At 41.0% G+C, this 72,089-nt stretch overlaps 2 protein-coding genes across 15 annotated transcripts; one reads left to right on the forward strand and one right to left on the reverse strand.

Annotated features, from left to right (window-relative positions):
- Positions 1-4,805: 4,805 nt before the first annotated feature.
- Positions 4,806-34,922, reverse strand: TBCCD1 (TBCC domain containing 1). Of its 14 annotated transcripts, none has more exons than XM_057739949.1 (9): positions 32,179-32,731; positions 30,055-30,433; positions 26,659-26,814; positions 23,735-24,101; positions 21,771-21,957; positions 21,131-21,628; positions 10,433-10,499; positions 5,574-5,816; positions 4,806-5,167 (listed from the first exon to the last, which is right to left on the reverse strand). In XM_057739949.1, exons 2-9 carry the CDS (start codon positions 30,388-30,390, stop codon positions 4,895-4,897), a joined length of 2,127 nt encoding a protein of 708 aa, XP_057595932.1. In that variant the 5' UTR covers positions 30,391-30,433; positions 32,179-32,731; the 3' UTR covers positions 4,806-4,894. The 14 variants fall into 14 exon arrangements, with proteins under 14 accessions (XP_057595932.1, XP_057595938.1, XP_057595933.1 ...); XM_057739955.1 differs by lacking the exon at positions 32,179-32,731 and adding an exon at positions 34,816-34,922 and having other exon boundaries at positions 4,815-5,167; positions 30,055-30,148; XM_057739950.1 differs by lacking the exon at positions 32,179-32,731 and adding an exon at positions 32,771-32,845 and having other exon boundaries at positions 4,815-5,167.
- Positions 34,923-35,322: 400 nt separating this feature from the next.
- DNAJB11 (DnaJ heat shock protein family (Hsp40) member B11) lies at positions 35,323-51,370 on the forward strand. Its single transcript, XM_057740159.1, has 10 exons — positions 35,323-35,682; positions 38,685-38,841; positions 42,598-42,695; positions 44,397-44,529; positions 46,335-46,477; positions 47,293-47,375; positions 48,033-48,090; positions 49,748-49,859; positions 50,301-50,460; positions 50,914-51,370. Exons 1-10 carry the CDS (start codon positions 35,615-35,617, stop codon positions 50,976-50,978), a joined length of 1,077 nt encoding a protein of 358 aa, XP_057596142.1. The 5' UTR covers positions 35,323-35,614; the 3' UTR covers positions 50,979-51,370.
- Positions 51,371-72,089: the final 20,719 nt, after the last annotated feature.

Below are 72,089 nucleotides of genomic sequence, written 5' to 3' on the forward strand. Positions count from 1 at the left end.
CCGCAATAAAAGTTATTTTAAAAAAAAGAAAATCAAAAAAAAAGAAAGAAAGAAAGAAAGAAAAGAAAACATTTGGTTAAGTGGAAGAAGCCAGTCACAAAAGATCACGTATAATATGATTTCGTTTACGTAAAATGTCCAGCATAGGCAAATACATAGATACAGAAAGCAGAGGTGATGACTCAGGGCTGGAGGACAATAGCAGTGATCCCTAAAGGATGCATGGTTTCTTTTCGAGGTGATAAAAATGCTCTAAAATTGACTGTAGAGATGGTTGCACATATCTGTGAATACACTAAAAAACTTTGAGTTGTACATTTTAAACAGGTGAGTTGTATGGTATGTGGATTATATCTCAATAAAGCTATCTAAAAAGAAATAGCTCATGTTATGACTGACAAGGTACCCTGGTTCTGTGTTGTGAAGGCTGAGAAGCAGAAGCTGTGTGGTACCATGAAAAGAACCAGAAGCTTAGAACCAGCAACCTTGGGCAAGTTGTTCAGCCTCTCTGAGCCCAAGTTCCTCGTCTGTAAATTGGGGTTAGTAAGCCCATCTCACCCTGTTGTTACAGTGTATGGGAAGGCCCGCAGCTCCTCCAGGTATACAATTCCCTGATTTTGAAATTTGAGGCTTGAGTGAAGATCAAAGGTGGGAGGTGTCTGCGGACAGAGTGGTTTCATCTGCATAGAAGAGATCCTTCTCTCCGGATGTACCAAAAGCTAGTCAGGCAAAGGGCTGGAAAGGAAGCCTGGTGATTCACTGCCCTCTGTTGCCTGAGAGACCCCAAATAAGAGAGACTGAGAAGATGTGAGAAAACAGGGTGCTTTTGTGTGTGTGTGTGTGTGAGAGAGAGAGAGAGAGCGAGAGTTCTCAGGGTGACCCTGCTGGCCCTGGGGACTGGTGGGAACCAGAATCAGGAGGGAGGCAGACAGCAGAACTAAGGGAACTAAGGGAAACCTTATTCTTATGGAAAGCGGCTCTTTTTCAAGGCAGGAGGATGGGTTGGATGATTCTGATGTATTTCTTCCCAGCTATGAAGCATCTGCAAAAATGCTGAGATGCTTTTCTGAAAGCAACTGGGGCATAGAAAGAGGTATGAAAAAGCTAAACAAGTGAAATAACAAAACCCCCAAAACAGAGCAACTTAGTAACAGAGGTACAGCATGCTGGCTACCGGGGGGAAGCACAGTCGACCTTTGTCATTCACAGACTCTGTATCTGTGAATTCCCCACTCACTGAAATTTATTTGTAGTTCCCAAATCACTGCTCATGGTGCTTTTGAGGTCATTCCTGGACGTGAGCACAGCAGCGCAAAATGTCGCCCAATGTTGAGGTGGAATAAATGCTCTGCCTTCTTGTTTCAGCTCTCATACTGTAAACAAGAGTCCCTTCTGCAGCGTTTAGTGCTATGTTTTTGCATTATTTTCCTCTTGGTTCATGATTTCACTGTATAAAATAACCTGCAAAGACATTGCTGAAGTGCTGTCCGGTGTTCCCAAGCAGAAGAAGGCTGCGGTGTGCTGCGGTGTGCCTTACAGAGAAAACGTGTGTTAGATCGTCTTCCTGCAGGCACGAGTTAGCCATGAGTTCAGTGTTAATGAATCAACACTGTATATTAAATAAGGTGTCTCTAAACAGAAACACACATGAACAAAAAGTTGTGTATTGATTAGTTGACAAGAATGTTGTGACCAGGGGCTCAGAGGAACCCAACCCTGTGTTTGCCATTTAATATTCACTGCCCTTATAGAATATAACTAATACAAATAATGCATGCTGTGTATTTTTTGTATATTACCTCACTTTAATGCCCACAATATAAGTATTATATTTTAGAAATAAGGAAATTGAGGTTATACATATTAGATTATGTGACAAAGTTAACATGTGCAAGTGCAGGATTTGAATCCATTTCTAATTCTTCAGTGGGGAAAGGAACTCTCTAGCCCTGGAGCTGAGATGCCAGTTCTTAGGAAAGTGTGACTAGGCCCATATCAGGGCTGGTAGGAGGGCACAAGGAGAGCTGATCTTAGTCAAGAGCAGTACAGATCTGAGAAAGGAGCATGAAAGAACTCACGCCATCGTCCTGAGGTAATCTGCACTGGTCAGACTGTAGCCAGGACAGCGGGGAAAAGCTAACCTGCGATCAGCACAGAAGAGAGGCACCAGGGTGGTGGGGAGACTGGAAGCCAACCACACAAAGAGAGAAACAGTGGAAGGACTAGGAATTGTTCAGCCCGGAAACGAGAGCATGGAGGCAACCGGGGCGGGATCATCAAATATCTAAAGGGTTGTCTTGGGAATGAAGAACAAGACAGAAGGCAGAACTAGGATTGCGGGTTGACAGTTACAGGGAGCAGAGTTTGACTGGATGTAAGGAACGTTTTCTGATATTCACAGCTCTCCAACAAGCCAAGATTGGAAATTGGTGGTCCACAGGCCAAATTCAGCTGCAGACATGGTTTGCTGCCTCACCGTGTTTTTCTTAAAGCTGTATTTAGATGCCCTTGTGTGGGGCATGTGACCCATCACTACAGGCTGCACCACTCCCTGTGCTTTTAGCCCCATGTCACTCATGTGTAACTCGCCTTGCCCATCATGTATGGGATTGACTGATTTAGCAAATAACATACAAGATGCACAGGTAAATTTGAATTTCAGACAAATACTCTCTTAGTATATGTCCCTGCAATACTTAAGATATACTTATACTATATTTGTAATCCAGTCCCAATACTTGCAACTTACTAATGCTGTTCTGTATTTAATCTGGCAGCTCTACCCTGGTGACTTTAAATGGGAGTCCCTGACATTGCATTTTGAGGAAGTGGGCTCCACACTGGGGAAATATCCAGAGACTTGTCTCAGAGGCATGTTCAGGATGGAAGCAGAGCTAAAATGGTCTAAGAATGCTTTTGCCCAATTTTCTTGAAATCCCCCATTTCAGAGCAACAAAACAATAAAAGGTAGGAGATAATAATTCTAAATAACACCCCCGGTGCTCTTCTGGGTGTGCTTGATGGGGGAATGCTGGCTTCTTACTCTAATGGCAGAATATTGTACCAGAGCTGGGATTGATTGATAGATAAGGACATAAAGTGTTCTTGACCTCTAATATCAATTGCTAGTAAAATTCCTTTTCAGTGCAAGTTGATTGATGTCTCTACAGCTGGGGAGAATGGTTGCAATCTCTTTCTGAATCAGGGCATGAACCAAAAGGCATCTAAAATCTCAAAATGATAATTCAGTTTTATCTGTCAAAAGCTATCTTCCACTTCTCTGAGGCTGAGGTTAGTCATCCTGACACTTGTTTTCCTACCCTGCTGCCAGAACTGCTGTCCTGGTTGTTCTGCACAGATGGTGGCCGACTCACCATGGACGGGAACGTGGCAGCAGTTGATACAACAGGAGAGACTGGCCCTAACTCGCTGTTACCACCGCCTCAGATTCCTGGGCAGAAAAGGAGGCGTGGTATCTCTGAGCCACTTCCAGAAGTTGTGCCTCTAAAATGCGTGTCCGTTGTCCTTGGTCAACAGCTACTCCTTCAGCCTCCAGAGAATCCAGATGTTGATGTTCGACGGGATTGGTTCAACTCGCTCGTTTGGAGATCAGAAAAGTTCACTTCAGGTAGGGTGACAGGGCCCAGTGCTTTGCAGCTCAGCAAACAGCCTCCCACTCCTCCTCCCCAGTTCATTGTGGGTCCCTCCCTTACTTTCAATTTTCTCAAAGCCCCTCACTCAAAACAGACAAAATGGCAAAAGGCAAGGGAAGTTAACAAAATGAATAAAAATGTTTGGAGGAGAGTATGTACCACGCACCAGAGTGTAGACTAGAGTACACACAAAGGCCGTGTCCCCAGCCACCCTAACTTATCCTTTTAGGGACAGCTCCTGGGAGACGGGCTTTGCCATCTGTTTTAAAGACAGGCACATTCAGCACGTCCGCAGGCTCACGTGGATGATCACAGAATATCCCTAGCGATGCTGTTTCCTTCATCCACCTCCTCTTCATTAAGATTCAGTAGATAAAACCTCAGGGGTCAAAGAAAGTAAAACTCAATAAAACTCCAGGTCAATTATTGTGGAGTAGGGACAAACTGTTTAATATGTCCTTTCATTTTAGAGAAACTGAACTTACAGGCTGAGAAGTAACTGACATAGGAGTCTCTGGATCTTAAGGGAATTCAGGTGACTTATGGCTCTGTTATTTTCACATAACAGCCCTGTTTTCACTGGCTATTCTTGATAGGTATTCTGTCTCCTTGAGCAGAACTTCAGGGGGTACCTGTTCTTCCTTTTTAAATTTCTCAAGGTCTCATTACTTATATTATGCACACAGATCCCCAGCTAATATGTGTTGAATGAACGAGTTGGAAATAAAAAGGACAAGGGCTTTGGAAACATAAATATCATGGACCAAATTCAGGTTCCTCCATTCACCAGCTGGTAAACTTGGGCAAGTTTTGAACTTCTCTAGACTTCAGTTCCCTCATCTGTAAACTGCAGATAGACCCCCTCTCTTATAGGGCTGTTGTGAAGAGAAAATGGGATAACGAAGGCACACAATAAATGGCAGCTATGATTATTGTACCTGTTGATTAAAACAGACCTTAAGCAACAAGAACCACCAGCACGTGGCAGTATGATTTTCTAACCTTTTAACGCTGTCCCATTTTGTTTGAGCCAAAGATATGGACAGGTAACCTGAAGGATGAGCTGCTTTGTGTAACTGCCTGCTGTGGTGGGCACTACTTTACAGGTGGGGACAAGTGTATAAGGAGAGGCGTTACAGTAAACAGCGGAATGCATGCCAATTGTTTTATTTATGATGCTTATTTGGACAAGGCCAGCCAGCATCTGGCCCCAGGAAGAAGCTCATGGCTGCATCCTATCATCACTCCACAATGCGGCGGAAAGACTGGACAGCTGGGGAAGCTGCACCCCAGTCGATGGGCTTCCGGTACTCCTTCTTGTCCAGGAGGTACTGCCTGCCACGGTAGTTGGGCAGCTCGTAGAAAATCCAGGCACCGTCCACCACCTTACAGGAGTGGACCTCTCGCATGTGAAACTGCTCCATGATGGAAGGGCAATCTTCGGTGGTTTCATACATCTGACCATTAAAATCCCCTTTGTCAAAGATCTGAATCTTATACTGGCCTCCGCTAGACTGAAAAAACACAGGGAGAGATGAACAGCAAGCATCAGGGAAATCAACAGCAGGCTAGAAACTCAGAGAACAGTGAGGTTTGGAAACCGCCACCTTGAAAGCAAGATGATCTGAACTCCCACCCCCACTGTGCACTGACGGAAACAGCTGATGTTCAATAAGAAAAACAACTCCTTAAAATATACAAGAGGTAGAGGAAGTACTATGGAGATGAGCTGCATAGTCTTATGATGAACTGACAAGATTTTATTGAAGCCTCAGCAGCCAACAAGAGACAACCACCCATTAAGAGGTGGGAAAATCTTAAGAAAACGCAAGTAAAAGCAAAAAGAAAGGGAACGAGGAGGGGGAGGGGAGGAGAGACAGAAAAAGAGAGAGAGCGAGCGCGGGCCCTCTCCAGACTCACCAGATGAACAGCCCTGCAGGAGCTGAGGCGGTCATTGAGGCCCATCCAGTGCTGGTACTCAGGGTACTCGCCCCGGGGCAGGACGTACATGTACCCAGCAAAGTTGGGCCTTTCGTACACAGCCCAGGTGCCCCCTTCCACTCTAATGGAGTTGCAGCGGCTCAGGTACATGTGGAAATCTGCACAGTCACAATCGCTGTCATAGTGGCGGCCTTGAAAGTTTTTGTCTTCAAAGAGAGTAATCTGGAGTACAGGGCAAACAAAGCCAAGAACTGAGGGGTTGAGTGGCTGTGTTTGTAGAAAAATGAAAATCAAGACCATATTCCCAACTTCAGAAATTCCCTTCTCCTCCATTGTGAGGAGAAAATATACAGCTCAGCCATACCTCACAACCGTTGCCTTCTGGCAGACAACGTCAGTAGTCAGCCACAGGAATGAGTGCTTCCTGGGGGCTTAAAGTGAAGCCAAACAAGAGTTCTGCTCTACTGTAAGCCAGCATCTTCACACTCAAGTTCATGGCCTCCCTCTCACTGTACGTATCACATTATGTAATACGTTGTCCACTTCACATCTGTCTCTCCACCAACACCTACTGGACTTCTTCCAACGGCAAGGACCAAGCCTTATTTAAGCCATGGACCCCTATCTGCTGCACTTGACCAACCCTCAACAAATGCTGGATGAGGGTGAATAGTTCCAAATATAGAAAATCATTCTAGGTGATATGGAAGAGATATATAGAGAAAAACCAAACATAGACCTTAGCTGTGGAGCTTATTTTAGATGGATATAGTACAGGCATGAAAATATATCATATGTTCTGTATTATTATTTTGTTGCCACCAGAGTAGTTGCAAAGTAATAAATTGACAAGGCAAGAATGCCCTTTGCTTCAAACTCTTACCAAGTTGCAGCACTGTCTTTGGGGTAAATCTCTGAGGCCTGTGACGGCACGGGGAAACACACAGCCCTGAGAAACAGGAAACACTACGCCTGGGCTCTAGAGCTGCATCTCTACAATCAGCCCTACTACTTTAGTCAAGCCACCTCTCTGGGCTCCAGCTTCCCATCTGTCAAATCAAAGGACTGGACTAGATTGAAGCCCTGGTTGTAAAATAAAACTCTTCTGTTTGAAACAGGCAATAGAGTTCCCCGGAAGCCCCAGGGCTTCGTGATGCCGTTTCTGAAAACCACTGGACCAAATGCACCACAGAGTTTGTCCCTTCTTGTTCTATAATTCCACATCCAAGATCAATGCTGGGTTATATTTAAACTGAAATCACAGATGTCATTGATTTGAGCCGTTCATTCCCTGGTGTCGTGCTGCCACCTTGTGGCGAATTTGCTTTATCGGTTTAGAAGGCAAAAACCATGTCAGCCATTTCAGATGAAAGAAGCAGAATCAGTGGAGTCTGGAGAGGATTTTTGAGGAGAGGATCTTTGAGGTGGGGATTGAAGGATAAGTAGGGGTTTCCAGAGGCAGAGGAAAAAGGACGGCTCGTTTAACGGAATAAAGGAGTGAAAGAACATGGCCCAGTACAGGGACAAGCAGTTCATGAAGCCTGATGCAGATTGAGCACGTGGTGAAGTATTAGGAAATAAAGCCAGAAGTGAGGCAGGAGCCATGCTAGCATCCCTCTGGTGATGAGGTGGGAAACGTAGTGGTTTGCGCTTAGAAACAGCTATGGCTGTGGGCGGAGGTGAGGGATGCTGAGGACCAAGCAAAGGCAACTGCAATGTGAATGATGGTGAGGAAACAGTCACAGGAAATGAGGATCTGGTGACTAATTACATGCAGGGAACGAAGGAAAGGAAGACACTAAAAATGACTCACAGCTGGGCCTCATTCTTTTCTGCCCCAGGTGAGTCTTTCTAGATAGCAACCTACTAGTAGCTATTTCCTTCCACTGTAAACTTTCCCCTGCCTGCCCTTCCCATTTCTTTCAATGTTTCTCTTTCCTGTTCCCTAAAATCTTCCTTATCCTACCCGCCCCTAAATCATCTACTTCCCCTCCTTTCTTCCCTTCCTACAGTCATCCCTTCCTGCTCTCTTTCCCATTTTAGCACAGCACAGATTTAGAGATAGGTGGTACCCCAGTTTACAGATGAGAAAAAATTGTAGCACCACTCGTTACATCTGGGTAACACTGTCCACTGCAGAGGCTTGTTCTGCGGGTCCGATGGCACAGTGTCAATAAGGCAATTTTAATAGCTGCCTCATGATGGCCAATAAGCTTTTGCTACATCTGTTACACAGATAAAGAAGTTAAAATGACTTGCCTAAGGTCACTAGTTAGTTACAAGTTGGCTGCAGGCAAGCCAGTGGACATCAGTGCAGACTCCTGGTTAGTAATCTGTGGTTCATTTTATTTTACTTCATCTCCTTCTGCTGTCTTCCTACCTGCACAGCTAGCTCTGTTCAACATACACCATTTACTCTAAGAAATGGAACAAGCCGATCCTGAATCTGATGGGCTTTTCTCAAAACCCGTGGCGAGATCTTTAGGAAAATGAAGGTAACCTCTCTAAGAATATATAGATTCTAAATTGCTTAATTCAATTAACCTTTGGTTTTTGACAAACTATTCATCAAAAAAAAAAAAAAGGGCTCTGCAAGGGATATGCATATGCCCTGGGAAATGAATATCATCTTTCTTCCTCCACAGTTTCTCATGGTTACCTGACTGACTTCAGTATACGAAAAGTGGAAACATATATGATTTCTTCCTTGCTGTCCACCTTCCCAGCAGACCAGCCAACCATCCCAAGGTTGAAACAAAGCACTAGCATTGCCACAGAACCATTACTGAGCTCCAGGGCCAAGTTCTTCTTTCAGTGGGAGACCTTCCAAATCTCAGTGCCCAGAGAATACTGCACGTCTACTCAATTTCCACGTATAGAAGGACCACGACATCTCCTTTATGGTCATCTGAGAGGTTGGGACTCTTGGACAAAAAAATGTGTAGAGGAGGCCAAGAAATGTGCAGGAGATTTTCCTAGAAGTTACTACAAAATTCCTCTAATTTTCAAGTTAGTTTTTTGAAAAATAGCCTACTAATCCAATATAGCAGAGGGAAAAATACCTTGAGTATTCCATAGGTAATAAAAACAAACTGAGTAAAATGCACTGCTTTTGCCAAGCCCAAAACTCCTCTAATTAAATTGCTAGCAAGATAGTGAGAAAGGGAGAAGCAATAAGAGAGTTCAGAGATCAATTACTATCTTCTTTGGCCTAGCAAGCAAACGTTCTTAACTAAGTGAATAGACCAGCTACAAGAAATAAAAGAGTACACTAGTGCTATGCTAGAAATCATTGAAAGTGGGGGATGTTCTGTAACTGCCTTCCCTCCAGGCACGCGGATAGCCCTCTAAGGACTTCAGGTTCTTTTCAGTGGGATTTTCATGGCATATTTTTCAAAAACCTCAGAGCATTAAAGACACTGTCTCATTTTTCTCTCCAAAATTTCTGGATGCAAATATGACTATTAGCTCTATTTTCCAAAAGGAAAAAAGAATCAGGCACTGTCCCATTATGCAACAAGTTAACGGGTGCCTCCTGAAAAAATGCAATGGGACGTGCCTGACATTGCCTAGGAAGCTTTTGTGCCAAGGTGGTTAGTCTGAATCTAAACATGAGAAATCAATTAGACAAATCCAGATGTCAGGACTTTTTATAAGACAGCTGGGTTTGGACTTTGAAAGATGTCCATGTCTCAAAGAACAACAACAACAACAAAAAGTAGGGGGGCTGGTCTATAGTAACGAGGCCAAAAAAAAAAAGGAGGTTAAAGAAACTTGACAACCAAATGAAATGTATGATCCTTGACTGGATCCCACATCAGGGGAAAAGCCAGCCATGAAGCACATTTTTGGGAGCAACTGGAGGAAATGTGAATACAGTCTGAATATTAGGTATTATATTTTGATAAACTGGGGGGACCTGATAATGATAATGTTTATACAGGGAATGCCCTTGTTTTTAGGATATACACACCTAAAAACATAAGGCAAAAGGATAATGAAGCCTGCTATTTATGTCCAAATGGTTCAGTAAAAAGAGAGAGTCAGAGAAACCAGATACGGCAAAACGTAAACAACTGGAGAATATAAGTAAAGGACAAACAAGTGTTCGCTCACCATCTCTTTCTTCTTTTAAGATTCAGTGGGTTTGAACATTTTCAAAGTAAAATATTAGGGGGAAACATCATGTACCAGAGGCTTTGCTTTAGACCTACAGTCTGCGAAGAACTAAAAAGAGAATGAAGGTATATTCCCTCACTCCCAGAGAGAATCACTTTCCGGTCCAATAATCGTGAATCAAATATTTTAGAGGCAATTTTGCTGATCTAAGTAAGCAATTTATTTGGGGAAAGGGATAAGGGTAGCTGCTGAATCAAGGGGATATGTAGGATTTAATTCACTTGATTGGTCCATCCATTTTGGCCATTTAGAATATTAACGGCTGAGGCTAAACTTCACAAGACAAATTTTTAATTGAATACTTAGTTTTTTACTCCATATAATCCTCTTATCTGCACATCTTATTCTTGTGGAAATTCAATGAATTAGTTGCTGGAAGGCAGAAATCATGATGATATTTACACATTACATACCTGCACAGTATTCAACATAGTACCACACATGAAGATAAACCCTTAATAAATTATTTGGTAATTCCGTTGAAATAGGAAACAAAATAAGCATTCCTTAATCTTTTCTTCAGTCACTCTCAGCCTTCTAACCACTATCATACTCACCTCCAGGTGAAGAAGCAAAAGCTTTTCTCCATGTTTCTTTCAAAGTTTCATTAGGTGAAAAGAAAGTGGGTAGGCTAGAAATCAGCATGACCATTTACTTACCTTGGTTCCAGCTTTAGACATTTTTGGTGCATAGATTGGTTTCTCCAATGCTGAAATCCAGGAATAGCTACAGAGAGAGGCACAGAGACATTTATACTGGGCTGGTTTCAAATCAAACATTTGCTTAGTCATGAGAATAGGATCCAAAAATTGAGTCAGTCATTTAGAGGCTATTGATGGTTTCTAGAAAAACAATCGGGATTATGAAATAAAGGAAAGCTTCAGTACCCTCTTTAATGCTTACCAAGCCTTGCTGCATTATAGACTTTGCTGAGTCAAGACACCAAAACCCAGCCAAATTTTTCAATATTAAAAACAAAAAAGTTCCTCTTACCTGGGCAATTTGGTTTTCTAGCAAGCAGCAACCTTGAAATCCCCAATGTCTTTTTTTTTTTTTTTCCTTCAAAAGAGCTTGCAGGAGTTGAGTCAAAAAACCACCCTCTCTTCTGTATCCATTCATTTGTTGATGGGCATTTAGGTTGCTTCCATGTCCTGGCTATTGTAAATAGTGCTGCAATAAACATTATGGTACAAGTTTCTTTTGGGATTATGGTTTTCTTTGGGTATATGTCCAGGAGTGGGATTACTGGATCACATGGTAGTTCTATTTGTAGTTTTTTAAGGAACCTCCAAATTGTTTTCCATAGTGGCTGTACCAACTTACAGTCCCACCAACAGTGCAGGAGAGTTCCCTTTTCTCCACACCCTCTCCAACATTTGTTGTTTCCAGACTTTGTGATGATGGCCATTCTGACTGGTGTGAGGTGATACCTCATTGTGGCTTTGACTTGCATTTCTCTGATGATTAGTGTTGTTGAGCATCTTTTCATGTGTTTGTTGGCCATATATATACAATGGAATATTACTCAGCTATAAAAAGGGATGAGATGGAGCTATATGTAATGAGGTGGATAGAACTACAATCTGTCACACAGAGTGTAGTAAGTCAGAAAGAGAAGGACAAATATTGTATGCTAACTCACATATACGGAATCTAAAAATGGTACTGATGAACTCAGTGACAAGAACAAGGACGCAGATACAGAGAATGGACTGGAGAACTCAAGGTATGGGAGGGGGTGGGGGGTGAAGGGGAAACTGAGACGAAGCGAGAGAGTAGCACAGACATATATGTACTACCAACTGTAAAATAGTCAGTGGGAAGTTGTTGTATAACAAAGGGAGTCCAACTCGAGGATGGAAGATGCCTTAGAGGACTGGGGCGGGGAGGGTGGGGGGGACTCGAGGGGGGGGGGAGTCAAGGAAGGGAGGGAATACGGGGATATGTGTATAAAAACAGATGATTGAACCTGGTGTACCCCCCAAAAAATAATAAAAAATAAATAAATAAATAAAAAGTAAAAATAAATAAATAAATGGTAGCAATACACTTGAAACTAAAAAAAACAAAAAACAAAAAAAAAAAAACCACCCTCTCATTCTGAATAGAAGTGAAACATGTCCAAAGCAATAAAACTGACATGACAACTAAAGGCAATGCATGATCTTGTGTGTGGAAAACAAGTCAACACAAGTGACATTTTGGGGATAATTAGAACATTTTAATATAGACTCTATATTAGGTACTACTATTGTGCCATTGTTAAACTTCCTGAATTTAATCATGTGTACTATGACTATGTAAGAGAATGTCTGGTTTTAGGAAATACATGCTAATTACATTAGTATTTAGGACTTAAGGTCCCAGATGTCCGAAACCTACCCTTAAATCATTGAGCAAAAATAAAACAGTAACACTATATAGAGGTAAAGTGGTAAAGTGAATGTGGCAAACTGTTAACAATTGGTGAATATAGCCAAAAGGCACGTGGGAATTCACATTCCTGCAATTGTTCTTTAACTTGGAAGTTTTTTCAAAACACACACATACAAAAGTTCTAGTCCACAAGAAAGTGTGCTATAGTGTGTAGCCCGAGAGACAGTTACTGTGGAAATCCTGAATTTGCAAAGGTTTAGCTAACCCCAACTTGGTGGCATTTCTCTGCCATGATATCATATTGGAATCTGTGTAGAGAACAATTTTTGGTGCTTAATATACCTCTGATTTTAGGAATGAGATTACATCTCACTTAAACTCAAAGAAACAACAAATTAACTCTTCTTCATTTTAACTTTCCTAGTCAAATATATTCTTCTCAAAAGTCTGACTTCCTCATCTTTCCACTAACAAAGCCTCCAGCAAATATTTTTATAAATAGGATGCCCCTAAAATACATTATGGTGAGTTCAGAAAAAGACAAATATGCCTTGACATGAAGACTGTTTAGTTACAAAATATTAAGTTACATGCTTAGTTTTCTGAACTTTATAAAACTTTTAAAGAAAGTATTTAATGTATACCATTAATTTCATTAAACAATAGCAATTTCCAAAACACACTTCTGTTACTCCAGTGTTTCTTTATTTGGTAATGCTCTCCTTGCTTGAATTTCATCTTAAAATAAAAACTATAAAAACTCCAATTATAATTAAAACACATTCTGAGGGTTTTTATTTTAGAAATAAGAGATCAAGCCCTTTTAAATATAATTACTAATTAAATGGCCAAAGAGCACACTTAATTATTAATTAAATGTGAAACAATTTTTATCAGCAATCAGATTCATTTATTAAACTAGTGATTGTTTTCCTTTATCTTAAAGAACATAGCTTTCCCAACAAATGTAAACTTTATTTTGATACATCACAGAATGACATTGGAAATCTTTTCTAAAATTAAAAGTAAAGCTTTTTTCTCTTTTTATTAAAAGGAGAAAATTACTTTTTAGTGTTTGTTTATTGAAAATTTGAAGAAGAAAATGAAATGAAAAATAAAGATTTTACACAATTTCACTGTTGCATACTTCAAGGACTAAAATATCTTTGTATAAAACCTTTTCTTCTATATTTATACTCCAACAAATCATACTTTCATTCCAATTCTTTTTCAAAAGGAGTAGCAATTTCCTTTTAAATAGTTATAAAGAACTATAAAACTCTTATTTAACTCTAGAAAGGATGAAACCCTTTCATTATACAAATTAAAATGTAAAGTTTACTTGTAAATCTATACTCAATCACTTTAATATTAACGTATATACAATGCCTTCATCAACTTTTTCATTTTAGCATCACAAAATGAGCTTTCTGATGTCTATAAACAATATGTTTATATAATAGAAGTTTAGCTGAAATTCAATGTAAACAGTAGCAAATGACATTGGAAGCGAACTTAAGGAAAGGTCTTAAATAGGAAGAAAACTCCCCAAAGTCTCATAAGCAGCAAGAGCACCTTCCCAGTTTAGTTTTAACATGTGCACCACGTTCCATCCATTCATCGTCATGCTTCCAGGGCCCTGAATATGACAAACAAACAAACAACTTATTTTCTATCACCTTCATGTAAAAAGAAGAAAAAATCCTATACATAAAATCACATAAATCAGTCAAATGATAATTTAGAGTGATAAAATATGTGAAGTTTAAAGTTAATTCCATACCTTTTTTCTGAGGGTCACATTAGTTCATAATAGAAGAAATTCATACATAGACATAAAGCAGCAGGCTATGGGGATTAGTCTAAAGTAAAATTTTATCCTCTTATAGCTCCCATTTCCCTTGTATAATCTTCATCAGATTTCCAATTCATAATCTCAGTATTTATTAACTAAATATTATAAAATTCATTTTTTATTAAAAGTAATACACAATTTGAAAATGTAAACAATATATAAAGTAAACAATAAAGAATACATTTACGCAGCTTTAGAAAACAGTTCAGTGGTTCCTCAAAAAGTTAAACACATGACCTTGCAATCCTATTCCTCTGTATAGTATACTGAAGAGAAATAAAAACATCTCTACACAAAATTGTACAGGAAAGTACATATAGCAGCATTATTCACAATAGCTAACGAGTGGAAGCAACTCAATGTCCATCAACTGATGAACAAATAAAGTGTGGTATGTTCATACAATGGAATTGTATCCAACCATAAAAAGGAATGACGTACTGACACATGCTACAACACAGATGAACCTTGAAAACGTTACGCTAAGTGAAAGAAGTCAGACACAAAAGCCACAAGTTGTATGATTCCATTTATATAAAATGTCCAGAACTGACAACTTAAGCGACAAACGGTAGGTTAGAGGTTGCCAGGAACCAGGGGGCAGAGGAGCTATCGGGAGTTGGAGGAATTGGGAGTGACTGTCAATGTGTACAGGCTTTATTTTTAGGGCGATGAAAATGCTCTGTATTTGTTAATGGTGATGGTTGTGCGAACTTGTGAATATAATCAAAGCTGCCGAATTCTTCACTTTAAAAACGTGCATTTTATGGTATGTGAATTACATCTCAATAAAAATTAAGAGTAAGTCCTCTCCTACCCTAGACACCCAGTCTCATTCCTCAAAGACAAACACTAACAATTTCTTTATATCCTTTCAGAAATTAAGGCATATAACTAGCATATAAACATGTGTGACTATCCCTCTCCCTTCTTTCAAATACACAAGGCAACACTTTACTCCCCATCCCGCCTTTTACCTTCACCCCCTTAGAGGTCATCCAGGATCAGCACATGTAAATATACTTCATCTTTTTAAAGATGCACTCCGCGGCATGGGTGAATCAGTTCATTAGGCACCAGCCCTCTACTGAGAAGCATCTGGCTTGTTTCCAGCCTACAGCTATTTCAAACAATGCTGCAATGAACATCTCTTTTATTTTTATTTATTTATTTTTTATTGGAGTATAGTTGCTTTACAATGTTGTGTTGGTTTCTGAATATCTCTTTTAAACAGATCTTTACATACATAAATGTATCTGTAAGATAAATCTAAGAAGTGAAACTGCAAAGTCAAAGAATGTATGCATTTTTAATTCTTATTCTGTCAAACTATCCTCCAAAAAGGTTGCACAAATTTACCCTTTCCCCAGCGGTAAGTGAAATGTCTTATCAGTGTTGTATACCATGTTTTTGATCCTTGCCGACGTGATAGATGAAAAATAGTATCTTATGTTTCTTTAAATGAAAGGGAGCATCTTTGTGGTTATAAGTATCTTTCTGCGAACTACCGATTTATGTCCTCTGTGTTTTTCTATTGTTAGTCTTTAAAGACACTTTAAAATAGCAAAAAAAGCTAATTTCTATTTAAAAAAAGAATACTATATATTTGGATTAAATAACTTCCAATACATTTGTCTGTATCCATGTTGTCTTCCGTTGAATCGGTGGGTCTCCTAGCATTTAGCATTCAAATCTTCATTTGGATTAATTCTGGTAATTTACTAATACTCGTGCAATGAACAAAGATTAGCTAATTTATTAACTGATTTGTCTGTGGGGTTATGGGAAAGAGGAAAAATGTGTCAGAATGGGTAAAACTTAAAACCATATGTGGGGAAGCACAGAACAGCTTTGGATGGTATAACTTGTGCCAGGCAAGAGATCAAAAAGACAAAGCTGGCTATTATATTTGCCCATAACTCTGCAGGCTCCAACTGAATATTTTGGTGGCCTTCTCACTATAAAATGTAGTAAGTATGAGTATGTAAAAATCTGTATATGCTGGTGGGAGTGGTGGAAAAAATTAGCAATGGTTGGTAACATAATATTCTGTATGGGTTTTTTGGGTATGCTTATAAGATTTCCCCCGAATAATTTGTTTTAAGTGGTCTCCATTATAAATGCCTACCAGTGTTTAGACGAGGAAGTCTTATCCTGCTGCTTGTTTGGAGCCTGCCGCAGGGGGCACAAGACTGTCCAGCTGCTGACGATGTCCTGTATTAATCAACCACTCATAAAACTTGTTTTCCACAAGTACCTGGAACTGCTTCCTTTGATCCCTAAAATTGTAACAAGAATGTAACAATACTAATTCATATTAATTTTACTCCAATTGATTATAAAACACTTTAATGGGATAAATGTTAAATTATTTCTGGTTATCCATTTGTTCTCTCTGAATAACCGCTCTGTTCAGTTCTAAACACTGAATCACCACCACAAAAAAAAAAAAAAAAGATTGGTCAGACACAATTCCCTCTTTCTAAAAACTTATCAGTAATGATATATTTTGTTCCACTGTGGTTATTCACACAACATGTATTTACTGAGGACCGAATGATGCTGGATAGTATTCTGACTGATGAAGATAAATGTGTAAAGAAAAGAAAAGAGAAATGGCTTCTGTCCAGGCAGGTTTGCATTGCATGATTCCAGAGGGCACCATTCACATTGTGACCTATGTAGTCTGTGCTCCTTGTGGACCATATATTCTAGTAGAGAAGACAGGCAATAAATAAAATAAATATATACATATATGAACTTAGGTAGTTATAAGTGTCTTGGAGAAAAATAAAGCAGAGTAAAGAACTCAGGAGTATTGGGAATGCTAATTTAGAAAAAGGATGGACAGAAGAAGCCTAAAATGACACTTAAGCAGAGATCTGAATGAAGTGATTCCTTAAGCAAAATAAATATCTGGAGAAGAACAATCCAGGCAGAGGAAACAAAAAGTTCAAAGGCTCTAAAGTGAGAGAATATTTAACATGTTCAGGATAAGCAAGAGAAGAGAAGCTCCTGACAGCCAGGAGCTCACTTAGCACCAGCAGCTAGGCCTAGGTGTAGCTGGGATCTGGCCTGGCCTTGCTGTTCTTCTGCTGAACATAAATAATCCCACAGCACGCCAACGGGAGACAAGGTCACTATGGGATGATGCTAGATCAAGGCAAAAACAAAACCATTCCATAATCATATCCCAAGTCCGGACAAAAAACAAAACTATTTTCTGGTCCAAACCACAAAAATGACCAAGCATTACCATTTCCTGGCTCATGAGTGACTGCTGTTTCTTTACAATTATAGTTTTAGCCCCTTATTCCTCTTCTGTTCAATATAAAAATTATTACAATACCAAATCATAGAATTACCCTCACTTCCAGACTGCATTCAATCCACAACTAAGCCTTTCTTCCTACACCCCTTCCGCAAATCACCTAACACAGCCAAAGTCCAATTATCAGTTTCTTTAAACATGCTTTTATGGAAATGAAATTAGTTCTCTCCCTCCTTGCAATGAGTAATAAAATCCAACTTTATTCTACAGGGATGTTCCCAGTAGTATTCGGCTGGATGGCAATGACTAAGTAAGACTAGTATGGTGGGAGGGCAGTGAATGAGTAAAAGAATGGCAGAAAGTGAGGCAGAGAGGGCCTGGTAGGTACTGTGAAGGTTTTATATTTTATTCCAAGTATGATGGACCCATTATAGGGGACAGAGCAGGGAAATGACATCAGCTAATCACTTTAAAAGGATTGTGTTGGCAGTTTCTTTTCAAATTAGTCAATAATTCTTCTGTCTTCCCATGTTCCCAAAGTTAAACTGTGTCCTTTTTCTGGTTTCTAGTGTTATCATGGACCTCACTACGCTACGATTCAGAGTTGACATTTATTAAATGCTTACCACATTCCAGATTCTGCACATGCGTATAAGCTTTTCATATGTGTAAGAAAATCTAGGCATCTAAATACTAGCAGCATCCAAACAACAGAATTGCTTTAAAAGAATGTTTTTCCAATGATCCATTTTTATATCACATCAGTATAATGATTATATTATATATGACAATAGTTCACAGAAAACAATATACACACTAAGAACCCAGGTTCTGGAACCAGGCTGACTAGGTGCGAATCCTGGCTCCTGTGTGCCTTTGGGTAAATGACTTAAATCTCTTTGTTCCTCAGTTTCTTCATCTGTGATAGGGAATTGTTAGGAAGAATAAATGAATTAATACATAGAAAGTGCTTAGAATAGTACTTGGCCCACAGTAAGTGCTCAATACATATTACCTATTACTAAAATTCTGCTAAACTGAAAATGATTGATCCGTATAAACTGAAAATGATTGATCCATAGTATCCTGGTGGCTCAATCAATGAGATACAAACCAGGTGGAATGTTTGTAACAGACAGCAGTACTATTACAGTGGATTCCCAGGTAAAGAATAAGTTGTGACTGTTATTGATGTTTATATTTTTGGCAGGTAGCAACTATTTTAAAGAATCTAAATGCAACTGTGTAACTATATATTATATACTTCCTTCCTTAACCGCTATGCCACAAGAATGCATCCAGAAAATACCATGGCTGGATCAAGTCTTTTTCCAACGATTTCTCTTAGAATGAAGTTAATTCTAACAGGTCAAGTCTCAGATATTGTGGGTAAACAATCTCACCCAGAAGATGTCTCTCACAAACTCATCACTAAGCAGGGTGCCTTAAATGCACATTACTACACACGATACAGCACACACTACTACAGTGTCTTACACACATCATTACTATAAGTTATCTTATTAAACCTTTATATCAATTTCATCAGGTAGGAAAATATGCTTTATATACGATATAGCTAAGAGCCAGACAGGTCAGATGACACATTCAATGTTACACAATAAGTGGCATTGTCTGTAGTAATTCCTAAGTATTTTCCACTGCAATACAGACACAGCTATCCAAAGAACAACACTAATTTTAACATCTAATAAAACCAAGAGATCTAATTAAAATAAGCATTTTTACTTACATAGCAAATCACAGTTTTAGGTCGTCAGAAATAGAAACATTTTTAGAATGGCTGATTTTCCAAGATCATGACAAGCAGAAGAAACAGCAGCAAAAAAAAAAAAAAACTAACACCAAGCAAAGGGAATCCAATTATTAAAGTAAGAGTTTTCTAAGTCTTAAGGATCAAGATTATCAGGATATAGAGCATTTCATGTAAACATCCTCCAAAAGAACCTGATACCCTTTTCTCAAACTAGCTCCAGCTAGTTGTAGGAGAAGAACGGACAATGTTGTAGAAGAAGCAATCTTTCAGTACTATAATGGTTCCTAGTTTCCTCTCTTAATATCTCTAACAAATAAAATTTAATTAAATGTCAAAATACTTGTACAGACAATAATTACTTATTCTGAACATCCACTACTTTAAAGTTGTATATGCTATTCTGTCCAGAAGAAAACTGATAAACGTTTCTAAACTGGGCTCCAATTTTTGGAGTCATCTTTAATTTTCTTGTCTTTTTTACAAAATCTTACACAAAGTCCAACCTCCTGTCAAAGTATTTCTGGTCTTCACCCCCTTTATCCCCACTCTAGTCCTGTTTCTTAGTCTAGAATATTATAATATCACTCTGACTCCCCTCTCTCAGATCTAACCAGAGGATCTTCATATGTGCCAATGACATTTTTTAATCTGCCATAGCATCTAATAAAGTGATTTGCATATTGTAGGGATTCTATAATAGTTCCTGAATAAATGAAATGGCTTTCTGAACTTCATTCCATTGTTCAAAACCCTTTTATGGCTTCTATTACTTAATTCCACTTAAATCTAACTTTTATTGCCTGATATTCAAGATTCTATATATCCGGCTCAGTCTACAAATCCAAGCTTAAATATCATTATCCATACCCAGAATCTTGTTCCAGCGACTGATTTCCAGGATACCTAAAGTCTGCTTCTGCTTCCACAGCTGCTCCTCTAGTGCTGTTAAAAGTATTCTGCCAAACCCTCACTTCCTACCCAAACTCTGCTCATTTTTCAAGGTCTGACACAAATTCTATTTCCTCCATAAATCTTCTCCAACTACCCAAACTGATGTTTTCTGAATCTTTATATATAGTTTATATATAGTGATATCCCTTCTAGAGTTTAAAGACTCATACATACTCTTGAGACTTCCCTGGTGGCGCAGTGGTTAAGAATCTGCCTGCCAATGCAGGGGAACATGGGTTCGATTCCTGGTCTGAGAAGATACCACATGCCACAGAGCAACTAAGCCCGTGCACCACAACTACTGAGTCCACATGCCACAACTATTGAAGCCCATGCGCCTAGCACCCGCACTCTGCAACAAGAGAAGCCACTGCAATCAGAAGACCACGCACAGTAATGAAGCGTAGCCCCTGCTTGCCGCAACTAGAGAAAGTCCACGCGTAGCAACAAAGATGCAACACAGCCAATAAATAAGACCAATACTCTTGAAATAAAATTTTGTGAACATAATAAACCATAACCATCTACTATATCAAGCATGTTATTAAAAATAAAATATTTTAGTACCCACAAAGTAGGAAAGAAATAATTTAAGAATAAAAGACAGTATTCTAAATTGACTAAATTTAGCATTATTTAAACACACTGTACTCATTTTTCACATTTTACCACGGATTAGGAAAACTTTGACAAACACTGGCATTAGTCCATGGACTAATTAGGAGTCCCCTGTGGGGAGTCTGTCTATGGAGTGGTGGAGCCAGGAAACCTGTATTTTTAACAAACTCTTTGGATGTCTGATACACAGCTCAGTTTGAGAACCACCAGTACAGTGCAGAAAAGTAAATTAAAACCTAAAACCAATCCATTTATTGTTGACCTTATATATGATCTTTCATTCATTTAAGTCTTGTATCTGCCAGTTAAACATCTTAAAATAAGGGAGTCTAATACTTAAGAATCCACTTGCTCCCATCCCCCAACCAAACAGCGCCTGGAATACTGACCTTAACAAAAGACACATTACGTCTTTCTTTTCTTCAGCCCAGTTATAAACACGTACAGATTTTAATTTGCTTTCCTATGGAGTTTTACATAAGACAAATTACTACTTAGAAAATACTCACTTTGTCAAACGAGCCTCCTTCACAGTTTTCTGCCAGATCTGTATCTTTTTTTCTCTTTGGTCCAGTGCTTTCTGATATGCAGACGGAAGCTCCCCAGGTATCTCTGTTGTGTCCCCTTCCATTTCAAAGGGAATAATAAACACATAGAATTCAGACGGTGGTAAGAGTCGGAAAACACTTGTGCCGCTGTTCTCTCTGCACACAATCATGGGATTATCCCAATAGTTAGGCACTGTAGCAAGGCCGGTCCTGGCCATGTGATCCTCCAGCATTGGGTAATGGGTATGAAAGGGGGCAAAAGTTACTCTCTGGTTCCCAGAGAGAATAAGTGGGCGTGTGGGCGTCAGAATGTGAAAGATGCAACCTATCGTAGACAAGATGGACAGACGATGGCAAACAGCAATGACCTTCACGTTGTCACAGCTGTGGAGGTGAAGAGCAGTCTGCACAGGGCCCAGGACAAAGGTGCTATTCCTGCACTTCTCAATTGTCACAGATCTGAAAAATAAGGTAAATTCCTTTGAATAAGAATAAGACCAAAAATATTTGACTACAATATTATTCTCTGATGGCAAATAAAAGGACCAATCCTGGTCCAAAGAAAACGTCGAAACGTCAAAACACTATGAAGACTGCTTACCGTAAGGGAGAGAGCAGATAAATAAAAGACTCGTTGCAACGATGGATCTTTACATGTGCCCCCACCAGGGTATCTGAGCTCTTGGCCAATGTCTGCTTGTACACCTGGCTCATCACCACCATGCGGTGCATCCTAGGGGCCACATGAGTATTACAAGCAATCCTAGCTCTTCTGGTCGTCCCTTCAACTATGTAAGAAAATTATAAATAAATGAGATAGTTTCAAAGAAAAGCCATTGACCATACAAGGTTACATGACTACATGTGTAAAATTAGATCCATGTGAGGTTTAAAAAGATGTTAGGTCTGGGTGTTGAGTAAAGCGATGTATACTATACTATTCTTTGTGCTTTTCTGTACGTTTGCAATATTTCAAAATGTTTTGTTTTTTTAAAAAAAAGGTTAAATCTACAATCCATTCATGATTGCCTATAGATCTAAGATGTTTTCACGTCTACCTTTCAAGTTAAGTAATGTCCTAAGGCCGTATGGCAAGTAAGTGGCAGAGCTGACCCAACTCAAATAGTATCTTCTCCAATTGGCCTTAATTTATCATCCCAACCCAATCTCTTTAAGAGAGATATTACTAATTCTGCCATAATACTAATTCTGAACCCCTCTTAAGTTACTTACCATATCATTCCATGAATTCTATTTGGGTTCATGTCTTTACTCCCAAGATCATTACTAACTGAGAGCACATCTTCCTTTCAGACATGGTGCCTTGCACAAATGCACACTCAAAAAATCTGTGCAGGCTGCTTCCTAACAGAGTCCCACCATTATATCATTGCCTTCTCAGACTGTACTTCCCTGCAAGCCATCAAGACACTCTTGTAAAGAAAATCAGCCAAATGTGGAGAGGTCACATAGCATGCTCGTCTTTTAAAACAATTCCTTTTATTAGATAAGCCATATATGGCTACTGTAGAACAATTTTAAATAACAGTAGTAAAATAAGATAAAAATTATTTGTAATCCTACTATCTAACACATTTTTGTGTAATCCTAAGAGGTCAGAATGTCTTTTTTCCTCCTAGTGCCTACCCTAACAACGTTTAAAAACTTACTTGCACCTCTGTTCTTATATCAACATCAAGAATTATGTAGTATCTCCTACATATTTAAAGGAGACTTACATATCTGAGAGTCTGACCTCATGCTAGAGCAATAACTTGGTTGCATTTAAAATACTTAGATCACTGTAGATGTTGCTCAACCATATATTCTGGTTTTCAGCATTATAAAAATTTGATACAAAACTGATTTTTTTTCTTTTTTATCTTTGCACAGAAGCTATTTTTTCTTTATCTTTGAAACTCAGAGACTGTGGAAGTATATTCTAGTTTTTTCCCATTAATTTTGCTTGGCATTTGCCTACACTAAGGTGTAGGCCCCAAGAAACCTGTATCTGGGCCTCAAGAGGTCATACGGTACCTGAACTATCCCTTTAGCCATAACTGGTCTTTCAGGAATAGATATCTTTGCAACCAAAGCTAAATTCTCTCTACTGTGAATTTAACATTTCCAATTTAGGAATAGCTAGTCTGCTTGTGTCTGTGTAGCTAAAAAGAACCTCATCTTTACACCAACTCTGTGAGGTTGTAAATGTGGAATGGCCAATTTCTGCTAAGGTGCATAGCAAATAGGAAAGCTTCAAGCAAATGAGTATATGAGAGTGAGAGGGAAAAAGAGTCAAAAAAGAGAAGAGCAGAGCAAAGAAAACTGACTGAAGTTGGAGTTTCTACTAACTGCAACTAAAACAACCCGGATTAATAAAATAACGCTTAGACTGCTGCAGCCTTGAGAAAAAGTCATATACAAAAGAGATGTTCTCTTTTTCTGTTTTATAGTAGCAATATTTTTTAGGTCTTCCACAAAAGACGTGATCATTAATATACCAGAAAACACGAGGTTCCTTAGCCTGTCACTCAATTTAATATATATTAAAATATTAATAAATACCTTGGTGAGCCCAAGCCAATTTTTTCCCAGACTTGAGGCAAGCAGATGTACCAAATGGATTCCCAGTCAAACAGGCTCTCAACCAGGCTTCCAGCTTGTAGAAAGAAAAGGCCTTGGAGGTCTTTGAGAAGCCACTTTCTGCATGCAGTGGTTGCCACAGTGCAAGTTCATAAAGTGGATATGTCTTCCTGGCTCCGCTCACTGTACCTTCAATAAGAAAGCTGAGTGCTACAACAGCTTCTCGAGAGACTAGACTACTATGGGTCGAGTGAAATGATGCAGTGAGTTGTTCTGGATCTAAAAGCAGCTCAAGGAGATCTGACAGATGATCACAGACAAAAGCTTGGTGACTGTAATCATTCCAGTTCTAAAAAATATCAAAAGAAAGCACTCTTAACAGAACAATGAGATTCGATAAGACCTGAAACTTTTATATTTTAATTATTTTGTATTTATACTTTGCCTCATCCTCCCAAAAGCATTTAAGGTGGCTATATAAACCTTATAAAGATTTTCAGTGCATGTGATCGGTATAAATAGATTCTCTCTCTACCTTAGATAATTCAAAAGCAATACTAGTAGCTAACCCTCAGTGTGTTTCAAACATGTTCTACAAACTTTATGTGAAACTAGCAACAGTCTTAGGATAGATGCTATTACCATGCCCATTTTACAGATGAAGAAATGGAGATACAAAAAGGTTAAGAAACTTGCCTAAGGTCAAACAGCTAATATTAAATACTCTAAAAGTGTCAAATCAAACATAAAAATAACCACCTCAGACATTCATTTCATGAAGCACTAGGTTTTTTAAATTTACCTTCTCAAATTACAGAAGGAATTTCAAAACCCAGTGAAACAAAGCAACTGATCTTACAGTAACCAGACTGAAGAGAAGTTGCAACTTTGGGAATAAGCTTTGAGTTGCTAGATGTTGCAATAACTTGGCTCACTCATTTGACAGATATTTTCTAAACACCTCTTATGTGATATGAGCAGTGTTAAGTGATGAATTATGAAAACTAAATAAGACACAGTTCCTGTTCTCAAGGAAGTCAGCGTCTACGTAGTGAAATGATAACATAAACAAATAACTATAACACAATGAGATGAGACCTATGACAGAGACCTATAAGATGTTCTATGAGCATGAGAGGAACAAAGAACTCCATCTGGGGAAAACAAATCTTAGTGGAGCGCGGTTTGAATAGATTCTTGATTGATGCTGGTAGTTATGCAAACAGATCAGGGAAAAAGGCATTTTAGGCTTAGGGAACAGCATCCAAAGGCCCATAGGAGTAAAATCACCTGCTGTGTTCAGAGAAGCGGAAGCTCCGGGTGGGGTGTAGGGAGCACACTGGGAAGTGGCAGGTGAAGGTAAAATGGTAGGCAGGGACCATTCACGAAAGGCTTTGTATGAAATACTAAGACATCTGGACTTTATTCTGTGTGCCAGAGACTTTCAAACTATTTTGTAAATAGCTATACCATGTTCTTTTTTCCAATAAACTCTCATTCGGATGCCAAAGCACATTTCAAAGCAAAGATGTCCACAGCCTCACCTGCTCTTCCTCCCTCTTGCTGCAACTCCCTCCCCCAAGGTAAGTAGGCCTGAGAAGGCTCCAAAGAGTACAAGAAGAAAAGAACAATGACAATGAGAATTCACTGATGGAGTTCTGACAGGAGATGGACACAACTGATCTGTATTTTAGAAAGTCCAGTATAGTAGGAAGGCTGTAGATTAAAAGCAGGGCGACCAAGAAGGAGCTAATTACAGAAAAGAAAAAAAAGAGGCATTTGGGTCTATATAAGAGAAAGAAAAAGGATAAAATTTTTTTTGGCCACACACTGCGGCTTGTGGGATCTTAGTTCCCAGATCAGGCATCGAACCCAGGATCCTGGCAGTGAAAGCATCAACTCCTAACCAGGGAATTCCTCCAAAAGGACAAACTTTTAAAGAGTTATTTTGAAGGCAGAATCAGTAAGACCCGACAACTAACCAAGTATGGGTGGTGACAGAGAAAACATGGGTGGCTGGTGGTAACTTTCACTGCCACAGGGAATACAAGTTAATTCAAGGGAAGGGAAATTCTACTGTCCGGACACATAGTCATCTCCTAAACTGAAGTTCAGGAGAACTGGAACTGGAAAGCCATCTTGAACCTGGTTCTCTCTCAGATCTCTCTGCATGTCTGTTCCATTCTCTTCTTTTTCTCAGAGTTTCTAATCCCTCAGAACTCCAGGTCACTCACGGATGTGGTAGCTATTCTGGTCCCAATGCCCCATGAGCTACCAGCTCAAAGACTATCACCAACTGGTGATATTTCTTCAATCCCTGGGGGTACTGATTGGGCCAGATCATCATTTCAAATCAGACTAACTTCAAATACATACCTAGGAATGGGTTACTCTAGTCAAGTGTCCATGCCTGGCCCAGTCAGTTGCTGGGAGAGGTCATGCTATTGCACAAACTAAAGTCCCCATGTACTGGTGCATAATATGCAACAAGTCTCACGCTGTGTACTACTCAACTCTCACAGCCATTCAGAAATAGGATTATCATCCTCATCTAGAGAAAAGAAGCCAAGCTAGAGAAGTGAACTGACTTTCCTACAATCATGTGAAATCAAATTCATTAACACTTGCAAAAATGGGAATGCTAATAAGAGTAGAGTGAATGATTTGCCTGACAATTATCTAAGTGATTTTTGTCATTGAAGGAACTGAAATTACTTCTCTATCTTAAGATTGCACATATTGATTTTGTTTTACAATTAGGAAAAAAAGTAAAAGGCAAAACAAAACAAATCAAGCCAGCAAATCTCTGGTTTATATAAGTAGTTCAAAGTAATTTTTAATGAAGGCAAACTGTCTGTCTCACAAATTACGCCTTTCAGAGAAAGAGACCATCATTTAAACAGTACCTTATTATGACAATTAGATTTTTCAGTCAGGTCAGGAGACTGAGATCTGTGTCTGGGACTAGGCCACTCTTCTCCAATCAAAGATGTCCTCAGGGAGACCTTGTTTAATTGCTGTATATATAAGAAGAGCAGAAACTGTAGGGTGTCCACTGAAAGCTGTCCAAGAAGAAAAGAAATGATGAACACATGTCCTAAACCCATATCAACCACGAGTCTACAACTAAGCAGATACAGTAAAAGAAATCCACAACAGCATGCTGATCTAAGTAGAAGGATGTGGAAATGTTGCTCGCATTGGATGTGTATGTCTCTGATACCCAGACGTAGTAGTTTCTACAACTAATTAAACCGGAATCACCTACCTCCTCAGAAAGCTATGTAGCATCTATGGCCATAGTCATTCTTTCCCAAAACTGATGAAGTGGAAAGGATGAAGCACGTACTTTTTAAAAGTATATTATTTCAGAAGTTTAAAATTATAGTTAAAAAAAAAACTTAGTAATCTGAATAAACAAATAGATGAAAGAAAGGAAATTTAATCAACACAGAGAGGTTAGTTTAACCTGATCACAAACTTATCAAGAAAGTTCAGGATATCAGCGCAATACCTGAAACTGTGTGTAATTTTTTGGTGTATATGCATTCCGTGGGGGAGTAGGCCTCAGGTTCTCATCAAATTCTTAAACGGGTGTTTGTACAGCTACATTCACCCCGATTCCCAACTTGGCCAAAAATCACTAGGCCTGAGGAACTTAAAAACATGGGTTCTCAGGATTGCCTAAACCTATTTAATCAGCTGTCAACGTGGAACCTCATGAATCTATATGTTTTTAAAAATTTCTACTTTCTTAATTAAACTTTTTGAGGTAACTGCAGTTTCACACGCAGCTGCAAGAACAGAGAGATCCCGTGTACTCTTTACCCACTTCCCATCTTGCAAAACTACCCCTCAACAGCACAGCCACGGTATTGACGTGGATGTGGGCAGGGTCCAGAACACTTCCATCCACACAAGGGTCCTCCGTGTTGCCCTCTTCTAGCCACACCCACTTCCCACCCTACCTCACCCCGTCTTTAGCCCCTGACTGCTTACTTGTTCTCTATCTTCATAATTTTGTCATTTCAAGAATGTTACATAAATGGAATCATACAGTACGTCACTTCTTGGGATTGACTTTTTTCACTCAACATAATTCCCTGATTTTATACGTACTTCCATTTAACAATTATTTGCTATATTATCATTATTCCCTCATATACCTGCCTCTCCATGAGACTATAAGATCTTTTTTTTATTTTTATATTCCTAGTAACTAGCAAAGAAACTAGTACATAGTAAGCACTCAAAAAATTGGAGCTTCTTGAAGGTTTTATTCATCTCTGTAACCACAGCACCCACTACTGTACCTAGCACATGGTAGGTACTCAATAAATGCTTAATTAATAACAACTATAATGCCCTTCTATTGGTTGCTTGCCAAACCTTTTTTCAATTTCCAAAATCTTGTTTAGATATTAAGCCATGTGGTAGAGACTGGCTAGATGCTAACTATATGCCTTTCCTTCCTGAGCACACAAGTAGATAGCATTTTCCCGCCTCCTTTGAAGTTGAATATGGTACAACTGGGTTAGTCAATGGAATGTGGGTGGATTTACATATGCCACTTTCAAGCCTCCTGAAAACTCTCCCAAAGAAATGGAAGTGAAGGATTCAGGCCCTAGTGGGAATGGCTGTGGCAAACTGTGTATTATTTGCAACTGGTCACTTCCTTATCCCCCCAGAGGCTTACACGGCCCAACCCATGGCCATGGGATTTCCCTACCTCCTGTGAGGTAGTTTACCTCCAATCTTATTAATTTCAGGTGTGGACATGTGACAAAGCTTTAGCCAATGGAATAAAAGTAGTTGTAGTTTATGTCACATCTGAGCAAAAGTTTTAAGAGGCGTCAAGCCTTTTCTCCTGCTCTGCTGCTCTTCCCTTCTATCACAAGAATAGGCATGACCTACACAGAAGCTGTTTTTTTCAGCCTAAGACTCCAAATGGGCAGACACATAGAGCCATAGCCTGGAAAAGAGCCATAGCTAAGGTGCAGCCTAAATGTGAAATAAGCAAGAAATAAACCTTAGTTACTGTAAGCCACTGGAATTTCACTTGTTTGTTTTTAACCTAGTATGATAGTGGCTCCAAAAGACAGATGCCTAGATCTCTGAGTCATTGCTTAGACGATGGCAGCCTAGAGACTCATCCAACCAGATGCCCTCTGTTGGACTGCCGCATGAATAAGAAACAAACTGTTATTGCACTAAGCCACTGAAATGCTGGGATCACTTGTTAGCCTACCCTGATTAATATACTTTCCCTGTGAAGTCTTTCCTCCTCATCAGAATTAATCATTCTCTTCTCTAGTCTATTTCTGTAATTTATGCATACTTTTATTGTACATTCCATACTATTAAATAGCACTTTTTTTACTAAAGTATAGTTTTCTCCGGATATATGGCCAGGAGTGGGATTGCTGGATCATATGGTAGCTTTATTTTTAGTTGTTTAAGGAACCTCCATACTGTTTTCCATAGTGGCTGCACCAATTTACATTCCCGCCGACAGTGTAGAAGGGTACCCTTTTCTCTACACCCTCTCCAGCCTTTATTATTTGTAGACTTTTTGGTGATAGCCATTCTGAATGGTGTGAGGTAATACCTCAATGTGGATTTTTTTTAATTAATTTTTTTCTGGAGTATAGATGATTTACAATGTTGTGTTAGTTTCTGCTGTACAGCAAAGTGAATCAGTTATGCACATACATATATCCACTCTTTTTTAGATTTTTTTCCCACATACATCATTACAGAGTACTGAGTAGAGTGCAATGTGGTTTGATTTGCACTTCTCTAATAATTAGCGATGTTGGGCATGTTTTCATGTGCCTGTTGGCCATCTGTATGTCTTCTTTGGAGAAATGTCTATTAACAGCACTTTTTAACACACCAGCTTCCCCTACTAGTTTACGAGCTCCATGAGGTCAGGGCTGCTGAATCCCAGCACAGAGCAGACACTCAATGAAAAATAGTCAGGTGCTCTGACTGTAACATGTCAGCAATTCATAAGCACTCATGTTCCTCAATACAGTTTTAATGTCAAAGAAAATATTTCCTTCTTCCAATGACAAGGTTCCTATAACATTACTGCTTTGAAAATAGGTGAATAAGGATTGCTAAGTAAGGACTAATTCACTAAATACTGCCAAACTGGAACTGTTAAAACTTAAATGGTGCTTTGGCATCACATGGCCATTAAAACCTAAAAGGGCACACTGTACGGCTAGTACATAAATTTTAAATAGTTTATTTCCCAAAGTAATTAAACACACATACATATACATATACATCCATACCTGATTTCTTTGCTTTTCGACTTCATCCTCGGACATGCAGTTGGACAGAATCTCAGACCATTCCAGGCGCTCCTGCGGTGTCTTCACTGCAAGACTATCAAATATTTCAAAGTAAAGCCATGCCAGATCCTTAGCCAACTGCAGCTTCCCACATGCAATGTGCCTCCACGTAGACCAGGACAGGCGTGGGTAACCACCCTCTGTGGCCCGGGTTCGCACATAGGTGGATATCTTCCTGAGATAGTGAAGACTGAACTTGGACGGAGGGGGGACCTGTAAGGCACCCACTATAAAGGGTTCTGCTTTCACCCAGAGGAGAACTCCAGACTGATCCATATTATCTCTAAAGACATCTGTGTGAAAAGGCTTCTTTGCATACCTAGGAAACAAAATTTCTTCACAAACTAATTTGAAACAAAACTCACACATTTTCCTGTAAGGTGACCCCTCCCTTCAGTGTTTTTAAATGTAGTATGTCAGTTTAAAAAGTGGATCTAGTTCATCAAACAAAAGCAGAATTGAGTTTTGATCAGATCTCATTATAATCTCTTTGAGCAAGAAAATGTTGTGACAAAACTCTCTCACTTGAATTATTGGAAGTAGTTGTTTTAGGAAGAGTGTGTAAATGCACGAGGTATGAGATAGATGTCTGCTCAGGTCAAAGAAGAGAAGACATGGGAAAAAGAGCCATCCTATCACCAGAAATCTTGCTCCACCGTGAGGGGAAAACAAGGGGAAAGAAATTTCAAAGTCCAGTGACTTACATAGAGAGGATGGCTGATTAAAGATTTGGACGTGTTAGCTGACCATATGAGCTCAATATGAAGCACTAGCACCGGGTGGCAGACAAGAATGCTCATGTAAACATAGGCTGCAAAAATAGATCAAGGAAAGTTAAAGCAACTTTATTCTCTATAACAGTGAACCTGCTCTGGCATATTCTATTGTCCTTAGTTCAGGTGCAATATTTTTAGATTTTGTTTGTTCACCGTTTGTGGTAACAATACACAGTTTTTATGGTATATTTGTTATATATCTAAAAATAGAAGGGGAGTCAAACTGTACACTTTAAATATATGCAGTTTATTGTATGTCAATTATATCTCAATAAAAGTTCTTAAAAAAAAATAGAAGGGGACGAAATCATCCACAGCCCTACCACCAAAAGGAAACTAGTTAATATTTTACTGTACTTCCTTCCTGTCTTTTTTTCTACACAGGTTGGATATTAGTTTTTGAATTGTCATAGCTGTGATACTACTATATATTCTGTATTATTTTATAATACAATTCTGCATTATTTTAAAAGCTTAACAGCACTCTAAATAAATGTACCCCAGTTTATTCAACTGTTCTATTCTCAGACATTTCGTAGGTTTAAAATTTTGCACAAAAACAAGATAGGCAAAACATTGATGACTGTTGAAGCTGGATGATGACCACATGGGGGTTCACTTACCTATTCTACTTTCGCGAATGTTAATATTTTCCACTATAAAAAGTTCAAATGTTTTCACTTTTATAAATAATGCTATAATTACCATCTTTCTGCATATTTTCTGCATTATGATTAATTCCCAGAGAAAATTTTCAGATGTGCACTTGTAAAATGAAGTGAGATTTCTGAAGCTCCTGACATATTTCCATTGCTTTCCAAATGATTATATCAAGTTGCTCCATCACTTCACCAAGGTACTGTCTTCACTGAGCATGCCTCAGCACTAACTTCACTTTAAAAACCTTCATTATATGACTGAATGAAAAATGTTGTATTGCTATTATGTTTTGCATTGATTTTAAGAAAATTGTACTTCTTTGCGTAATTCTCTGTTCAAAAAATAACTGACATCAAGTCAGTGCTTACTACGTGTCAGGTACCATTCTAAGTATTTCATGTTCTTCGCCTTCTTTCATTCTCACAACCACCTGGAGTACACATGATTATCCCCATTTTCAGATAAGAAAACTGATGCTTAGGAAAGTTAAGGGACTTACCCAAAGTCACACATTTGAGTTGACAGAATTCAAGTCTGTCTGACTTGAGAACTGTTACTTACAAATGTATTTTAGGAACCCAGTTTGGGGAGAATCTGGAAAATGGGAGTGAATCCAGAAGAGAATTACCAGAATGAGTGGCCTTAAGTGGAAGGCCACGTAAGGACCAGGTGTAGGATCCTGGAAGCATGAACCCAAAAGAAGGGTGCAAGAGGGTAGACGGCAGCTGTCTTCCAACTTGGGAACGGCTTAGCGTCCCTCTGAGTAAAACCAGACGACGCAAGTTCTGAGGAAGACCACCTGTCCCTGAAGTCAGCAATCAAGAGCCAGAACCTGGGATGAACCCTCTATTCTAACCGCGAAAGCCGAGAGGGCTAAATTCGTAAACATAAATCGGGGCTCTTTCCCGCTTCGCAAGCTCCGCTGGGATGCGCTGGGATCCGAGTTTTTCAGGCGGGGAGACCGGCGTGAGGCCCGAGGCGGTCCTCGCGAGGCTCCGCCGCCACCTCATCAGCTGTCGGGGCAGGACGCGGTCCAGGATGCGACGCGGGGTGGGCCGCCCGAGCGCGCCCCGCTCGGAGTTCGGAAATAGACAAGTCCCGGCTGACAGGGTCCGTAGAGGACCCCAGACCCGGCGAGCGCGAAGGCGGCCTCCCCAGCCCGAGCCGGAACCGTGGTGGGCTTTTCCCTCCCTCCCTGGCGCCGGCCCCAGCGCGGTTACCTGCGAAGGCAGCGGCCGCTTCGCCGCACCTCTCCGCGCGCGCCCGCGCCTCGCCCTCCAGACCTGCCCCGCGCCCGCCGCCCACCAACTGCGCAAGCGCGAGGCCTCACACAACCGAGAGCTGGAGGACGACGTTGCTAGAGCGGCCCAGTACGGCTTCCGTGGTGCGGAAAACACTTGGCTGAGGCCAAAAGTCCTCGGTTGCTGGATCCTGGAGCCAGACCCGGCAGCTTTGTGGTGTCGCGCCTTTCTACTCAGGGTAGTAGGAAGTTTTCCACTGCTCCACAGAGCTGTGGTCAGCCACTAGCTGCTGGTAAGGTTAGCACGCTTTGATCAGTAATAATAATGATAGACAGTTAACATTTATAGAATGCTTACTGTGGGCTGGGCACCGATTAAAGCACCTTTAGGTATCTTATCTGTCTTCCTAAGAGCCCTCTAAGTTAAGTATATTTATTTCACTGATGAGGGCTTAGAGAGGTGACAGTAAGACAGAGACCGAGCCAAGATACAAACCCAGGCTGTCTGAAGCGAGAGCCACCAGGGTTGGCTCCGTTTAACTATTAGCTTTTCCTCCATGTTACAGCCTTCAGGAAGCTTTTTTGGATTTAACCCCAGCATAAGAACATCACTCCTTCCTCTGCACCTCCATTTTATGATTTTTGGTCATTTCCTGCTTTCTAAGTTTGTTTATGGCCTCTCTAGATGTGGGAGATACAAAGGTAAATATGACCATAAAATGCAATTTAGTTCCTCTTTTATGTGGCCTCTCTCCCCTAGAAGGCATTTCCTGAAAGCAGTAACCTGGTCTACCTCTTACCTCTGCGCTGTGTCTGACACAGTGCTATGCACTAGGATTACAGTGGTGAACAAAACAAAGTTCTTGCTTTCTTGGGGTATATATTTGAATAGGGAGAATAGATAATACATTAAGAAAATAAAATAATTTCAGATGTTAGTAAGTGCTATGAAATTTGGGGAAAGGGGTGAATGCTGAATCTGAGCTGAGGCCTGAAGCAGCACATGAAGATCACAGTCAAAGCGACTTTTTCTCTGGCAGCCTCTGTTCTAAGTTGCTGTTCTGAACAGCTGTGAACAGAAGAGCCCAGATTCACGCTGTCATGAAACTGACATTCCAGTGTGTGTGAGTATGGGCGGCAGGGATGGAAATAATAAAACAAAGTAGGGCACTGTAAGAATAGAGAGTCGGTAGGGGCTAATTTTGATTGGTCAGGGCAGTCTTCTGTGAGGTGGTGATTTTAAGCTGTTATCTGAGTTTAAAAAGGAGTCACCCATGTTAGGATCTGAGGAAACAGTGTTTCAGGCAGAGAACAGCTAGAACCAAGACCTTAGGCAGGAATGAGCTTGGCGTATTCAAAAAAGAGAAAGGAAGCCACTTTTGCTAGAACGTGGTAAACAGTATACTAGGTGAGGGTATAGATCATGTAAGATTTTTGTTCTTTTTCCCCAGCTTTATTGAGAAATAGTAAGTTTCCATAAGCTAGTGTAAAGACTTGGGATCTTATCGTAAGTGAAATGAAAAGGCATTCGAGGCTTTTAAGCAGAGAGAAATTATATGATCTGACATGTTTGAAAAAAAAAAACAAACCGTGAAAAAGAGATACTAAGATATTAGGAGTGAGGCAGGGAGACCAGTTAGGAAGCCCTTGCCAAGTGGGAGATAATGTGACCTAGCCCAGAGAGGTAGTGGAGATGTAGAATGGTGGACAGATTCAAGACAGGGTGTAACGGTAAAGATTTGGATAGGGGATACAGGAAAGAAATCAAGGAAGACACCTAGAGTTTTGTAGTGGACAACTAGGTGGTGCATTTACTGAAATGAGCAAAAAGTTGGGGGTGGGAGGATCAGTTCTCTTAACTAATAATATTTATTATTCTTTGCGTGCTATGTGCCAGACGCTGTGCTAGACGGTTTACAGATTTTCTCCTATTAAAATTTCACAACACTACCAGTAAATGCTTTGCCTCAGGTTTGTAGATAAGCTTAGGCTCAGACTGGAGCGGGGAGGGGATGATGTTCTCACCGCTATAAAGTGGGGGAAGCTGATTCCGAACCTAAGTCAGCCTGCTCCCACGGCCACGCCTCATCAGACCTCTTCTTTGCGAAACCGAGACAGTTTTCTCCTGGGTTTGTCAGAAGGTAAAATATGATCTAAGCGACGCGTCTGCCGTATCCTTGGCTCGGAGTCATTGTCCCCGCCCATGTCGCCCGCGTCCCTCCTCCCCGGCGTCCAGAGCCTAGCTATGAATGAAATTCCGAGACTCGTACCCAAGATAAAACCTGCCTCCCACAATTGGCCCGCGCTGGGGGAGGAGCCTCGTGATTGGTGGAGAGTCCAAGGGGGCGGGCGGAGGGAGACCATGTACCGCTGCTGCCGGCTCTGGCACCCTTACCTCACCGCCAGTCTTTACGTCTTTTCCCCCCGACTCGCAGGTGCCGCGGCTGAGCGGATTCCTGCGGCGGCGCGATGCTCTGACGTTTCCCTTTCTCATTGGCTGGGAGCTGCGGCCGCAGCTCCGAAGCCTAACTGGCCGGCCGCGCCACCTCGGAGGTGAAGTGTACTGCGCTGATTGGCTTTGAGGCGCCGGCCGCGTGTGATGTCCGGAGCGGCGATTGGCTCTGGCCCGCGGGGGGCTTCTCTCGCCGGGACTCGGGACTCCCGGGAAGTGGACTGGTAGAGGAAGGGGCAAGCTAGCTGTCGCTCCGGACTAACTCGGAGGCCCCGGCGTGAGGCGGGCTCTCAGCACCGGTTGGGCTGGCGAGCCGACGCGGCGGCGGAGGCTGTGAAGACTGCGAGGGGCAGGGGCCGGCACGGAGAGACCATGGCCCCGCAGAACCTGGGCACCTTCTGCCTGTTGCTGCTGTACCTCATCGGGGCCGTGATTGCCGGGTGAGGAGCCAGCGTCCGCGGGCACGGGGCCCTTAAGTCGGTCTTGGCTGGGGAGGAGGTTGGGGGGAGGAGGGGGCTTTGTCAGACTGGGGGAGTGGAGAGGGGCGTCGCTGTGGGGAGGCGGTGCGGTGGAGGCGCGGGTGGTGTGGGGCCAGGCTGGTGGGGCGGCGAGGAGAGCAGTGGGTGACACGGGTGAGAGGGGCTTAGACCCAGAAGCCCTAGAGCTGGATTTGCCCAGAGGCGTGAGGGTTGGATTCAGTGCCAAAAGCGACGTGGGATGATGAGGCTGCTGGGCTGGAGGAGACGACGATACAGTGTGGAACTTGCAACGAGCCATTGGGCTGACATTAAAGTGGGTGGGTCATGACCCCAGGCCAAGTGAGGAAGTGGGGAGAACAGGTAGGGAACAGTCCCCTGCTGGGACTGAAAGAAATTGGATGGAGGGAGCAAGGCAGACCCTTGGGAGAGCCCTTATATTTCTCAGCTTCCTGAGATACTGAGCCTAAGCTGTCATCATGCCTTACTGTCTGTCTCCGTGGAACATTCTTGGGAAGCTGACTGGTATTACGAGCAGGGAAAAAAAATGTTCACCAATAGGCAGTAGACTGGGATTGTAGCCCACCCACCCCTACCCCACTTACGAATTATGTGACCTTGAAGGAACACTTAAATTCTCACCTGTGACGTAAGGATGATAACATGCCACCTGTTTGGAGGAAGTAGGACCACCTGAACTCTTGAGATTCTCCAGTCTTTAAGATCCACTATCCTGTAGGGCTGGCAACCACAGGATATGCTGTGCCAGGCTCCTTTTTTAGGATGTGGAGAATAGTAACATCTTAGCTTCTGACAAATTTATAGGTTGCTCTGAATGGAGAAAGCGCTACCTAGCCGAGCTGTAAACTTTAAGCTCTTGCTTGTCATTCTCTGAAAAGTTTTTACCCTGTGCATATATGCTTAAACTTTATTTTTTTTCTTGTGAAACATCTTAACTTTCTAAAATTAAAATTAAGTTTTTCTAGGTAATGCTTTATTGGTTTTTTAACATGTTTTTGTTAGTGCTTTTTGCACTTAACGCAATGGGTACTCTAATTTGTTTAAACAAGATGTCAGTGTAAATATTAATACTGTAGCTGTAAACTTCGTCTTCCGTAAAGGAGTCTCTTGGGAACGGTAATGATGCTGAGCTATGCCAGCCATCTTTTCCCTGTATTTTCCTCAGCTGTTACTTAAGCATTTTTATTTTAAGTATATCCTAAATAAGCCTCATTTTTTATATAGCTAGCTCTTTTGTCATTAACATTAGTGAACCTTTGATTTATTTAGTTCTTGTCTCAAGAGATGTCAAGTTTGGGCAGATTTTCTTTTGCGGGGGAACGACGAGCGTGTAAATACTCCTCATGGAACTCCTTGTCAGTGATCATTTTAAAAACTTCCACATAAAATGATTTTCCTCAAGTGTGACTAAGAACCTGTGAAATACATCTTTTAAAGTTCGGTCGTATACTACGTGGATCTTGTTACCCCAATGCATTTTTTCCCCGCTGCATTTTAAAATTACCATTGCTACTACATCATCTTCATGTGAAGAAGTTTCCCATCCCCTTGGTTGAGAGAATGCATTTGCAGAATAATATCTGCTGGCTAAAGTGACTCTGGCAAAAGGAATAGACTTTTGTGAGCATGCTTATTTATGTCATTCAGCGAGTATTTATTGGTGTCGTTTATGGGCTGGATACAGTCCCTGCCTTGAAAGTTTACTAGTCTTATTCTGTCTTCCCATTGGCCCTTCCTGCAAAGATTTTCTTTACAATTAGTTTGGTTCCAGCATAGTTCCTGGCAAGGAGGTCGGTGGATCTCCACTTCATCTCCTAGCTCATGCCATGTGCATATTTGCAGCTGCTGAGACTTATAGGCGCCTGCATATCGGTTCCAGCAGCTGTCTCTAATTAAGATCTGACCTAGACAAACCAGTGTGACTACTAATAATGACTGCAAAATTGATATTTTCTCTCTCTCTCAGCAAAAAACTCCACAACTCATACATTTAAACGCGTGTTATTCTTTCTCCAAGCTTTTTCTGGGCTTTGACTGTTAACCTCTGAAATTAACTTCAGTCACGTCATCTTTAACATTCCAAAAGTGCCACTGTTAGAACATTTCTGTGACATAATCTTTTTGAACAAAGAAAATCATACTTTGATGATTTTCCTTTGACCTTTGGAAACAGTCAAAAGTCATTTGAAGTCAGTAATAGGGAAGAAAAAAGAGAATCAATTTGATTTTACAATTCTTGATTGAAAATAATGTGTGACCATAAAATAAGGAAATGATTTTCTTGACTAAAGGTAGTTCTAAGAGAAGAATGCCAGAGATACTTTGAATAATTCTAACATTGTTCAAAAAGTATATAGCCTCTGATGAACTCAGTGATAAGAACAAGGACGCAGATGCAGAGAATGGACTGGAGAACTTGAGGTTTGGGGGGGGCGGGGGGTGAAGGGGAAGCTGAGATGAAGCGAGAGAGTAGCACAGACATATATATACTACCAACTGTAAAATAGATAGCCAATGGGAAGTTGTTGTATGACAAAGGGAGTTCAACTCGAGGATGGAAGATGCCTTAGAGGACTGGGAGGGGGAGGATGGGGGGGACTCGAGGGAGGTTGGGGGGGGAGTCGAGGGAGAGAGGGAATATGGGGATATGTTTATAAAAACAGATGATTGAACTTGGTGTAGCCCCCCAAAAAATAATAAATAAATAAAATTTTTAAAAAAAGTATATAGCTTCCTGTGATTACTTCAGTATGTGAGACTTGTTACAAATTCTGGTGTGTTCTCCTTTTAGTCATTTTTAGTCATTCTTTTCTGTGTGTCACATGTGTGCCTCCATTTTCCTACCTCAGACACAAACCTAAATGTAAAGGAAAAAATTTTACTTTTAAAAATGCAATGTATTAACTCTTTAATGAAGTATCTTCTCCTTCTCCCCCACCCCCCAGGCGAGATTTCTATAAGATCTTGGGGGTGCCTCGCAGTGCCTCTATAAAGGATATTAAAAAGGCCTACAGGAAACTAGCCCTACAGCTTCATCCTGACCGGAATCCGGATGATCCTCGAGCGCAGGAGAAATTCCAGGATCTGGGTGCTGCTTATGAGGTGAGGCAGGACAAAGGATAAAGTATGAATAAAACCTACAGATACAAAAAAAAAAACCAGGTAACAGAGTAACAGTCCCATTTTTCAGGTCACTGTTTTAAAAAAATAGACAATAGGTAAGAGTAGTGCTTGATGCTATGTTGTACATTAATGTTAGTAGGTGCTACTTCCTGCCCTTTTCATATCAGTATTTGTTTTGTTAAGGAGAGTAATGTTGAAAAAGATGAAGTAAAGAAAGTAGGATTGGTAGGTTAATAAGTAAAATGATCATCAGTCAGTCCATTTGAGAGTTGGAGCCAGAAACAAACAAAATCGAAATGAGGATTGCAAATCCACATGTGCCCATATGGACCAGGCAGATAACATGCAGGGCAGGTGTAAGATAAAACAGGAGAGTGGATATGCTACCTCCATGTTAGGAATCAGTAGGGATTGAAGAGGACTGTGACAAGCTGAAGACTTCTTGCCCCATTTCAAGGGAACAGCTGTTAGTCAACACCAGCCAGTTTTTGCCATCTGTATGCAAACACTGTGTTTGCACAGTGTTGCCAGATTTAATTTTTCAAGAGGAGTGGAAATCCTGATTTTTTTGGTAAATTCGCCTGGTTGTAAAATGTTGGTAACTAATTGAATTTAAAATTTTCTTTTACATGCAGATCAAAGAAAACACAGCGATAGTTTGAATTTGTCACCTCTAATCTAGAGGTCATAACACTTTCAGGTGTATCATCTCATTTAATCTTCATTAGGACACCATGAAATATAGTAGAGCCAGGCATATTCTTATTCCCATTTTCTTTTTTTTTCTCTTTTCATTTTTAACAACACAGAAGAATATTTACTGAACGTTTAATAATCTTTTTACTATTTGAAAAACCATTATACACAGAACCTTTCAACACTATGGTGAACAAATTTTACAAATAAGCTACTGATAATCTTTCATAGGTATTCATTTAGGTGTTAGCTGTTTTGCATGTGTTGCAATTCACCTTTCCCCTAGAAATAGAATGAGATCTGTAGTTATACTTTTTCTTTTCAACTTTATTGAAATATAATTGACAAATAAAATTATAAGATATTTACAGTGTACATTGTGATAATTTGATAATGTTGTGAAAGGATTTCACCCATCTAGTTAATCCATCGCCTCTTTTTTTTTTTTTTTTGTGGTGAGAACATTGAAGTTCTGCTTTCTTAGCAAATTTCAGTTATACAATACAGTGTTATCAATTCAAGTCACCATTTATTCCTATTTTCTAAAGGGTGCAGAAAAAAAGAATTTGACTCCAAAAGTCAAGGAGCTACAACTTCTGAGTTCAAATTAAATCCCTATGTAGTGAGAAGCCTGGAAACAAATCTGAAAAGTGTTTTAGTGGAAAAACCCAGAAGGAAGGGATCCCAAGGCCTCCTAGATTAAAAAGTAAATGAACTAAAACAGTAACTTATACCCAGCTGAAACCTAGAACTAATGGGGTTTCCCTTTCTTCTCTCAACACCTGTAAGACTGAAATTGCTAACCTCAGGCCCACAAATAAACTTGAGAGGGTTGGTGGACCCTCCTAAACTACCTTATGTTAACATTTTGTTTCTTGTTGTTAATATGGATTCCATATTTTGCACTGTATTTCCCATGAGTATTCCTATTGCTTGCTAGGAAACTGATAATCAAAAATATTTTCTGGGGAAACTGTTGCTAAGAATTTACCACACTCTTTAAAGACTCTACCGTGTTCTTTAGCCATGACCTAGGCAGGCTATACATAGATCTTTCATGAGACTGCAGTTTGACTCTAAGAACCTCTCTGGTCACTGGTTCAGATTTTCTTTTTTTTTGTCATTCACTTGATTGCCTGCCTTTGGTCCTTAGATAAATTAGTGTCCATAAATCAGAATCCCAGTTAAAGTTGAGTCTTTTGTGAATACAAATCTGTCTTCTCTACTGATCTGGAATTACTGCTGGCATTTTAATTAGTTGAGACTCTGTGGTTGGTTGGCCAATCAACTAAGAAACTCCTTTCTTTCTTTTAAAAATAAAAGTTTCCAAGACTATGGAATGAAGTTGCATTCCCTAGAAGAAAAGTGAGGAGTTAGTGAATGGTAATAGATAACTTTAAGGGTAGTTTGGGGGGAGTTATTACAGATGCCTCCTGTGTCTAAAAAGAGGCTGACTTAAAAATACTCTTTGTTTTGGGATTTTGGAATGGTGTTTCTTATGGACCCAAATGTGGGATTCATTTCTTTGCCAAGACAAGAACAGAGAAGTAGACCTGAAAGTGAAAATATTGGAAATCCAGGTCACATAATAATGAGTTTTTGTTTTTTAAGTTAACTCTGCCAATTTCTACCTCCCCAAAGTGACTATTTTTTTAGGATATTTACCAAACTATTTTTTTCTCACTTGGTCTATCACAGTGGCTTTAGTTGAGTACTCTGGTCACTTCTAGACTAACCCATTTGTCTTTGCTTTTAAGAGTGCTTGCACTCTTGTACACTGAATTTCTTTTTATCCTTCTAAATGTATCTTAAATGTTAGTTGAGTTTTGCTGTGGCTCCTCACACATCATTCAGGCCCTGAGCCAAAAGTGTGTCCTATTTACATGTGCCAATTAGATCTTCCCTTTCTTTTGCTGAGTCAGCAACCCCATCTACTTCCAGCCTTGCTTTTCCTCAGCCAACACAAGTGTGGCTTTGAAATAACTTTCTCCTTCAGTTTGCTGTCTAAATAGGAGTTTAAGAGTATCAAAGAGCATAGTTATTTAATTTTCAAAGTTGTATGTGTGCATTTGTTTCAGAATGCTCTAATTGGGAAGCTTTTATTTGGAAGGCAAATTTTGAAGAACGTTTTGAAGAAGTACAAATAAGCTTATTTGTTTTACATTCTTTATTTCTGTATATGCAGTAGTCCCAATGAGAAAGCATATACCTATGACTGAGTATGTACTTTTCTAAAAACCATTACAACTTTAGAAAGTCTTTTCAAGTTGTGAAGTTGAGCTTGAGCATCCTTCATAGAGCAGTGTCAGTTTTCTCTCTTTGCAGTTCAAACTCAGGAGGTTATGAGCTATATGTGGCAGGCAGCATTCTTTCACAAATGGATTTCTACGTATATCAAAAGAATGAAAAGGGAATATGAAAATACTGCAGTGTAGACCTTTCTGGAGACCTGTCATTTGATTCCCTTGACCTGCCAATCTCTTAATGTGTATGTGGTAGTGGGAGGCAGGGGTTATGGTATAGACAGGTAGGGCTGAGCAAACTTGAAGGCTGTCCTAATTTACTGCTGCTGTGACTGATGACCATCTGTCATAGTCATGTCCTGGTTTATAGTTTAGAGAGAGAATATAGCATAGTGGTTAGCAGCCTGAGCATTGGAGTCAAACAGCATGGGAAGTAAACCTGAAGAATTCCTCTCACCTCTTTCCTGTTACCGCCCTTACATTCATAGCCACGCTGCTAATCTCCAATATGATATTTTATGTGGCTAGGTGAATTTTGATAAATTTAAATTAAAAACATGAATTGAGCATTGTAGAAAGTTACAAAATGAACACCGATCAAAGAATTTAGTCTGATAAAGAAAATAACTTTATAAGCATGCCTTAATACCTTACATACTGAAATTTGCATTCCGCTAAAGTGTTGCGCAAAGTATCAGAGTTTAAAAGAACAAAAACAAAAACATAAATGTGAATCAATGCACCTTACCTGAATATAGCCGACTCAATCTTTTCCTCCACTGGCTTTTACCCTCAGGTTCTGTCAGATAGTGAGAAACGGAAACAATATGATACTTATGGTGAAGAGGGATTAAAAGATGGGCATCAGAGCTCCCATGGAGACATCTTTTCACAGTAAGTAATTTATCCATCTGCAAGGCATTAGTGTCTGAGAATGGATCACTTCGTGATTATTAAAGAATTATCCTCGCTCCCTTGTTCAGAAGCTTTTATTGAAGAGTACAGCTCAACCGATCCTTGACCACAAGGTCATTCATCATACTTTCTGTGAGAATATACTCCTGTGTTTTCACAAAGCTCCAGAAAAGACAGGTAGCACTAAAAGGGATGTCCATCTAGCCGACCATATCCGTTAAATCAACCCTGACTGTGTTTGGGGGGGGGGGGGGGGGGGGGGGATATGTGGGAAACCAGTTCATTTTATCTCCTTGCTGTCTTAGAATCTGCAAACCATTTAATGAGCACAGTGATTCTTGTAAGCAGAGAGAGAAATTCCTACTCTCATACGCAGAGCTGCCTCTTCATCCTGTTAACAAAGAGGGGTGATTATGGTAGTCAGCGCTGGTGGAAGGAGTTGGGTTAGAAGCGCCTCATCTCTTGCTGGGCCCAGCTTTCTGGGAGTGCAGAGTGGCTGGAATAATAAACATCTTTCCTTCCCGCTCTTTGAGCCCCTCTTTGGTGAGCATTTGAATCTTCATAGGCCCTGATGACGCATAATACATAGGAGATCTTGATCTGCAGTTTCAAGTCAAGTTATAAATAAAAAGATGTTTGAATATGCATTTCTGTGGGAAGAGAAAGCATTGCTTTCTTCAGATTCTCAAGGAGTTTTGTGAGCCCTTCCCCAAAAGAAGTAAGAATCACTCTTGCTACAATAGCTTCCCTCATTTAGTGTTTGGGGGTGACAGTAGATTTTTAGGACTTGTGAAGATGTGTGAGTAATATAATTAGGAAATCTTTCTCTTCCCCAGGATTGATTTGGCTGCTTTAGCCTACCAGGGAAGTGTCCTGTTTGAACCCCTTGGCAGTGAGAAGTGATACCCAGGAAAGATTCAGGGAATCCATTCACCGAGATAGGATTTTGTTTTGTTTGGTTTTGTTTGGTTTGGTTTTGTTTAGAGGGGTTGGAGGGGTTGTTTGTTTGTCATCACTGTGCTAACATCTGAGGCTTCTTAATAACCAAAATTTAACATTAAGATTAGAACTCCTATACAGTTAAATGTCATTGTTTATATTAACCTCAAAGTGATGTTTCTGTTACTTAACACTAATTTTGGTGTTATGAGACTAGAACTTCCTTTTCTGTAAGATCCAGAGTTTTACTAAGGCTGATGCTTTTTTAGTTTAATTATGTATCCAAGATTTTTGTACAAAGCAGTAGCTTGTTTCACCAAAGTTAGTTTCTAAAAAGCATTTAAGATGAATACTACAAATGTCCAAAATTACCGTTAGGTTCAGCAGTACATGGATTCATATATACTATACCCTTCCTCACTAGCTCCATTATATCCTGATGTTCGTCAGTATTGAAAGAGATTATTTTTTCATGGATTAAGAATTAATTGGCATACTGTATACACTGTACTGTGTGCCTGGACAATATTAAAAAAGTAAATTTTTTTGTGTTGGGGCAATATAGTTGATACTATATAGATACAATTAAAAATTGTGTATGATATATGACTCCAATGTATTAAAAATGTCTTTCAGTCTTGCTCATTGGTAGGACACAATATTGTATTAATGTGAAGAAAACTAAAATTGTAAGAGGTGAACTCTGACTTCTTTTCCTGATGACTTTACACTTACCAACAGCTTCTTTGGAGATTTTGGTTTCATGTTTGGAGGAACCCCTCGTCAGCAAGACAGAAATATTCCAAGAGGAAGTGATATTATTGTAGATCTAGAAGTCACTTTGGAAGAAGTGTATGCAGGAAATTTTGTAGAAGTAAGTCCAAACTATACAGCTATTCATATGGACTCCCAGAATGTGTTCTTATGACTACAAACAAGAGGTTTCTGGGTACCTTCTCTGTCTTTTAGGGGGTGGGGAAGTGTATAGAATTGAGTTAATCGTATTCCTTGGTTCATGATATGCTGTTATTGTTTCATGAACTCATCACTCAGCCCAAGAACTAAGTAAAACAATACCAGGACTTATATCCACCTACATGCTCCTTCCCTGTTCCATTCATTCCCCTGCCTGCTTTCCAAGGCGACTACCTAATATCCTGAGTTTTGTCTTTATTGTTCCCTTGCCACTCGTGTTTGTTTGTTTTATTACATATATAGGAATACCTGAATAATATGTTGTATACTTTCATTGTTTTTGACTTTGTAAAAATGATACATATATACATTATCTTCTGCAGCTGGCCTTTCTTACTGACTCTTAATATTGTCAGGATTCATCCATGTTGCTGCTTATAGCTATAATTCTGCTGAATAGAATTTCATTGTGACCACATTGTATCAATAGGCCTATAGGTTATTGCCAGTTTTTTTCAATTCCAAACAATGCTTTTAGGAGGTCTTGTACATATATCCAGGTAAAAAGAGTAATTTTCCATGTTCCCTTGCAGACCTGTTGTCTGTAATCATTGCTGATACATAACGTGCATCACTTTTTGCAGTTAGCACGCTCCTAAACAAATTCCTTTTTAATCTAATTATTGTAAACGATGTATGTGACCTTGCTATTTAAATGCCCCCATGGTAAATTCTTTTTAAGAAAAAATTACCTTGAGAGAGCATAGTGGTTAAAAGCACAGACTTTGGAGCTAGACTGTCTGGTTTAGAATCCGGGCTCTGCCATACGTTGGCTGTGTGACCTTAGCCATATTACTGAGCCTTTCTGGGTTTTCATTACCTCCTCTGAAAAATGGAGATAATAGCAGCATCTACCTCATAAAACTGGTGTGAGGATTAAATGAGTTCATAAATATATGTGATTAGGGCCTTCCTTGGCACATGCTAAGTGCTATAAAGTGTTGGCTCTAATTACTGTCATTGATATTTATTCTGTTGACCTGAGCTTTCCATATGTTCATAGGCTTTGAGGGATTTTTCTCCAAGCATTCTTGCCCTCCAGCTACATGAGCGTGTGCCCTGTGATTAGTAGGTGCTTGACTAATCAAACAGGCAAAAACAGGAGTACATTTCTTCATATATTTTGGTTTCCAGTGATTTAGAGGGATCAGAATGTTTGATTGCCGTCAGCTACAAGGAGATGATCATTGTGTCTTTTCTTACGGGTTAGAGTATCTGAATTGAGATAGCACTGGAAAACACTGCCAGATTGAGTTGCCTGAAACAAGGAAGTGTTTTCATGAGGTGAATCGTGGCTAATCCTGGGGTGGGAGCCACATACCAGCTTTTGAAGGCTGTGGTTGTTCTTCAGGGCTTATGCTTTACACAGCTCTGATTTCTCAAGAGATAGTAATTCTTTGGACTGTTTTAATACTCAGTAGTATTTCGTCGTGGCTTAGAAAGGGTGACCCCATATACACTATCTTTCAGTTCTCTTCTTTCTTACCCTCCTCTCTCTTCTCCAGCTTTAGAATTTGAGTCAGAGATCCATTTGCTCCAGTCCTGTGTGGGGGCTGACTTGTAACTCCTCCAAGACTTCTCTCAGCTGCAGGTCTCCCTGAGGGATGGCTGGGGAGAGAAGGGGAGGTGCCAGCTCCGGCAGGTGCGGAAACCAAAGGCTGTGGGACATGAGAGAGAAGCTGATGCTGTGTGTGTACTTTCCAGGTGGTTAGAAACAAACCTGTGGCAAGGCAGGCCCCTGGCAAACGGAAGTGCAATTGCAGGCAGGAGATGCGGACCACCCAGTTGGGCCCCGGGCGCTTCCAGATGACCCAGGAGGTGGTCTGCGATGAGTGCCCAAATGTCAAGTAAGTGGTAGCACCTTCCTTGCTCTGCCAAAGGACTTTAATCATCTCATTTGTCTAATAAAATGCCGATGGTCCATAGCGAGATTTTTCTTTTCCCTCCCTCTCCCCCATCCTTCTCTCTCTTCCTCTTGTTCTACCAGAGGATGGAGCAAAGAGATGTACATTTTAATTTTTTCCATAAGTAGCTCTTCTGAATATCTCCTTTTTGTTTATGAACTAATAAGCAGTGCCCTTTATTTCTGAATATACTTAACAAAAACATTGATATTTTTCCTTTTTCCTGCTTGGAATGTTTCCTTTTTCCTACATGGAATATTCAGAGCAATCTTCTACGTACAGCTAACATTTCAGATTAGAGAAGGTACTATTTGCTGATTATGCTATAAATACCACTATTTAATTGAACTTTCAATTGTATATATTAAAACTAGCTCAGTTATTTGTGGGATCAGGGAAAAAAATCAAATAGGATAAAATCTCTTGTTAGATTTTCTGATAAACATGATGCTGTCCTTCCAGGTGCACATTTATGTAAGTGTGAGTCGTCTTCTCTGTTACTGATCACTCGCTTCAAGGCAGTCAGTCTACTGCAGGCTTTTTCAGTCAGCAGTTGCAACGGTTATGTGATATATAGACGCTTAGCCCTGGCTTTTGGCAGGTGGAGGGTGTAAATGGATATCAGGTGTCTTTGTCATCTGTAGATACAGGATAGTCTTCCAAGAAAAAGCTCTGATTGAGTAGATAAAACTTTATCTGTATCTGGGGTTTGGGTTATATTTTCATTTGTTTCTCCTTTTAAATTCTCTTTGTCTCAGACTAGTGAATGAAGAACGAACACTAGAGGTTGAAATTGAACCTGGGGTGAGAGATGGCATGGAGTATCCCTTTATCGGAGAAGGTGAGATATTGATATTGATGTTTTATTATAACTTTTTGCTCTCTGCCTGCTTATGAATACCTCCTACCCCCATCTGACCCCATACATCGTGGCCACATAGTAAATGCATATATCATATGCAACATAATTTCAGTCAGTTTTAGGACACAGAAGGGCTTTTATGACCATCCTTAAGCATCCTGGTAAAGCAGTGGCGTTACTGTTTACCCTTTGAATATCATGGCCAAAAGTTACTGTCAAGTAGCCTAAGTTATGTCAAAGTTTAAGATGGTCAGAACTTAATGGATTAATTTTAACTCAGCAATGAAAGAAGATACGTAACTCTAGTTGGCATTAATTAGATGCTCTCAGGCCTCTCTTTAGGGTTAAATTTAAAACTGTATAAGAAAAATAGTTTTAAAACATCAGAGTCAGGAGATCGGTGAATCATTCTTTGTTTAGGAAATAGGTCAAGTTATTTATTGCCGTGCCTGAGGCACAGGTGATCCCCACTAATAATCTGAGTCTTGATATAACCAGGTGGAGACACTGCTCTCACAGATATGCTTGACAGTCAAAGCCTAAGGTAGTGGCTTTAAAAAATTCTCTCAACTGCCAGATAGACTTGCTGTGTTCAACTTGCGTGGCTTACAGTGTGCTGTTACCTGTTCTGATTAGGTGAGCCTCATGTGGACGGAGAGCCAGGAGACTTACGGTTCCGAATCAAAGTTGTCAAGTAAGTAATCTCAGTTTAGAGGTCTTATCTTTAGCCCTTGCTTTTCAGAGGAGTCAGATTAGAGAACTATGGGTAGCCACCAGGGCACTTCCAGACTTTTTCCTCTGTGTCATGCCCTTAATACCCTAAATGTGTGACTCTACAACCATACTGAAGATTTGAGCTTGAAGCCTAGGATTGAGTCCAGTTATTTATTTACTCAGGACTTACAGGTCCAAAAGATGTTGGGAGGAAAGCTTTGATATGATGAGTAAGGAGCTGGGGAAGAGAAGCAGACAAGGAGACCAGAGCTTTTAACTGAGGAAATATGGTCCCACTGAAGAATGGGAGACTTTTCCATAGAGAGGACCTTCTGTGGCATACTCTTCCACTGCTGGGGAGCTTCTCCAGTTGACTTCTCTTCAACGTGCAGTGCTACTTACATAAAAATTTTGCCTGGGACTCAGGCTTTCTTATCACTTGTCTCTTGTTACCACTTTGGAAACCAGTGATATCTGTGCTTCTAAGGACTCATTGAAACAAGGTTCCCACACAAATATGGAGAAATGGGCCCCCAGTGCCAAGGACTTTCTTCCTTCATAGCACTCCTTAATCTCGGTGATCTTTCCCCCAGTGTTCCTCTACTATCTTGTCTTTCTCATCACTTCCCAGAGAAATTGGAACATGTGCTATTTTCTGAATAAACTGGTACCTTCTGAAGTCCTTATCTTTGCCAGAATTCCCTTTCGCCCTATCCCCACCCTCCCCTGCACTCACCTTATCTGCAGCTTCAGTGCTGATCTGGCCTTACAAGCCCAGCTCTGGAAGCCCCCCAGCAACCTGTCTCTGATGCCCTTCTCCCCCAGTCCCACGGCCATAAGTTATCCTTCTCTCTTTTCCAAAATCTAGTCACTTGTATATTTTTTTCCTTCAGATCTTTAGTGGAGTATAATTGCTTTACAATGTTGTGCCAGTTTCCGGTGTACAACAAAGTGAATCAGTTTGTTTTTATACATATATCCCCATATCACCTCCCTCTTGAGCCTCCCTTTCACCCTCCCTATCTCACTTCTCTAGATCATCACCAAGCATTGAGTTGATCTCCCTGTGCTATGCAGCAGCTTCCCGCTAGCCATCTGTTTTACGTTTGGTAGTGTATATATGTCAGTGCTACTCTTCCAGTTCATCCTAGCTTCCCCTTCCCCACCCCACCGTGTCCTCAAGTTGGTTCTCTTTGTCTGCATCTTTATTCTTGCCCTGCCACTGGGTTCATCAGTACCATTTTTTTAGATTCCATATATATATGCGTTAGCATACGGTATTTGTTTTTCTCTTTCTGACTTACTTCACTCTGTATGACAGACTCTAGGTCCATCCACCTCACTACAAATAACTCAATTTCGTTCCTTGTTATGGCTGAGTAGTATTCCATCAGTTACTTGTATTTTAAGTACATGCTTTGGCTTCTGCTGATTGTAAGCTTCTTAAGATTAGGGTTTAATAAATCTTATGCAACTTTGCAGTCTCAATGAATAGTACACACAAAGGAGTGTCTAATAAATGCTTATTTCTTGAAAGAGTGGCATTCATCCTTTTCCACGGTTTTTCTAAAAACTTTCTGAACTCTTCCCAAAGAAAGACTTTGGAAGGTAATGATCTTTACCTTGTTCTGTTCTAGGCACCCGATATTTGAAAGGCGAGGAGATGACTTGTACACAAACGTGACAGTCTCCCTCGTGGAGTCTCTGGTGGGCTTCGATATGGATATTACTCACTTGGATGGTCACAAGGTAAGCAAACCAGTTCTCCCGCTTCCTGTCCTTTTAAAGCGTGTCTGGTGTTGAGGTTACTTCAGCCACGTCAGTCATTTGGAGCCACGGGGACCAAGTGCTTACGCTTTGTTCTGTCTCCTCTCCTCACTCTGCTGCTGAGCATCTAGCAGTAAGAGTGCCACAGACCCCTCAGCTACTCGGAGGTGATTGCACAGCCTTTGGCAGTCTTGTCTTTACTGTCTCCATTGGCAAAAGCCTTACTTTTTTATGTGTTTGGTTTTTCTTTCTGAAAACCTTCTCTTTCTTTGGCTCGCACTGTCCTAATGATGTTTCCCTTGCCCCTTCATCCCGCTGCTCTGAGCCATGACATGAGCTCTGGGTACCAGTGCTCAGTGGAAGCTGTGTGTTGTACTTCGAGAGTACCAGTCCTGCTCCAGTCCGTGCCCTTTTGCTTTCCAGGTACATATTTCCCGGGATAAGATCACCAGACCGGGAGCCAAGCTATGGAAGAAAGGGGAAGGGCTCCCCAACTTTGACAACAACAACATCAAGGGCTCTTTGATAATCACTTTTGATGTGGATTTTCCAAAAGAACAGTTATCAGAGGAAGCAAGAGAAGGTGAGGGTATAATGTTTACTGTTCGAGGAAGGATGAGATTTATATTAGAAGGATTAGAGGCGTAGGGGTGAAGTGTGCAGTGACTAGTTGAGAAGAGGACCCAGTTGATGGGTCCTAAGTAAAAAGGAAAAGGTGAAAAAGGTCAAAACTGGAAAGAGGACAAAGACAAAGGAAGGCAAGACAGCCGAAGAGCTTTCTGTCCATTTCAGTTGCCTCTTCTCTGTGGGATGTATGTGGGGTGTTGTGTGCCTGAGGCTTAAAGACAGGGGATCACCTTGGATGTGCGTGTATGGGTATCCACATGCGATAAAGTTGGATATTGGTAGTTACTTGTTTAATTGGGATCCATGGTTGTCATAGGCCTTTTGAAAGCCTCCCCAGGAAACATGCTCTTTAAACTCTGGGCAAGTCACTTTTTTTGTTAATGGAGTCATTTGCTCATTCTTTCCTCAGGTATCAAACAGCTACTGAAACAAGGATCAGTGCAGAAGGTATACAATGGACTGCAAGGATATTAAGAGTGAATAAAATTGGACTTTGTTTTAAAATAAGTGAATCAGCGATATTTATTATCTGCAGGGTTTTTTTGTGTGTATTTTTGTTTTCATTTTCAATATGCAAGTTCGGTTTAATTTTTTTTTCTTCTAATGATCGTCATGAAATGAAATAAGAGGGCTTAAGAATTTGTCCATTTGTGTTGAGGAAAGAATGACCAGCAAAAGGTTTAGTAATACCTCTCCCTTTGGGGATTTATGTCTGGTGCTGCCACCTGAGTTTCAAGAATTAAAGCTGCAAGAGGACTCCAGGAGCAAAAGACACAACATAAAGGGTTGGAGTTAATTGTTAGCTATTTCATTCAAAATGCCAACTGGAGAAGTCTGTTTTTAAATACATTTTGTTGTCAATTTTTTCTTGACTCCTGTTTCTTGTTGGTGTAGCTACCCTGTTGTCCCTTCCATCTCTATTTTGGTTATTTTTCCTTCAGCCTCATTTCCCTCCTTGGGGCATATGACCTAGTTGGGTTTTCCTCCCATCAGGCAAGATGAACGCACAAACCTGTGAAAGAGCAGTGAACATCCAGTTCCCATACCCAATTAAACACACATGGCACTTTCTAGAAAGGAGTCTCAAGAAAATTAGAGATTGGAGTAGATGAAACAAGGTCACACAAAGACCTAATTGTCCATGAGAAAGTATTTTCCCTCATTTAATTTGGGAATAATAGAACCTGACATGGAAGCTTTACTGTTTAGAAAGCACTTTTCATGTATCCACTCTCAGTTGTCCTCATGTTTAAGAAGGCTTTGGCTTGTGTTCAGAACGAGGATAACTGTTGGCCCTAGAAAATGAATTTAAAGTAGTAGAGTTGCAAATTACATTTGCTTCTCCCAGTAGCACCTGATTCAGGTGGTACATGACTTTCATATATTTGACCTTGGAACCTCCTTCCCTTTTCTGCGTTATACGGTCCAATCACCCTCTACTTTTCATTACTTTAGTGAATGTTTCGATGTCGTTGAACAATTGCTGTTGCAGAGTGTGTGTGGAGCTGCCTTCTAGCCGTCAGTATGGTTCCCATACTGCAACATTCCCACCTTTCGCTATACAGCAGCCAATGCTGCTATTGCCTTTTCATTATTTTGCCCTGTTTTATAAAAATTAGGGGAAAGGTGGGGGAGGGGAGGAAATTTCATTCCATTTAGAACAGTTAAGAACAAGCACACCTTTTAACCTTTATCAGACACTCTTTGGACTTGCGTGATCCAACTGTGTGTTCACTTGTGAAGGAAAATAGCAAAATTAAGAGGCTTGTTTGAAATACTGAAAATGTGCCTTAGAAATCAAACATACCACATAAATATGTATGTTTCATGGACTTTTGTACATTTAATATTCATTATGCTTCAGTTGCTGTAGTTAAGAATTTCTTAGGAATAATTATCAACATTTCTATATCTCAGCCCAGGAGAGCTCGCAATCATTATTTTCACTTGCTGATTTTTTCCAGGGTTTTGCAAGAGTTGGTTACATAGTAAACTAGAGTTACTATTCTTAGCCAGAAAGACCCCAGACTTTTTGTAGCTTTTGGTACAAATAAGAATATTCATGGGCCTTTGTCACTACTGTTTGTCCATGGTCCAGACAGCCATGAATGAACAGTTAAAAAAGAATATTCCTTACTATTGACTCTTGATGAGCTTTAAGTTTACTTTAAAAGTGCTTTCTCTGAAGCACGCTATAATGTGGAAAGACTTGTATGAAAGTTCCATAGATTTTCTTGTAGTAAAGCATAGCAACAGGGTGGTGTGGGGATGACAGGAAGATTGTAAAACCAGGCTTGAAAGCCTAAGCTTTTTGCACTAGGGTACAGCTTCCTTCCCAGAAGTTAATGCTGCCTAAAAATGGTGGTCCCCGAGGCAGCAAGCCTCCTACCAGGAGAGGGCTTAGGAGGATGTAGTGGTCAATATGCACGTTCCCTTCAGGCCAAAAGTTTCTAAGTTGTACAGAGATTTCAGCTGAAAACTTGTTCTCTTACTCATTGAGTAGAAAATATTTATTGGGTCCTTACTATGGGCCAGTTTCTGTTCAAGTACTTTATATGGATGAGGCTGTTTGTACGGAAGAGGGACTGTTAGCCTCAATCTACAGATGAGGAAGTGGAGTTACATCTCACAGCTTACAAGTGGTGGGTCCGGCATTTGAAGCCAAGCAGTCTGCTCGAGAGAATGTACTCTCAACTACCATGAATCCACAATTTCTACTGAGAGAAAATAAATGGTGTAGAAGAAGTATTGTAGATAGTTATGGTGAGAGAATAGATACTAGTGTCTTCAGCCCTGCAAGGAAAAATGTCACTCCAATGAGATACGTAATGAAGCAGAAAGGGTGGTTGGCCTGGGATCACATTCAGTTCTGTGACAGTGGGCAAGCCAGTTAACCTCTCTGAACTTCAGTTTTCTCACCTGCAAAATGGAAATAATGAAGGGTGATATATTTTAACTTGAGCTTTTCTGCATTTCTAACATATTTTGGCTGCACATTTATGTTTACTTCCTGGTCCTCAGCTGCATTCACTATTGACTATGTTGCCAGATTCCTGAATCCTAGATGGGTGTTTGTGCTCAGAAATCACTGTTTTTGGAAACGGGAACAGGACATGGAAACTTGAAACCAACTGGAAAAGTTGCATTGGTTGTTCTTAGAAGTGGAAGGAAGATTTTATTCCTTGAAAACAGATAAGCTGCTATTAGCTCCAGTAAAAACATCTACCCTGAACAAAGAGACATATCCAAGGACTCCAGGAGAAAGGAAAAAATGGTTGGATGAGTGTTCACTTTTTAAAAATTCTAGGCTATTAGTCATTGACATGGTACCAGTACTCATGATCAAGTGTTGACTACAGGTCCCAGCAGTAGGCACTGGTACAGCTTCCACAGTGATTTATATGTCAAAGATCCCAGACCCTTTCTCTTTCCACTAAATGAAATCATACTTAAGAGTAGTACAGCTTTAGGTCTGGTACCTCTATTAATGCAGCCAGCCTGCGAATGATATGATCAGAGGGCAGTGTGCTCACAGGGCTGAGTGTCAATGAGAACCCTCTAAAGTTGCTCTGTCCAATGTGGGAGCTGTATGTGGCTTGTGAGCACTTGAAATGTGGCTGGTGCAAATTCAGTGGTGCTATAAGTGTAAAGTACACACTAGATTTTGAAGACTTAGTACAAAAAAAAGAATGTAAAGTAGCTCAATAATTTTATATATTGATTACACGTTGAAATGATAGTATTCTGGGTATATTTGGTAAAATATATTAAAATGAGAAATAAAATACTTTATAAAATACACCTGAGGTGGGGTTTTTTTTGTTTTGTTTTTTTTACTTTTTAAAATGTGGATACTAGAAAATTTTAAATTACACGTGTAGCTCACATTATCATTTTTTTGATAGCACTGCTGCCAGGTTACTTCTTAATATGGGAGAAGTCCACTAGTACTTTGGGATGAAGGGCCTCATTTTCATCCTTATTCAATTACCTCTCATTCGATTCAGTCCAGTGGTCCAGACTATTAACATGTTTTGGGATCCCAACGCAATCATCCGATATTCTGTCTCTGCCTTTCGACTTGATGTTATCTGTCCTCTGTTTTGGCTGAGATGTCAAGATTTTTATCCAGACAGTGAAGAAAAGTGCTGACCAAAGAATTGAAGGCCAACTCTTGGATATTGCCGCTGAAAGCCTCTCTCCAGGTTGTCATTCATCAAAACATCAGCATATAGTCATATTAACCTTCATGAAAATAACTAATTTTGCATGTAGCCATATTTCTTAACATGTTCACAAGGATATGTTGAGAGGCCTTGCTGAAATCCATTTATACAACAACCTATTAGGAAATGAGGTGTATCTGACATGGTTTCTTCTTAGCAAGCCCATATTGGGTCCTAGGGATCAGTGCTTTCTCATCTACATGCTTTCAAACGATGCCTATGTTTGAAAAATTGCCCATCTCCAGTCTTTCAGCCTCCCTATCCACAATGTCTCAAAAATCACAGCCACATTTAACAACCTCCACTATATTCCTCTCAGTACCCCGGAATTTCATCTAGTCCAGAAGACATGATTTCCTTTGAAGAGTTAAAAGTGTTTCTTGTAATCAGCTCTTCCCTGTTGGTCCTCCGTTTTGCTCTTATTGATGTTCATCTACATTTATACTTCAAAGGTCATGCTTCCTGACAGTATATAGATGCAAAATTGGAGGTTTTATATACCATAGTTATTTAAATGTATATACTCTAGAATCAAACTGCTTAGAATTAAATTCCAGTTATAACACAAGTTGTGCCACAATTTCTCCATCTGCAAAATGGTAATAATAATAGTACCTTTTCCACCAGGTCATTGAATAATTGGACAGTGACAACTGGAATTGCTGGCTTGGGGACAGATAGGCAAAAAGGAGCAAATTAGTGTCCCTGTTTTGCTTAACTATTTGTTTTCTATTTCCTCCCCTTTGCAATGCATGATGTTTGCCTCCAGGTGGCACTAAAATAGTGCTGTGCTAGCTTTAAAATCAGCCTTGAGACGCCAGACTTTTTTTTTTCTTTTTTCTTTTTGTCATTTTCTAGTTATTACCATTAAAAATCAAGTTATTCACAAAAACAACACGAATTATAATTTATTTTCAATGCAAACTCAAATAATGCACCGCGACTGTGTCTGCCCTCCTTTCTTAGCCTCACTTAATCCTAATGTAGAGAAGGTAGATTCCACGTGGGCTGGATTTTGACTTAGAGATCAACCCTGTCAAAAAATAAAAATAAATGAAAGATGGCTCCTGAGATCTAATATCAGTTGTGGAAACCATTGTGAGGAGCCAACTAGATGTTGAACAAGTCAGGTAATTAAAGCCTCTGCCTCTTCTAACAGGTCACTAACCTGGGACAGCAGAAAAATTGATAGACAAGTTTTTCAGCAAGGCATTTGATGATTCATATAGTTTTATCTTTGGGGGGCAAAATAGAGGCATATAGTTGGATTCATAACTCACTAATTATGGTTGAACATGCTGTTGACTAATGAATCAATGTCAACCTGGAAAGGAGGTGGTCTCTGCTGGCTACATTCTCAGTCCTTATCTATTCAATACTTTTATTAGTGGTGAGCGTTCAGGAAGAGAGTTTAAAATGCCAAGTGCCTAGTGTGTGTGTAAATAACAGTTTTCACAGCTCTTATATGATTATGGGTCCAAAAAGCCCCAGGAGAGAAACAGGACACCTTAAAGCTGACTGGACAAGTGATCACATGGGATGAACATAAAAGCAGCAGCCGTGACCAAGGGACAATGTCAGAGCAGCAACAGAGAAGCCACATGGTGCTCACAGAGCATGAAGAGGGCAGGGAAACTCAAGAAGAATGAAGGGATTATCTGCAAATCCATGAGCACCACCCTGTCGCTGCTATCCAGGAAGGGAAGGATTCTGGGAGCAGGAGTTTGGGAGATGCGACCTGAGCCAAAGGTCACACTATTCTGGTCCATGGGGTTATCCCCTTCGCTGCTGGGGGAGCCTGGAAAATGTGGATTACACATCAGTAACCGTCCATGAGAACTTGAGGGATGCTGATCAAAGCCATGGACACTCAAAACTGAGAGGGTTGTCAAGAGGACAGATCTGATTCCTCATTACAGTTGCCAAAACCTCTCAGAACCCAGTTGTTGGAAAAGAGGAGTACTGATTTTTTTAAATTAAGTAATTTATTTTTTTATTGGCTGTGCTGGGTCTTCACTGCTGCACACGGGCTTTCTCCAGTTGTGGGGAGCGAGGGCTACTCTTCACTAGGGTGCACGGGCTCTTCATTGTGGTGGCCTCTCTTGTTGCAGAGCACAGGCTATAGGTGCGTGGCTTCAGTAGTTGTGGCACACGGGCTTAGTTGCTCCGCAGCCTGTGGTATCTTGCTGGGGCAGGGATTGAACACATGTCCTCTGCATTGGCAGGTGGATTCTTAACCACTGTGCCACCTAGAAAGTCCCTACTGATTGTTTTTTAAACCAAATAGCACAAGCAAATTCTCTTAAAGTCAATTGCATCTTCTAGTATTCCGCAGGACTTGACGTAATATGATCACTGAATTCATTTCCACCAGCTGCCAGGCACTGTGCAAGGTGCTGAGGATATGTAAGGTGTTTAAATATGATTCTTAGCATTGGGGGCCTCACATTCTAGTGTGGGGGGCTCCAACACTTACCCCTCTCCAAATAATTCATGCTCAATGCAGAAAACTTGGGAAACCACACACACAAAGATGTGACATTTGAATATACCGAAACTGAAACTCTAGGGAAGAATTCAAAACACAGCTAATCCAAGAATATGTGTGCATGCAGAGAATTTGATCAAGGAAGGAGAAGCAAACTCAAACTGTCACAAAATACCACACTATGAGTTTTTTTTTTTTTTTTAATTTCTTTGATAGCCTTTGAAGCACAAACCTTGGTGTGTGTTTGAAGTTTCAAGCCCAGACCTTATCAGCGTGGCTCACTTTCAAGGGGAACTGGTTGAGCTGAGAAGTATCCATGGCTACTAGCCATGGATGTGTTGTCCCTGGAATTTTGGTGATAGGGTATGAATCCCAGAATGATCATGGAATTTCAGACTGACTGACCAAACTCTCGGCAATTCTTGGGTCCACTTAGTGCACAGATATTTTATCTGTTACTTAACTCTTGCTGTAGAAACTGAGAGCCCCATGCATGCTATAGATGTAGATTCAAGAAGGAGACACACCCTGACTGATCTGCTCCACAATTGCCCAGAAAGCAGTCTGTGAAACTGCAGTGTTTTCCATTTGCTCAAGTGTGATCATAATTAGCCCCAGGTCTGTAGTTCTGAATCCAAGTGCTGACTCTGCAGTCTGGATTCAAATCCCAGATCTGCCCGTTATCACCAATGTGACCTCGGAGAAGTATCTTAACCTGAGACTCAGTCTCCTTACCTACCTTATATTCTGAAGACTAAACAACATGATGTACTTAAAAGTACTTAGCAAAGTACCTGGTGTGTAGCAAACACTCTTTAAATATTAGTTATCAGGGTATGGACTGAATGTTTGTGGCCCTTAATGACCCCCCACCCCCACACATACACACATCAAATTCATAGGTTGAAGCCCTAATCCCTAGCGTGATAGTATTCAGAAGTAGACTCTTCAGGAGGTCATTAGGTCATGAGGATGTAACCCTCAGAAATGGGATTAGTGCCTTATAAAGAGAGGCATGAGAGAGATGATCTCTCTTTCTACTGTGTGAGGATACAAGAAGAAGACAGCCATCTGCAAACCAGGAAGCGTGCCCTCACCAGAGACTGGATCTGCCAGCACCTTGATCTTGGACTTCTCAACTTCCAGAACTGTGAGAAATAAATATCTGTTGTTTAAGCCACCCAATTGATAGTAATTTGTTATAGCAGCCTGAGCTAAGACAGTTATTACTACTATTATGTAATAAATGTGATTAAGCTGTTTTTGAAGAAATTTGCATTTCTGGTAAAACATCACGCTTTTGAAATGTTAACAGGTTATCTTTCCTGTGTAGAACATTCATTGACCTGCTCATGTGTGGATTTCTGACCCTGTGGTACTCCCCACTCTGAAAAAAACCAGAAAAATCGCTGCCGAAGGATTTCTGCCAAGAGCTGATGGAAATGGTCACTACATTCTCAGTCGGCTCCAGGCCCAGAAAGACAGGAACTGCTAGGAGGGACGCGTACTATAAAAAATTAATAAAGAGAAACTGCAAATAGAGTTAGGAGACCAGAAGGGAGAGTTCTCATGATCTGGGAGAATAGCAGAGGGCAACAGAAAAAAGGAAAGGCTCCTCTTTCCTAGCAAGGACTCAGCAAATGGAAAACCATGGACTTTTTGTTTACTACAGCCCTTCCAACTTCCTTTTCCTCTCTGTAGAAGAGTTTTCCTTCCCTTGCTGTTTGGGGACTAGTCTGTAGCTGCCCATAATTGCAGACACTGAAATGCAATTCTCTGTTGGTCCTGAATAAACCCATCTTTGCTGGAGAAATATCTGGCAGTTTATTTGTTTCAGGACAACATTTTGGTGGACTGAACAGGAACCAGAGAAGACTCCCAGTGGTTCTGGGGCTGCTGCGCAAATAGGTGTGGTATCCACAATTGAGCCCGGAGTGGCTTTCTGCTTTTCTCATGGACCCTGGAGTTTGAAGGTACATCTTTCTCCTGGATCTGAGCTCACAGCCCCTTGTGTTTGAAACTCTCCTTCATTCAGGATCTATTTAAAGTTTTCATCTTTCTGGTTAAAGCCTTATTCTCTATGTGAGTCCTTGTTTGGCACTTTGATCTTAAAATCAGGCTGTTTCAACCAAAGCTGGCTGAAAATGCCTTTGGCCCAGTTCCTTTGGGAAGGGCTGACTTCGGTCTGCTTTGTCTGAGACCAGGCTGTCTCCTAAGACTGGCTGGGATTGACTTGCAAGCTGTTCAAATTGAGCCATTTGTGCTGTAAGCTGTTTGAAAATTGTTCCTTATTCTAGAGGAAAAACCTCTGAGAAATGAGATCCCAGTTATCTAAGTATTTTGAGGGTGCCCCCCAATAGGAACTCTGGTCAATTTTGTGTTCGAAAACCAAGGTTATTCCTCAAGAGCATTTCTAACAAAATGGACCACCTGACCAAAGGCAATGTAGAATATCAGGGGCCATTATGGGGAACTTTTGAAATCCACAAACTTAATTTCCTCGCAACCAAACTGGACTGCAATAGCTCATGTTCCAGAACTGAGTGGAATGCTTATTTCCATTGGCATTGGGAGGCTTCCCAACATTATCAGGAGTCTAAAATCACCTCTCTGCAAAATAAGATTTTAAGATTAACTGAGACAAGCAAGCAATTAAAGAAAGCAAGTGGCTCACAAATCCTCAGACTCTTCTTCTTTGGCTCCTTTGTCTCAGGCTCTGCCTCTGGCACTGTCTTCTTCCTTCCCTTCTATGAAGCCTATGCCTCCACTGTACCCTGAAATCTCTCACACTAATTCTCCCACCCAACTTGCACTTTTCTCAGAAACTCTCCCCACTCCCTTTCCCTCTGCACTTGTCAGAACCTGTCTTTTCAAAATTAAGCCTCCTGAGGATCCAGAGGCTAAACTCCTAATTTCTTATACTCCCTGGGCTAAAGCTGAACTGTTAGCCATGGTCAAAGATTTCCCCAAAGTAACCGAAGATCCCCACATATTTGCTGAGGAATTTAATTCAAACTTATGAACGTAGTTTCTCTGACTATATCAGCTAGTTCATATGCTGGTTGGTAAAGGCCAGACCCAGCATTGGATAAAAACCCACTAATTGGGAAAGTCCTAAAATGTATCTAGAATTACAGCTGGGAGACCAGCCCACTAACTTATCATATGATCAGACTCAGGCAATTGCTAAGCAACTTCGTCAAGCATGCTTAGGGCTTTTCCAATGCCTGTTGATGGGAACAAAATTCAGCCTTGCACACAAAACTCTGATGAACCTGGTCATGAATATTACAGCAGACTTCAGATTTTCATAAAGAAAAATCTAATCTTCCTTCAAATGTTGATTCCACCCACTAGTTAACTCTATGTTTATTAATGGGCTGAACCAGGACCTTTCCCTTCTAGTAAAAAGGACCAGGATAGAAGGGTAACTCTGTCCATTCCAGATCTAGTGAATCTGGCAAGCCAGCTCTCTCGTACTTTAGGTGAGTCACCTCCAAGGAAGACAGCCAAAATCTTAATCTTCCCACATGTAGTGGTATATCCATCTGGGGCACATAGAATCCCAGACAGATTACAAAGGTTCAAAGGCTGGTTAGTAGGTAAGAACACAAGAATAGATGAGCACCAAGGGTTGGTGTTAGGAAGGGTCCCATGGATTGGCAGTAGAATTCATTTGGCAATTGACAGGGGTATTGGCTTGCCTTGTTTATACATATTTCACGCAGTGTCTCTCTTTTGACATAAAGGGGTTGATTTGAAAGTGGCATTTTTACAGACAACATCTAAGTAAGCAGTGGGGGCTGGGAAGGTGAATACAGTTGTGACATAATATGTAGAATTGGTAGGTCAATAATTACAATTACGGACCATTATAGAAGGAGTTGAGAAAAAGCAAGGGTTGGGGTGACACCCTTATGGGAGAAAATTTGGACTCAGCAAGCTATTCCAAAAGCATGTCTATCATAATATATGGTATAATCTGGTACACTGAAAAAATTAAGAATAGGGATAGTGATTGGATCAATATTTCTGGAAAAGACCACTCAAGGAGGAGAATATCCAGCAGTTGGATAAATTTCCTGTGGATGCAAGGGACCAAGAGAGTCTTGTGATAGCATTATTCTGCCAGGGAGGCGGGCTGGGTATAGAAAGAACATAGCTAGGAAGAGTGAAAATCAGGGCAAGATCCCAAGGCCATGCCCAGAGGATTTCAGTTCAGTCTTCCATCCAGACTTTGCTTTGATAGATCCATTCAGAGACATGAGGATGGTATAAAAATATCTCAAAAACAATCCAGACAAAGAAGAACACAGGGAGGTGGGAAGCATCAAGAGCACAGTCTGCTTAAAATGATATCCCTCCAACAGTATACTGAAGAGCTGTTATCCTGGAAATACCTATAAGCAAGAAAGCAATGCCTAGAATTTCAACTTTACCAGGAAAGCCCATTGTCTAATAAAAATTAGTCTGGTCCCAAATCTTGGGATACCTGTCTACTTCATATGGTGTCTGCTCCACGTCCATGTTGGCCATCAGTCATGGGGTCGTTTGGATAACTTCAATTTGAGGTCATTGGTAGGCTGGGAAGTCCAGATGAGTACAAGGGTCTTCTTTAAAGGAGAAACATGAATCCATGGATCAATGCCTTTGAGTTTAGCTGCACAAGGATTAGTTAACAATACTTGATAGTTTCCCTGCCAATGAGGTTGAAGGGCATCCTTCAGGAGGTGCCATTTCCAGTAAACATAGTCACTAGGCTGAAGGTTATGTTGATGTAGATCTTCTTCTCCCAAGAAGGCACTATGAAAAGATTGTTCCACAAGTTAGCTTTTAAGGCCTTGGTGAGTTCTTTACAGTGAGTCAAGAGGTCTGGGACAAAGTGAAAGAGTAGTATTGACATTTATACACTACCAAATGTAAAATGGATAACTAGTGGGAAGCAACTGCCTAACACAGGGAGATCAACTCGATGATTGCTGATGACCTAGAGGGATGGGATAGGGAGGGTGGCAGGGAGGCTCAAAAGGGAGGGGATATGGGGCTATATGTATAAATACAGCTGATTCACTTTGTTGTGCAGCAGAAACTGGCACAACAGTGTAAAGCTATTATACTCCAATAAAGATCAAAAAAAAAAAAAAAAAGACATCTCCTTTATTAAGGGCAGCATCATGAAAGCTTTCATCAAGCCTCATGGGTCTACCAGTGATAATCTTGAAGGGAGATAACCTGCTCTTTCCATGAGTGGACCTTAGGTTGAGTAAGGCTATAGGCAATGACTTGGGCCAGAGCAGCTGGAGCAACTCAACAAATTTGGCTAGTTGGATTTTCTGTTCCATCAATGTGTTCCACCAGCCCTGATGATTGGGGATGATAAGTGCAGTTGAAGTGTTGTGAAGTGGACCAAATTTTACAGATGGGATTATTTAACCAGTAAAATAGGAGCCTCTGTTTTTATGACGCTCAAAGTGTATGCGCAAGTAGGAATAATTTTTTTTCCAATAGAACTTTTCTTACTGCCGTGGCTTTGGCTCTGAGACAAGAGAAGGTTTCCACCCAACAAGAGAACATACAAATCATTACTAACATATATGTAGAGGCTTAAGGTGGTGGCAGCTGGATAAAGCCCGTTTGCAATACCTTAAAAGGTCCTGAGGGTAAAAGAAAATGGCCTTTGGAAGTGTCACCAGGCTTACCTGGGTTATGTTTAGGGCAGATCTGACCACCTCGATATACTTGGTGTGCCACCTTAGGAGATGGTTTCCAGTAGTATTGTTTTCCCCACTGAATAGTTTTGTCCATGTCTTGCTGTGTCAGGTTATCTGTATATACTAGGATAAATTTCTGTAGATGGTCAGGAGGGCAGGTCTGTCATTTGCCCTACCCAAAGGTTTCTTTTTGAATTATGTGTACAGCCTTGCCTAATCCAATTCTCTCAGTCCTTTTGGATGGAGAGTTGTTGGGCTTCTAATATTTTAGTACTCTATTCATACTCTGACTCTGTAGGCAGGCAAGGTTCTACTAGCACCCATCTGTGCCTTTTGAGGGCAGCCAGTTTTGCAGTGGCATCAGACACATCCCTTGCTTTCTTCTTTGTCTGTTGTTAAATGACCAGGAATTTGGTTATCACCAAGGATTTGGGCAGCCACATAATATCTGAAGTCCTAGAACACAGGAGCAGTTCTTAACATTCTGCCCTGAGGAAGGTAAGAATCCTCTGTTTCTAAAGCATGCCCAAATCACAGGCAATGCCAGAGATGTATCTACTATAAGTGTATATGTTAGGCATTTTGCCTTTAGCTAAAAGACAAGCCCTAGCTTACACTGTAATAACCTTAACCTGGCGACTCTTCTCCCCTCCGTCACTGACTACTTTCCTCACAACTGCTTAATGCTGATGAACCATGTCCTAACTTCTCATGGTTCACTGATGGTTCATTTATTGATTGATTGATTAAAAAAAAAAAAAAAAGAACGAGGCAGTGATACACACCTGAAAAGGAATGGAATGTACACAGAAATCTAATTAGTCCATCCCAGTTAAAAATGGAAATGTACAAAACAGGCGAGAAAAATGTGATTCTTATCGCTGCCCTAGCTGCTGCATCCCCTCACAACTGTTTTTATTTTTTGTGTAAATGTCAAAAGTTTCTTCGTGCAACTACAAATATACATTCCTGTCCCCACTTACTAAAAAAAGTAGTGTATTACACAAAACATACACTTTACTTTCTTCATGTAACAAAATACATTGCAGACTTTTAAAATCTATCTAACATATAGTATATATTTCCATTTACTCAAGTCTTCTTTTGGGTCTTTCATTACCATTTAAAAATAATCTTCATAAAGGTTTTATACATTTACTGTTTATCACTAGGTGTTTTATCTAATTTGTTGCTATTGTAAATAGTCATAACTATTACTGATTATTTTCTGCATGTATCAAAGTTCTTATTTTTATATATGAATTTTTGTACTGCGGTACTTCACTTTTTCATTTTATTGAAAAATATGTTGTGTGATTAAAATACTAGAAGAAATTCTCTCTGTAGATAGAAGAAAATTTTGTTTCACTACATTTACAAAGGCCATCTGGTTTGGGAAAACATGGTCAAATTAGGAGTTAGATTGCCATGCTCACTGAGAAATCAGGGAGTCTTAAATCGGTTACTTGATTTCTGCACCAAAGACAGCACGACTTGCTTCCCAATTCTGTGCTGTCTGCACTAGTGGAAACTACCTCTTCAAGCTATTCCTTAGTCGTGGACTTCTTAAAGCAGCCTCACCAAAATTTCTCCAAAGAATTAAGACAAGTCAATACCTACGGGGAATCTAGACATCCAATAACAAGTTTCCAGGAAATCTTTCCTGTTTAAAGAAAAATTTAATTCTAATTTTGTTTTCTACTCCACAATGAGTCTGCTTTTGTATAAAAATCGCTTTAAAAGTACGTATCGCTCAACTGCTTAACTTTTCCCCTTTCTCATCTTTCACGGAAACGGATGCTCCAGAGCGATGCATCTTTATTATCATTATTTTAAAAACTAGAAAAGTGAGGTTTAGATGGTGCTAACCCACTAAATTCATAATGCCACCCACCCTCACAAACTTGGAATCACACAGCTTTCAACTCTCCAACCCTCTCACAATCTCTCACACCCTCTCACACCCTTGGTCACCCACCAGCGAACCCGCCTCAGTTTCCTTCTGTACCCCTGCCCCCATCCACAGAAGCTCTGAGCACTGCATGTCACGGGAGGCGTTTCCTCCCCTTCAGTTTCCCCAGCCTGGTTGTAGGCCCCGCAGAACCTCCCCTAAAGCCTACCCGATCGGATTATAAGCCCAGAAACCCTGGTCCCGCACCCAGATCTGCGCTTCACAGAGCCAAAACCAAACCCACACTGACGGTTCTTATTTAAAAGGTGACAATGGCAAATCGTGTGCTGGGTATGCTATTACAATTACTTTTGAAGTGTTAAGGCAGAATCTTTACTATGGCTACTTAGGCTGAATTATATGCTTTCACTTTAGCCAAGGGCAAAACTGCCAATGTTTATACTGATGTCGATATTATTTTGGATTAGCTCATGATTTTGGAATGTTGTAGAAGCAACATGGCTTCCTTATTTCCAGGGAAGACAAAATTTAAAATAACCCCTATGCTTAGGAATTATTAAATGCAAAACTTTTACCTACCGTTTTAGCTACTGTTAAGATTCCCGGGCATCCTAAACATGACTGTCTGGAAGCTAAGGGAAATCTTGGCTTGCTGAGATTTCTGTCCTTAAAGGGAGCAACAGAAGCCAAGCCTCTGTCATGGTTCAAAGGGATATTTCCCCAAATGCTAATTTAGAAAAACTGGCTAGAGAGGTCCAAAAACTGGCCTCAGGAAAAAAAAAAAATAAGAAAACAAAAAACAGATGGGCAATTCAACAATTATTGATTTGATAAGAAGAGAAAGCTCTTGGACTTTCTAGGTGGCACAGTGGTGAGGAATCCGCCTGCCAATGCACGGGACACGGGTTCGAGCCCTGCCCTGGGAAGATTCCACATTCCATGGAGCAGCTAAGCCCGTGCGCCACAACTATTGAGCCTATGCTCTAGAGCCTGTGAACCACAACTACTGAGCCCATGTGCTGCAACTATTGAAGCCCACACGCCTAGGGCCCGTGCTCCACAACAAGAGAAGCCACTGCAATGAGGAGCCTGCGCACCACAGGGAAGAGTGGCCCCCACTCACCGCAACTAGAGAAAGCCTGTGTGCAGCAATGAAGACCCAATGTAGCCAATAAATAAATAAAATAAATAAATTTATAAAAAAAAAAAAAGAAGAAGAAGAGAAAGCTCTGGTTTGGATCAAATAACAACCCAACCCTACCAGAGATTCTAAAATTCCCACTCCTCACCCCTGCACGTGCATTAAACCATTGGTCTCCTGACAAAATGAGAGCCTTCATGAACCAACATTGGTGGGAAACCACTAACAAGCCTGCAAAGAGTGCCTGCCTCACTTGTCCCACTTGTCCAGAGTGCAACCCAGGGAAGCTTGTTTGTGTTGTTCCCAGACATTTTAAACTGCTGAAGGGACCATTCAAGCCCTGGCAAATGGACTTCATGCAACTCCTCCATCTGCTGGGTATAAAGATGTTTTAGTCACGGTCCACATGTTTTCACACTGCACTGAAGCCTTCCCTTGCTGACAGGCTACTGCCTCTTCTGTGACTAATGTCCTTTTGTAAAAGATTCTCCCTACCTGGGAAACTCCTCTCAAACCTCATAGTGATCGAGGAACCCATTTTACTGGCCAGGTGCTTCACTAAGTCCGAGCTATTTGGCTGCTTTTACGATACTCTTACTGCGCTGACAACCCTCAGTCCTCTGGTTTGACTAACGACATCATGATGACTCAGTTGGCGAAATCTGTAGAAGCCCTCCAAATACTTTGGCCAAAAGCATTGCTGTGGGTCCTCCTAAATCTCAGCCCACCCCTTTTGGAACTCAGAAACTCTCACCTTTTGAGATGGTCACTGGGCTCCTGCTCCTTTTGACTCACAACTGATAAAGAAGAGATACTCCAATATTGCAAAAGCCTCATTGCTTCTATTAAAAATAACTCTGTGTTGGTAAAGCAATCTTTTCACCTTGTGCCCCTTGGGGGACAAAGCATCACACCTTGCAACCTGGAGATTTTTTCTATTGGAAAGATGTCTCCAAAAGAACTCTCTTCAACCTCATGGAAAAATCCCTATCAGGTACTGCTAACTAGCTCTTGTGCCACCAAACTCCAAGGAATAAACTCTTGGATTCACATGACACACCTAAAGAAAGTGCCAAACCCTGACTGGACCTGCACATCATCTGGTGACCTGAAAGTAAAGATTTCCCAAAATTGAAGCAGATGAAATCTGATGAGACAGCTTTCCCAAGATATCCAGACTGGGCCTGTTGGAGGTTTGTTGCCAAATCTTTGATGATAACATAATGCTTCAGATGATCTCCAATGTCTAGAATCTTGATGAAATATGGACTTTAGATAAAAAGGGCCTGAGAGTCTCCCTTCCCACCCCTCCTTGTTACTCAAATGTGACCTTAATAGCTTTCTAGTCTGTGTACTTTCCTTCTGACATGAGACACAACACCCAGGAGAGGTCTTTCCTGACACTGAGGGACAAAAAAGCCATTGAAACTAGAAAATCTAATTCTTGCTCAGTAACGCTTTCAGAGAAAGATCTTGGTCAAAAGGGGAAAATAAAACAGAAACCTCAGTTAAATAGAGCTGGGAGATGAGAAGGGGGAGCTCTCACGTCCTGAGATGATAGAACAGCCCAGCAGGGAGAAGAAAGACTCCTTTTCTTTCTTGCCAAGGTTCAGCCAATGAAAAGCCGTGGACTCTGTTTCCTACAGCGCTCCCAGCTTCCTTTCACTCTCTATAAAAGTGTTCTCCTTCCCTTGCCAGGCGGGGACTTGTATGTGACTCACCTTAATTACAGACTCCAAGTTGCAATTCTCTGCTGATTCCAAATAGACCCATCTTTGCTGGAGAACTATCTGGCAGTTTATTTGTTTCAGGTCAACAGTATTAAGCGTTAAAAGGGGAAGAGGCAAACCAACCTCAGAGCCTTACAAGCAATGAACGCAGGTGTTTCCAGAGCTGACTTGCGATGTGCCTTCTGGCAGGGTATTAATAGACCAGAAAGCCTCAGATTTCTTGGGCCTGTACTGCTGGAGCTCTGATAGTCAAACCTCACAGTACTTGGTGTAACCCGCACCAATACTCAGGTGACCAACTCATCCCTGTTAGTTTCTGGTTTTAGCATTGCAAGTTTCATATTCCGGAAACCCCTTAGTCTCAGTCAAGCCAGGATGGCTGGTCACCCTAAGGTCCAGCACTGAAGGGGCAGTTTGCATAGAAGGTGCATGTCATTCGTTAACTGCCACGGGCCAGTGTAGAGACATGGCTGAAAGGACTGGAGGGGCAGAGCCAGGCTGAGTCCTGAAAATGTTCCGTGAAGGAGAAGTCTATGAGAAATGTGCAAGGAAACCTAGAGGGGCAGGGCAAAGGCACGACTGTTACAGGGCGAGAGTGTGTGGTGACAGACCAGACCCTGGTGGGTCATTCCTGGACTGGTTCACGGCTTGGCATACATTGAAAACAACTTTCCACTTTGGACATTTACATAAGCGGACAGGGAGGAAATGATTTTCTTTGGTAAAAGTTGTATATGCACCTCATCCTTTGTATTGAAACTGTAGAAATTATTACACGTACTGACAATATGGTTAAAATGTAAACTTAATTAAAATTGTCTTTCATTTCACAGTTTTCCATTTATTTTAATGAATAACTTTATCCACTCATGCTTCCTAAGAATATAGGTTACTTACATTGTTCTGTGCTTAAAGTTCCCTAAAAATATCTTTTAAATTATTTTTCTGATTGTATATTAGCAAAATTCTTTCACTTTTTTTGGTTTGTTTTATTGTCTTTTTATTTATTTGTCTTGTTTTGTTTTGGTTTGTTTTTTGTGTGGTTATTTGTTTTGTGAGGCTTGAGCCAAGCATTTTCTTAAGACGCATATTAAGGGTTTGCATTTTTTATAGCAAAATGCATTAGTTGTTCCTGTGAATAGTGGTATAATTCCATTTCACAATCCCAGCCTGCCCTGACTACTGATAGCAGGCGATGGCCAGCTGGCTGACCTCAGAGTCCCTGTCACAGCCTGAGCTTGTAGACACAGACTGCAAAAACCCTCCAGAGGGAAAGCCCAGACCCACAAGGAAGATTTTTTGAAGGTTTCCTTATTTCCACCAGAGGGCGCTGTCGACCGTGGAGGGGTGGGCTGAAGTCCATCCTGCAGATGAAGGAGTCAGGTGTGGACATTTTGACTGACAGTTGCCACGTTTCCAATTTGTTCTAGAGTCATTTTAGCTCCCCCTACTGATTGGCCTTGAATGCCGGCCCCTCCCTCTATGACTCAGGTGGGGGTTCTGTGTCCTCCCTTCAGCCAGGAAAAAGCCCAGCGTCTCTGGTGCAGAGAGGGAGTGGGCAGAGTTCTGTCACAAGAGGGAGAGAAAGCTCCACTCTGGGAGACTTTACAGGCTTAATTTGGTATAAAAACAATTAGGAACAATTGCAAACTTTTTCAAAGGGAAATGTAAGAGGAAAGCAATATACTTTATTGATTCATTACACATTTATGAAGCAGCCTCAGTGTACATGAACTTTGGAGGCCCTGGGTAACCAGTGATGCCCGGAGGTCAGCTCCTGCGCAGGGGAGCCAGCCCGTGCAGGTGGGGGTTCAGCCTTGTTCCCTCGCACCCTCCCCACTGCCCTGGGCTCAGACTCCTTATCAGCACAGAACTCTGGGGGGCTTTTTGATCTACTGGGACAGGAGGAGGGGTGGCTCACACAAGGAGACAGTTTGGTACATCCCTGGTCCCATGTTTGCTGAAGATGGTTGTGGTTCATGGAAAGACCATTCCTAATGGCATGCTGGGTCCAACTGTTTGAGCCATTTCCTCCACTCCTGGAGCGTAGCCTCCATCACCTTCTCCCTCCTTCCTCACACACCTTCCTCTTTGAAAATCTCATCACGTGCCTCTCCTGTGTATGCCACAGAGCCACAGCGCTAGACCTTGCCACGGCCTTTCACAGCACAAAAATCAGGGGGAGTAGAAAAGCTGCAGCAAAGCAGCCCCATGTGTCGTCAGGGACACCAGGTGAAGTTGTGGCTGCTGCAAAGTGGGCAAATGTACTCTAAATGATGCCTTTTTCCTGGTTTGTGAATTTATCTCAATGGAAAGTGTTGGACCGGTTTGAAATTTAAATTGGCCTTATTTAAATATTTATCAGATTTCTAAATTCCTTTACTGAGGAAACCATTAAACAATCGAGACAGCTGCCGAAAATCAAGGTCACACAGCCACCATGGTTACGGCTCCATTTTCAGAGTAGCAGGCTCCCTGGTTCTGCCCTTCTGCACCCCAGCAAGTGGAAGAGGAATCTGTGTATTGGGGGTATGGGTGGGGGGACAGCAAGAGAGGTGATCTCCTCCCTGAGAGTTATGGCTGTTCTCCTGACCGCGGTGGGAAACCTGGCCTCCGCGTGTTCTTGACACCATCCGAGTGGCAGAGCAGAGGCGGAACTGAGGCTCGTAGGCACTGGTGGGTTAGATTTCTGCTTGTCGGCAGGGCTCAGGGTAACCTGTCTGGGGTTGGGGGGAGAGCAGTGGACATGTCCTAAATCGGCCCTCCTTTAGCATTTTATGTCAGACTCAGGAAACATCCGTCATTCATAAAAAGCAAAGGCAGTGCTGATGGCAATTGGGGCACAAGCCCCACCCCCTCCACCCCACTGTAGGCCCTCCTGCCCTGCTGCTTCAGGTTCTCTGGTCAATAAGTTTTCCTTGGACTTATCTTTGAGCTCATGGACAGAGGACATACGAGTAACAAACTGAATGTGGACTTACCTCAGAAAGTAAATCAACCTTGAACTGTTCGTTTTGGATTTTTCACAAAGAGATAATGCTGTCACCCCCTCTCCCTCTATAATCTGGTCTCTGTTGGTTTAGACGTTCCTGGGTAACCATTTCCTATTCCTTCTTCCACACAATGCTTCCCACTTTCTTTTGGAAGAATTTAATTTAAATGTTCGCTTCTCAAGATATACTGTATATTAGCTACTTACAGCGAGTGGACATTGTTTTCTAACAGCAACCAAATGCCATGCGGAGCACCACTCTCTGCTGCAGGGCACACTGCCTGCCCCTGGGCACCGCTGCCTGCCCCAGGCACTGCTGGACCTCGTCCTGGGCACCACTCCAACTGCTGGACACTGCCGTCCCCAGCCCCAGCGGAGGCCGTGGAGCACCCCGGGCCATACTGAGATCTGTGCAGTCTGTGGGAGAAGGTCTCTTTGTTCTTCTGTGTTGTAGGCTGTCAACGGGCATCAAAACATAAATGCCTGAACTTCCTGAGGTCCTCTGGGGACAGCCTCTCTTCCGTTCTTTCTCATGATAGAATTCAGATAATGAGTTCAAAGCAGGGCCAGCCAGGAGACGCATCTGAGTGACAGACACTGTTTTGTTATTTGCTTTGACCATGGAGGAGGCCTCAGTACCAGGCAGGACGGTCGGTGCTGGCTCTGCTCCAAGGAGGTTGGTTCTGCCCCAGAAGGCTCCCCACCCCTCTTGCAGATGGTGTCCTGGTGATCTGTCCTACCAGTCCCCAGACACACAGCGACACAGCCTAGGAGGAGGCTGAAGCTCTGGGACCACATGAAACCTACTAGCTGTCTACGTACCTCTGTCTCACTTACTTTAGGATTGGGAGCTCCAACTGTTAGAAGCCATGGCACATTTATTTTGGAAAAGAAAAATCAAAGCATGTGGAGCGAGTGACAAAGTTTAATATTTATGCAAATCAAATGGAAATACCACAAAATGTATGTTGGAGTGCCATTCGTGATCCACACTGTTCATAGAAATAAAACTTTAAATGCAAATTTTAGGAGAGAAAGTTGGAGATAGAGATGGTGAGATGTTTAAAAGAAAAATGTCTTTTTCATTTTATGTGGTCCCTCCTCTGCATGGCCAGGGTATGACTATAGCTGAATTTACAAGTAGCACTGCTTTCTGCACCACTCCAGGCTTCTGTTTGGGGAAACCCACCACGATGGGGTGAAATGAGGGCCATGGCAGTGTGGGGTAGTGGGCAGAGGACAGGATGTGGACCCTGGTCAGAATTTCACCTTCCCCACGTGACTGCTGTGCAAATCCCCACACGGAACTTGTGTTGTACAGACCGAGAGAGAGCAAGTTAGACGACGGGGATTCCTGACTGAATTTTTTCTTGGTCTGCATTTGA

This window comes from Hippopotamus amphibius, chromosome 6, assembly GCF_030028045.1.
Source record: "Hippopotamus amphibius kiboko isolate mHipAmp2 chromosome 6, mHipAmp2.hap2, whole genome shotgun sequence".
Lineage (NCBI taxonomy): Eukaryota > Metazoa > Chordata > Mammalia > Artiodactyla > Hippopotamidae > Hippopotamus > Hippopotamus amphibius.

Bases quoted from the DNA above. Each gene is read 5' to 3' on its own strand.
- TBCCD1 (XM_057739949.1), bottom strand. From the start codon at position 30,390: ATGGATCAGTCTGGAGTTCTCCTCTGGGTGAAAGCAGAACCCTTTATA. The intron at 24,102-26,658 runs GTACTGTTTAAA...GATATTTTTTAG, and splicing joins AATCTAATTGTCATAATAAG to AACTGGAATGATTACAGTCA. The intron at 21,958-23,734 runs GTATTTATTAAT...TTTCTTACATAG, and splicing joins ATTGGCTTGGGCTCACCAAG to TTGAAGGGACGACCAGAAGA.
- DNAJB11 (XM_057740159.1), top strand. From the start codon at position 35,615: ATGGCCCCGCAGAACCTGGGCACCTTCTGCCTGTTGCTGCTGTACCTC. The intron at 46,478-47,292 runs GTAAGTGGTAGC...TCTTTGTCTCAG, and splicing joins GATGAGTGCCCAAATGTCAA to ACTAGTGAATGAAGAACGAA. The intron at 50,461-50,913 runs GTGAGGGTATAA...TTCTTTCCTCAG, and splicing joins ATCAGAGGAAGCAAGAGAAG to GTATCAAACAGCTACTGAAA.